This window comes from Rhinatrema bivittatum, chromosome 13 (assembly GCF_901001135.1).
Source record: "Rhinatrema bivittatum chromosome 13, aRhiBiv1.1, whole genome shotgun sequence".
Classification (NCBI taxonomy): Eukaryota; Metazoa; Chordata; class Amphibia; order Gymnophiona; family Rhinatrematidae; genus Rhinatrema; species Rhinatrema bivittatum.
Window position 1 is genome coordinate 12,145,107 of NC_042627.1, and position 72,089 is coordinate 12,217,195.

Consider the following 72,089-nt stretch of genomic DNA (forward strand, 5'->3'; position numbering starts at 1 on the left):
AGTGTGGACTTGACCGGGAGAGACTCTTTATTGCTTATTCTGACTTTGAAGCTCCTATTGTCAAGGAATAATTTGAACCAGTCAAGGGCTGTTCCTGAAATACCTATGTCTGAGAGCCGATTGATGAGGATGGAGTGCTTCACCATGTCAAATGTTGCAGATATATCGAGAAGTGCCAGCAGGTAGGTGGTCTTTTTCTCAAGGCCTGTGAGGATGCTGTCTGTCAGCGAGATTAGAAGGGATTCCGTATTGAGATATTTGCGGAATCCGAATTGGGCAGGTGTAAGAATCCTATGTTCTTCTAGGTATTCCGAGAGTTGTTTGTTAACTGTCTTCTCCATGAGTTTGGTGACAAATGGTAGATTAGCGATGGGGCGAAAATTGGGCAGGTCCACTGGGTTCAGGTTGTGTTTCTTGAATAGAGGTTTGAGGGAGGCTAGTTTTAGCGAGTCCGGTACTAATCCTTGCGTTAGTGAGCAATTGATGATCTCTGCTAATGGCTTAGCAATGGTGTTTGGGATGGTGAGCAGTAGTTTAGATGGAATGGAGTCCAATGGATGCGTGGAGGGTTTCATCTTTTTGAGAATAGATTCAATTTCGAACGAGGTGGTGGGTTCAAAGGATTCTAGGTTTCCTTTCTGGCTGAAGGGGGGAGTATAGTGTGATGAAGGTTCTATGTTTATTTATTTATTTATAACTTTTATGTTTGAGGCTGCCAGTGGAGCTATTAGTTTGTGGATTTTGTATTAAGAATACAAACTTGTAACATGCATTTGAGATCCCTGTTGGTTCTGGTAAGCATGTGTAGTATAATTATGCTGACTTTGCTTGCCATTTTCAGAAGATACCTTTTTTGATTGTGAAATATTAGCACACAATTTAAATCTTTTTTTTTTTTTGGAACACACAGATTTTCACTGTGATCTTGCTCCACTTGCAATGAATGTCACATGGTTATTGGTAGGGCTTGTAAATTGTGCTACTGGGCAAATGAAGTTGGTCCATGTTTGTCTAATGAAACAGTGGGAAAACAATACTTGTTGAGTCATAAATGCTATCAGAAAGTGTTCCTAGGGAGCAGAATGGAGCCCAGTGAAGGAGCATGCATTTGCTGGAATAAGTGCCTAGGTTTCCAGAGGGCAGACGTATCTTCGATACCCCCATATGAAATTTGCAGGGCAGCCACTTGGTCATCCTTGCATCCCTTTACAAGGTTTTACAGACTTGATATGGGAACCAAGGCCAATTCAGCCTTTGAGGCGGGGGTCCTTAAGGCACCACTGTCGTCTTCCTGTCCAACCTAGGTACAGTTTAGGCACTTCCCTCTAATTCAGACTGATCTAGCAGGAAGAAAAGGAATATAATATTCGCCTTACCTGTTAATTTCCTTTCCTTGAGTCCTGCTAGACTAGTCCATTTCCCACCCGGGAGCACAGGCACTGCTAAGAGGTGACTGGCCTTCAGAATAGGCTTCATTATTTTCTCTATTTCCTTGCTTTCCCAAACTCGGAGTAAGGGTTGGACTTCCTCTGTGGCTTCAAAACCTTTTTTTCCAGACATAAGTAGAGAGGTGAATTGGGGAACATAAGAACAGCCATACTGAGTTAAATCAGAATGCTATCAAGCCTAGTATACTGTTTCCAAAGATGACCAATCCAGGTCACAAGTACTTGGCAAGATCCCAGTCAGTCAATAGATTCCATGCTGCTAATCCCTAAATCTACGGGTTAATAACAGTTTATGGACTTCTCTTCCAGAAACCTGTCCAAATCTTTTTTAAACCCAGCTACATTAACTGCCTTAAGCCCATCCTCCAGCAATGAATTCCAGAGCTTAATTATGCACTGAGTAAAAATGAATTTTCTCCAGTTTGTTTTGAATGCACTACTTACAAACTTCATGGAGTGTCCCCTTTCTTTGTATTTGTGAAAGAGTAAATAATGATTTATTATGCTTTCTATTCCACTCATGATTTTTATAGACCTCTATCATATTCCCACTCAGCCATCTCTTCTCCAAGTTGAACAGCCCTGTACCTTTTCCAATCCAACTATATCGCTTATGATATCTGGCTACCAGAACTGTTACCCCCAAATACACTTACATAACATTTTTCCTAGCTGGAACACAACTTGCTTTGCATTCATATTTTACTAGAAACATATGTGCAGCCAGCTCCAGTGTGAATACCATTCACCCTGGCGCACACACTGCATAATGATCTGCAGAGATCAGGAACTAGAGATGGACAAATATTGCTGTTATTATCAGCAAAAAAAAGCATAGAATACGGGGGCAGATAAAAGACGACAAGGTCCATCTAACGACCCTTTTCCCTTCCTATTATGGACCCTGCTTCATCTCTACTTCCCCATAGCTAAGGATTCTTTGAGCTTATCCCAGGCTTTCTTGAATTCTGTTGGGTTTTTTTTCCTTCACCACCTCCAATGGGAGGGAATTCCTTTTTATGAAGAAATATTTTCTTGTGTTACTCCTGAACTAGTTCTCTTTCAGCCTCATACCATGCATTTTTTCCCAATTTGTCTTTCCAAATGATGTTCAAATCTGCTTAAAGCATTATTAGAATTCAGTTCCTGTCCCAAAGAGCTTACAATCTAAGTGGGTACTTGAGGCAACAGGCAATAAAGTGACTTGTTCAAGATCACAAAGAGTATTTATTTGGCTAATTGTCCCATCCTTATGAAAATGCTTGGGGCGGGTTACAATAAAAACAAAAGCATTACAGCAAATACACAACAAAGAAAACTTACAATAAAATAATAAAATATAGCAATACAATACATGATAAAATAAAAAACTAATGAATATTAACAAGGAGAGCATTTCCACAAAACGTCCCCTGCCTAATCTGGGTTCAAGGCAAGCAGAGGTCAGGATCCAGACAGCAGACAGAATGGTCAAGGAACAGGCCGAGGTCAGTACCAGAGAGACAGTCCGAGGGTACTACCTGGGAAGATGGGACAGATGGACGCTGGAAGAGAAGGATGCTGGAACAAGACTGGAACAAAACTGTGAAGGCGGAGGTAAACTAGTCCACTTACAGTGCACTTACAGTGCCAAGGCAAGGAAATGCAGGGAGGAACTTCCTTATATTGAGCATTCAGTCAGGGCGTACCGCGGAGGTAGGACCCGCCCCTGGCCCTACAAGAGACTGGGCGGCGCGGGCGTGGCCAACGCAACTGGAGACGCCAAACTCCGGCGCGAGGCCTGGTGCGCAGTGGAAGGGCCCGGCGACCGCTGCCGCGGGACGCCGAGGCCTGGAGGAGCTCGCGGCTGCCGCTGGGGAGGCCGACCCGTGGCCTGCAGAGGAGCCAACGAGGTGAGCAGGGCCATGCACGGGCCGGGTGTGGACGGGGCGCGTAACAATTATTTAATCCCCCCACCTTTGTGAGGGCTCTCCTTTGGCAGCTGCAGAGGTGAGAAAAGACCCTTCTGTAGCCAGGGAAATCAGGGCTCTTCTCCTGGGAAACGGCGCTGAAGCTATGTATGGGGCCCACGGGGAGTCACACACCTGAAGCAACACCGCACAGTCCACACTCTCAAGGCTGTTCCAAAATAAGGCCAGAGTTTATTTAAAAAGACCAAAAAAACCCATCAAAATCCAGTTAGAACTAGAAAGAAAAAAAAAAGGCAGAAAAGTCTTTGGCAGCACGAGTCCAAATTTAAAGGGCAAACAGTCTCTTACTTCAATTACAAATCACTTCTCAGTGTTACAGTTTTCATTCCAGCATAGATCATTTTCACCAGGGGGAGGGGGGTCCCTGTCAGTCCAGCCTTATCAAAACCCATTAGACCTCCCCCGGTCCTAACTGGGGACACTGGAAGTTCCTCTCTGTCACCCACTGTGGGCTTCCCAAGGCAGAGAAAGATAATCCCCCATGGCTGAGGGGTCCTCTACCTATATCCGCTCTCACCCAGAAACCCTCAGCATCCAGTCCAAGGCTGCAAGCCCTACAGTCCCACCTCTGCTCCAACCCACTCCCAGCCCTCTCCCTCAGCGCTTCTACCTTTTTTCTCCGCAGCCTGAACCCACCTCCCTGGATCTCCCCCTAACTGAAACGTTCCCCCATTCTAGCCTTAGCCCATTTCTAGTGGCCTGGAGGGGCCACAGCTATTCACCCAAGGTCACACAAGGATGGGAGAAGACTGGGATTCCTTTCCCGGGGGGGTCATAATAAGCCCATGTCTCCTCCAATACAACAAGATGCAGTATGTGCGGTTACTGGCCCTTCCTTTTTAAAACTCCCTTGTTCTGTACAATAAAGGAAGACGTTTCAACTGCCTAGAACCGTATTTTTCTAAATTTCCCATTCTGAGCAGCTAAATTTTTCTCACAGGACAAGCAGGATGGTTGTCCTCACAAATGGGTGACATCGAGGATGGAGCCCACCACGGAAAACTTCTGTCAAAGTTTAAACAGAACTTTGACTGGCCCCTACTGGGCATGCCCAGCAAGGCACTGACCCTGCAGCCAGCAGGGGTCTCCCTTCAGTCTTCTTTTTTCCGCGCAGCAGTTGCCACGTGGTGAAAGGAGCTCTCTAACCACGTTCCTGACAGGAATTTGGAAATTACTTTCCTAAGAAAATTTGCCCCTCAGGGGTCTCCCTTCGACAAATTTTTTAGTCATCTTACGGAACCCGGTAAGTTTTTTGCCTTCTTCCATCGACTGCCGTCGATTTTGGCCCTCGAGGCCTGTGGGCACTTACCAATCCCCAGCCTAAATTTTGGCTTCCAGCCATGGCAACGGGGTTCCGTCGTTGTCCGGATTGTACCCGGACTATGTCCATCACAGACCCCCACAGGGTTTGTGTAATGTGTTTGGGTAGTGGGCATGATGTCCTGACTTGCACCAAATGTGCCTTAATGACACCCAAGGGTCGCAAAGCCAGGATGGAGAAGATGGGGCTCCTCTTCCATGCACCCACCCCAACGCCATCGATAGCATCGACGTCATCGGAACCGGCACCGTCGAAGTTGTACCATCATCGTCAACCCTCCGGTGACCGTCCGCCATCGATCGCTTCTCGGCCGTCGACTCCCGTCCCTTCCCCGGATGGGCGAGGGGATCGGAAAGAAAAGCAACGCCATCGACGGCATAAGTCTCGGCCTGTCGAGGATCCACAGCCATCGACCTCTGTTCAAGCCGAGCCACCGACAAAGAAGCCGCGAACAGACCGGACGCCCTCCACGTCTCGTTCGCCGGCATCGAGGAAACCCTCACCCTCTCGGGGTGTGGGGGCCGTGATCCCACCGGTTACGGTGGTCCCTCCGGCCCTGCCTCAGCCTCCCTCTCCCGTCGAGCCGGGTATGGTTACCCCTGGTCTCCGGGCAGAACTGGACCGGCTGGTCCAGGAGGCCATCGAGAAAGCGATGAAGAAATTACAACCTCCATCGGCACCGTCTCCGGCACCGGTTCCAGTGCCGCCCCCGGCACCGACGCCGGCACCGGCTTCGCCACCGAGGAGGGAACCGACCACCGAGCCGTTGATACAAGCGCTAGCACCGCTACTGAGCCGCATGGAGGCACTCATGACGGCCCTTCCATCGGTGATTCCAGTGCCATCGACAACACCACCGTCTCCGACTGGTTTCTCATCGGCAGGAGAAACACCGTTTCGAATTCCCCCTTCCGGGGTAGTTCCATCGGTACCTTCTGGTATATCTCCACCGATTTATCCTTCGGCTCCATCGATTCCGTGCCAGGCACCGATTCCATCGGCAGCACCGAAGCCATCGATGCCATTTCTGGTTCCACCTACTGCACCGATTCCACCTCGGTTTCCATCGATGCCTTCAGAGCCTCAGCCAGGTCCATCGGGGCTACAAGCCACACATGATCCCTACGATACCTGGGGTGATGATGATGATACCTCTTCTGACACAGATCTGCCTTCGCCACCATCTCCTACAGAGAGTAGAAAAAGATCTCCTCCTGAGGATCTATCTTTCATTAATTTTGTGAAAGAGATGTCAGAAGTTGTACCTTTTCAACTACAATCTGAAGCTGATGACAGACACCAGATGATGGAACTTCTTCAATTTCTGGATGCTCCAAAAATCATCGCTTCCATCCCTATACACCAGGTGTTTTTGGATCTGCTCAAGAAAAACTGGGAATCTCCTTCATCGGTGTCACCAGTTAACAAGAAAGCTGACTCCACATACCTTGTCCAGTCAGCACCAGGTTTCCAAAAGCCTCAACTGGATCATCGCTCTGTTGTGGTTGAGTCCGCGCAGAAGAAGGCCAAGCGTCTTAAGCCGCACTCTTCTACCCCACCTACCAGGGACAACAAGTTCCTGGATAGTGTAGGACGGAAAGTGTATCATGGAGCTATGTTGATTTCACGCATAGCTTCATATCAACTTTACATGACTCAATACAACAGAGCCATCCTTAAGCAGATGCAAGACTATGCTGACACGTTGCCGGACCAATACCAACCACAGCTTCAAGCCCTTCTTCACAAGGGATTTGAGGCAGGGAAGCACGAGATTAGGACTGCCTATGACATATTCGATGCTTCCACGAAGGTTTCAGCCACAGCCATCTCAGCCAGACGTTGGGCTTGGTTAAAGTCATCCAACCTTCGCCCAGAAGTCCAAGATCGTCTTGCTGATTTGCCCTGCTTAGGCGACAATTTGTTTGGAGAGCAAATTCAACAGATTGTGGCGGAGTTAAAAGACCACCATGAGACGTTGAAACAACTCTCATCTGTCCCACCTGAGGTGACCCCCAAGCAACCGCAAAAGAAGGACTCTAAGAAGTCGTTCTTTCGCCCACGTCGCTACTACCCTCCGTCAACTAGGGCGCGTCCTGCACGGTCCTCTAACAGGCCTCAGCCTCGTCAGCCGAGAAAGCAAAGACCTACTGTAGCCCCACCTCCTGGGCCTACGGCGGGCCTTTGACTTCCCTGTATTGAGCACATGCCATCTCCCTCTTCCACACATCCCTGTGGGGGGTCGACTGTTCCACTTCTTACACCGTTGGAAACAGATCACCTCAGATCAGTGGGTGCTAGCAATTATCGCACAGGGTTACCACCTCAACTTCATAACACTTCCGCCAGACTCCCCGCCCCTTCAGGCATGGCGTCTAAACATCCATTTGACTCAATTACATCAAGAGGTATCCCTTCTTCTACAATCAAATGCTATAGAACCCGTCCCTCCTTGTCAACAAGGGAAAGGATTCTATTCCAGATACTTCCTAATACCAAAGAAATCAGGGGGGCTACGTCCAATCCTGGACCTTCGGGCCCTCAACAAGTATCTGCAAAAAGAAAAGTTCAAGATGGTAACCCTGGGCGCCTTGCTCCCTCTGTTGCAAAAGGGGGATTGGCTGTGCTCTCTCGACCTCAAGGACGCTTATACCCACATTGCGATCACACAATCCCATCGCAAATATCTGCGGTTTCTTGTAGGCCACGACCATTATCAATACCGTGTCCTACCTTTCGGTCTAGCTTCCGCCCCACGAGTCTTTACCAAATGTCTCGTAGTGATAGCAGCATTCCTAAGGAAGGAAGGTGTCCACGTCTACCCCTACCTGGACGATTGGCTAATCAGGGCCTCCTCCCAACACATAGCTCAATCCTCCCTAAAATTGACAATTCAAACACTCCTTTCCTTAGGGTTTCTTGTCAATTACGAGAAATCTTGCTTAGTCCCGTCTCAAACCTTATCCTTCATTGGAGCAGACTTGGACACCTTGCAGGCAAAGGCTTACCTTCCTCTTCAGAGGGTCCATACCCTAATATCCCTGGCTCGCCAGCTCCAGTCTCAAAACACTGCCATGGCTCGCCAGTTCCTCATTCTCCTAGGACACATGGCATCCTCGGTTCAAGTCACTCCCATGACCCGACTAGCCATGAGAGTAACACAATGGACTCTACGACACCAATGGATTCAAGCTTTTCAGCCTCTGTCCTCCATAGTCACAGTCACACAAGCCCTGCGCCTATCCTTAACCTGGTGGACGACTCAGGTCAACCTCCTTCAGGGCTTACCTTTTCTTCCACCGGATCCGCGAGTAATCCTAACCACCGACGCTTCTCACATCGGTTGGGGAGCCCATGTGGACGAATTACAAACCCAAGGGTTATGGTCACCAGAGGAAGCCGAACACCAGATAAATTTCCTGGAACTTCGCGCAATCCGCTATGCACTCCGAGCTTTCAAAGATCATCTATTCCATCAGATAGTCTTAATCCAGACGGACAACCAAGTGGCCATGTGGTACATAAACAAGCAGGGAGGCACAGGCTCCTTCCTTCTGTGTCAGGAAGCTGCGCAGATCTGGGCGGAAGCCCTCTCCCACTCTATGTACCTCAGGGCCACTTACCTACCGGGAGTAGACAATGTATTGGCAGACCAGCTGAGCCGTGTCTTCAAGCCACACGAGTGGTCACTCGATCCTCTGGTAGTGACCTCTCTGTTTCACAAGTGGGGTTTTCCCCGCATAGACCTCTTTGCGTCCCCTCAGAACCACAAAGTGGACGATTACTGCTCTCTCATTCGGAGCCAACACTTTCAGCCGAGGGATGCCTTCTCCCTCAAGTGGACGACAGGTCTGCTTTATGCATTCCCTCCACTTCCTCTTCTGTCAAGGACTCTCGTGAAGCTACGCCAGGACGGAGGAACCATGATCCTGATAGCACCCCACTGGCCACGCCAAGTGTGGTTTCCCATACTCCAGGATCTCTCCATCCGCAGGCACATCCCTCTGGGAACGGATCCGCATCTGCTCACTCAAAACGACGGATGCCTCCTCCATCCCAACCTCCAAGCCTTGTCCCTGACGGCTTGGATGTTGAAAGGTTAGTCCTTCAGCCTTTTAACCTTTCGGATTCGGTTTCTCGTGTCCTGATAGCTTCACGAAAGCCCTCTACCAGAAGATCCTATTCATATAAATGGAAAAGGTACACATCATGGTGCACTTCTCAGTCCCTTGATCCCCTTTCCTGTCCAATCTCTAAGTTCTTGGACTATTTATGGCATCTCTCTGAATCAGGTCTTAAAACCTCTTCTATAAGAATGCATGTCAGTGCGGTAGCCGCCTTCCATAAAGGTATTGGGGGAAGTCCTATTTCAGTACAACCCCTGGTAACACGCTTCCTTAAGGGCTTGCTCCATCTGAAGCCACCCTTACGTCCTCCGGCCCCATCTTGGGACCTTAATCTAGTTCTTGGTCATCTAATGAAACCACCTTTCGAACCTCTGCACTCCTGTGAATTAAAGTATCTCACATGGAAAGTGTTATTCCTTTTGGCTATCACTTCAGCTCGCAGGGTTAGTGAATTACAGGCCCTAGTCACCTATCCGCCTTACACTAAACTCCTGCAGGACCGGGCGGTACTCCGCACTCACCCTAAATTTTTACCTAAGGTAGTATCGGAGTTTCACATCAATCAATCCATCATACTACCTATCTTTTTTCCCAGGCCCCACTCCAACTCCGGAGAACAGACCCTGCATACCCTAGACTGCAAACGAGCTCTAGCTTTTTATCTAGACCGTACAGTTGCTCACAGGAAGAGCACTCAATTATTTGTCTCTTTCCATCCTAACAAGTTAGGACAACCTGTGGGTAAGCAGGCTCTTTCCTCCTGGTTGGCGGACTGCATTTCTTTTTGCTATCAGCAGGCTGGCATTCCTTTTCAAGACCGTGTGAAAGCACACTCTGTGAGGGCCATGGCGACTTCAGTAGCACACCTTCGATCGGTGCCGCTTCCCGACATCTGTAAAGCTGCAACCTGGAGTTCTCTCCATACCTTTGCAGCCCACTATTGTTTGGACAAGGCTGGAAGACAGGACTCCATCTTCGGCCAATCTGTCTTGCGTAACCTTTTTCCAACATGATGTACCAACACCCTTCCACCTACCCGGTAGGGTGCGGATGCCCTTTCCCAATTTCCACCCCAGTTGTTGTGCCTCTTGCACACCGTTGGGTGCATTTGGTGCAAGTCAGGACATCCTCAGCTCGGTACTCACCCATTTGTGAGGACAACCATCCTGCTTGTCCTGTGAGAAAGCAAATGTTGCTTACCTGATGTAACAGGTGTTCTCACAGGACAGCAGGATGTTAGACCTCACAAAACCCGCCCGCCACCCCGCGGTGTTGGGTTCGTTTTGCTTTTTACTTTTTTAGGCACTGCCTGTAGCTTTGAAAATCAGACTGAAGGGAGACCCCTGCTGGCTGCAGGGTCAGTGCCTTGCTGGGCATGCCCAGTAGGGGCCAGTCAAAGTTCTGTTTAAACTTTGACAGAAGTTTTCCGTGGTGGGCTCCATCCTCGATGTCACCCATTTGTGAGGACTAACATCCTGCTGTCCTGTGAGAACACCTGTTACATCAGGTAAGCAACATTTGCTATCCACCCTAAATGCACAAGGAACGTGAATTTAGCCAGTAAAAAAAAAAAAAAAAAAAAAGGGCCATGGTTACTTGATGGGGTGGAAGAAGTTAGGTGGCCAGTGTGGTCGAGCAGCACTAATCTGCCAAATTACATAACCTGAAAAGCAGGCCAATGAATTGCAAGCTTACGGCCAACTGATCCGGTTTGAAGTGAATTTATCAGCCATAAACCCAGCCAGCTGAAAGCACAGCCACAGACAACGAGTTATCTTTCAAAACTGCACAGTCTGCCCCGTTACTGAAAGCCTCCAGCTCGGATCACCAAAGCATTAAGCAGCAGGATTCAGGCTGCCCTGTATAGTGCGGAGGGCTTGTAGTGCTGCATGTTTGCACTTTTCTTCTGCACAGCACAGACTCCTGGCACTGGGAAGCAGCTGCCCCTGCCCTGTAGAGTGCGGAGGGCTTGTAGTGCTGCATGTTTGCACTTTTCTTCTGCACAGCACAGACTCCTGGCACTGGGAAGCAGCTGCCCCTGCCCTGTAGAGTGCGGAGGGCTTGTAGTGCTGCATGCTTGCACTTTTCTTCTGCACAGCACAGACTCCTGGCACTGGGAAGCAGCTGCCCCTGCCCTGTAGAGTGCGGAGGGCTTGTAGTGCTGCATGCTTGCACTTTTCTTCTGCACAGCACAGACTCCTGGCACTGGGAAGCAGCTGCCCCTGCTCTGTATAGTGCGGAGGGCTTGTAGTGCTGCATGCTTGCACTTTTCTTCTGCACAGCACAGACTCCCGGACACTGGGAAGCAGCTGCCCCTGCCCTGTATAGTGCGGAGGGCTTGTAGTGCTGCATGCTTGCACTTTTCTTCTGCACAGCACAGACTCCTGGCACTGGGAAGCAGCTGCCCCTGCCCTGTATAGTGCGGAGGGCTTGTAGTGCTGCATGCTTGCACTTTTCTTCTGCACAGCACAGACTCCTGGCACTGGGAAACAGCTGCCCCTGCCCTGTATAGTGCGGAGGGCTTGTAGTGCTGCATGCTTGCACTTTTCTTCTGCACAGCACAGACTCCTGGCACTGGGAAGCAGCTGCCCCTGCCCTGTATAGTGCGGAGGGCTTGTAGTGCTGCATGTTTGCACGTTTCTTCTGCACAGCACAGACTCCTGGCACTGGGAAGCAGCTGCCCCTGCCCTGTATAGTGCAGAGGGCTTGTAGTGCTGCATGTTTGCACGTTTCTTCTGCACAGCACAGACTCCTGGCACTGGGAAGCAGCTGCCCCTGCCCTGTATAGTGCGGAGGGCTTGTAGTGCTGCATGTTTGCACTTTTCTTCTGCACAGCACAGACTCCTGGCACTGGGAAGCAGCTGCCCCTGCCCTGTATAGTGCGGAGGGCTTGTAGTGCTGCATGCTTGCACTTTTCTTCTGCACAGCACAGACTCCTGGCACTGGGAAGCAGCTGCCCCTGCCCTGTATAGTGCGGAGGGCTTGTAGTGCTGCATGTTTGCACGTTTCTTCTGCACAGCACAGACTCCTGGCACTGGGAAGCAGCTGCCCCTGCCCTGTATAGTGCGGAGGGCTTGTAGTGCTGCATGTTTGCACGTTTCTTCTGCACAGCACAGACTCCTGGCACTGGGAAGCAGCTGTCCCTGCCCTGTATAGTGCGGAGGGCTTGTAGTGCTGCATGCTTGCACTTTTCTTCTGCACAGCACAGACTCCTGGCACTGGGAAGCAGCGGCCCCTGCCCTGTATAGTGCGGAGGGCTTGTAGTGCTGCATGTTTGCATGTTTCTTCTGCACAGCACAGACTCCTGGCACTGGGAAGCAGCTGCCCCTGCCCTGTATAGTGCAGAGGGCTTGTAGTGCTGCATGTTTGCACGTTTCTTCTGCACAGCACAGACTCCTGGCACTGGGAAGCAGCTGCCCCTGCCCTGTATAGTGCGGAGGGCTTGTAGTGCTGCATGTTTGCACTTTTCTTCTGCACAGCACAGACTCCTGGCACTGGGAAGCAGCTGCCCCTGCCCTGTATAGTGCGGAGGGCTTGTAGTGCTGCATGTTTGCACGTTTCTTCTGCACAGCACAGACTCCTGGCACTGGGAAGCAGCTGCCCCTGCCCTGTATAGTGCGGAGGGCTTGTAGTGCTGCATGTTTGCACTTTTCTTCTGCACAGCACAGACTCCTGGCACTGGGAAGCAGCTGCCCCTGCACGGGTTTCTATTACCTGCAGATGTGGCGCAGGGAGAGGAGATGAAAGGAGAGAGGCGATGCAGTTAAAACAAACAGGGAAACCTTTTTTTCGCTGAAACATTCCTTCCAGCGCTGGGAGTGGGGGCTGCGGTAGGAAAGGGTGGGGATGGGGAATCTGAGATTGCAGACGGGGCCCAAGTTTTCATTCCTGGCAAGAGTTGCCCTGGCTGTGACATCACCTCTGCTATTTCAAAATCCCAGTGGGCATGGGGGGGAGGAAAGAAAACATGACTAGGAAATAGCAGGCAGGCAAAAGAAGCTTTCCGGGTCCTAGAACCCCCCCTGTCAGATGAGCACGTAGGGGGCAGTGCTTCTCATCCAGGGTACCTTGGAAAAGTTCTTCCTGCCTGGCAGTGCTGCTAGCAGCCTCCTCCCTGGGCTCCTGCTGGACTCACTTGAACAGTGCCCCAAAATCTCTGGCTTAATGTTCCTGTCCTTTTGCTGATGGGGGAGAGGGAGTGAATTGTTCAACATTTGGTGGGGTGTGCCAGGAGGGCTGAGCAAGCTTGAAAGTGTGCCACAAAGTAAAAAAAAAAAAAAAAAAGCTTGCGAAAAACTGATCTAGGGTACAAACCCTTCAGAAGACACCAGTCCCCCACATGTTTCCAGCCTGGTTCATACTTCAGTCTGGGCAGGAGCTTTCTGCTCTTTCAGCAAGGAATGCTACAGTCTCAAAGCTTTTGTCTCTGGGATTTTTTTAGAGCTCTCATTTTGAGCTTCAGTGTATTTAATGTACTCGGCAGGTAGTATTGTCTTTAGGTATTAATGGGTGGAGTAATGAGTAAGCAGGTTGTGGTTGGTTAGCAGGTTGGTCCACCCTGCCTGCACAGTTGTTTTTAAGTGATAGCAGGCAGGGAGTTCCCCGCTGGCACAAGGGTCTTTGCTTGCAGAGGACAGGGTCTGACGAGCTAGGGCACACGGGGCACACAGGGCTGTGCTGGGTCTTCCCCATAAGAGAATCCACATTACTGGATTACCTTGTTTAGTTTTCTGCAGTTTGTAAGCCGGGAAACCCATGTTCTGTTCTGAAAGTTTGTTGCTTCCATTAAACCTTATTGAAAATGTGGATTCTTGCATGGTATTTGAGCCAGACCCTGACAGATTGGGAGACGCAGCAGGTGAAAGTTATTTTTTGTTGTTGTTTAGGAGTGGTAGATAGAAAGGGAAATTAAAGTCAGGCAGTTAAAGCACAGATGAACTAGGATTCTTTTTTTTTTTAATTTTTTCTCCTGGTAGCACAGCCAGTTGTAACGTTGATTAAAGAGAGGACCACGCCCTCAATTACAGGCCTGGAAATTGTCTTTTAATCTTTCGTCTTTATTAAAATTTGTCAATTGCTTAATATAAATCTAAGCAACGTACAAAAGGACAAGCGTAAAAGTAGAGACTCCTAAAACAATGACACATAAATCATAAATCCGTTACTCTGCCCTTAAACACTGAATTGACTGGCGAGATTAATAATGGGTCTGCTTGAACAAAAGTGTCTTTAACAAAGCCTTAAATGTATTAAAACTGTCTGACAGGCGAAGTGCCTCAGGCAAATAGGGGCTGCAAATGAAAAGGAAGAGTCCCCTGATGTATTGAGCCGAGCATGTTGTAGTGACGGAATAGCCAAGAGAGCTCTCTGGGAAGACCTCAGCTGGCCAGAAGGGCAATACACAAGTAGCAGTGCCTTGCACCAAGGAAAGGCTAAGGAAGAAATCAATCTGAAAACGTATACTGTAACCAGTCTTATACTGTAACCAGTGAAGGTCAATTAAAACTGGTGTAATATGGTCCTCGCGTCTGCTACCAGATATTAAGCGAGCTGCTGCATTCAAGAGTAACTGCAATTCTTTTCGCGTCTTCGCAGGGAGAACTTGAGTAGATGGAATTGCAGTAATCAACAAGGGGCAGAATACAAGCCTGCGCAATCGTCCAGAAGTCCAGCAGACGTTTTAGTACCTCTCTGCTGATCTGCAATATTCCCTGCTGTTCCATTATTGGGATCTTGCATTCAAATGTTCGATTTTCCTCTTCTCCACCTTCACTCTTGCCCTCAATCTTGACCTGTAGTACCTCTGGCTATTCTAATACCAACATCAACACACAGCTTTACTAGTGTTCTTCATTCTTGACCTACAACACCTCCTCATTCCTTGAAGTACTCTGCCAGTATATCTAAATCTTGACTCTTTGCTATTCTGTTACTGAGTTCTCCCACTTAACTTTGTCAGTTCAAATCGGCCCCTATAGAAACACAGAATATGGCTGCAGATGATCACCGCCCTTCTAGTCTACACATTTTTCTTTCCTGTTGTAATACTGCAGACCCTATTTGATAGCTGGATTTACCTTCACTGCCCTGCTGCTCAGGGTGTTCTGTGCTTATCGCTTGCTTTCCTGAATTCTGATACCGCCTGACCTGTAGTATCCTCTGCTTTTCCAGTACAGGTAAAATTACAAGTTTATGAAGCTCATCAAATATTCTTTTTACAGCCAAGAGGTTTGGAGTCACCTGCCTCTCCATGTTCCCTATGGAAGGAACTTTTAAGCTGCAGTCGAGGAGTAGCATATGTGGACCCCTAGTGAATGTACAAAGACATAAGGGATGAATGCTACTAGCATGTAGGAGACATCTAAAAACGGTTAAGCCAGAATTATAGGCGCTTTCAAACAAGAGGAGCCCCACCAGAACTGGGACGATGTTGGAGAGGGACCCAATGAACCAGAACATCAAAGAGGAGCTCCTGCACGGGAGAGCTGAGATACATGACCTGCTAATCGCAGAATACAGCATACAGATGTGCATTTTTTTATGTTGTTGGAATGAGATTCCTCCTTCTGACCGATTCCTCACTATCCTTCATCTCGCTAACTATTTTCCATTGAGTGTAAACAACTCTGGGCACACTCCCAACATTGATTTACAGTTTGGGAAGTGCTGTCTTACAAATGGGTTTTGAAACTGCAATTAGGGTTTTCTAACCGCTATTTTAATTTCTTTATTAAAAAAAAAAACCAAAGAAACGATCAAGAAGTTTACATCAGTAGCAGGGCTGATATGAAAGATTCTGGAAGAAGGAAATACTAATACTCTTTTGGTATCAGTGCCCAGAGTGAGGGAGGAGATGCAGGGGAATGAAAGCTTGCACATGCTACTTACACAGACAGAATCAGAGAGTCTGTCCTGTGACAGATACAGGTGAAGCAGATTTGGTGTGCTTCCAACTACAATAAACTTGATTGTTGCCTAGAAACTAGAGCTAACATTTACATGTTAAACTCAAAACATAACATCTTTCCAGTGACACAATTGCTTAGGCATCAGAATCAAACTGGAATATGCTGATCCCTGGCAAGACGTTTGGGGAAAATGCACAATAATCTGTGTTAGTTATAGTACTGCAGCTCAAGGCATATGCGACATCATGGGGTATGTGGGACGTCACAGGGGTACATTGGCAGGCATGTCATTGTGTTCCTTCCATGGTTCAGAGAAGTATGGGGAAAATAGCAGTGGATCTGCTGAGCTTGAGGAAGGAAACCACAGAGTATTCTCCGGCTCTGCTGGTGTCTCAGGCTCACCGCCACTTCATTGAGCAACATGATGGCATTGGCTCCGTCCCTCACAAAATGGTGCACAAAATGGGCCAGATCATCTTGATGAGAAGTTATTGGCATCCATTTCGGTCCAAAGCGGAACGTTTGCTCAGACTGGATCATCCTTTTCAAACTCAAGGACTGGGCCCCAGTAGCAGAATATAGGGTTCTTTAGAATATCTGAACCCCACTCTAGGGGCAAATAGTCCAAACCAGTTTTCAGAAAGCTATTCATGAGCATTTCTGGTGAGCCCTGTCCTATTGCCATACATAGTATAACAGATTTTGAAATTAAGAAGTGAGTGAGTTGGATCTGCCAGTCTCGTTTAATGAGCCTTTTCAGTGAATTCATGATCATTTTTACCTGTCAGGATTTCTGGACTCAGGGTACATCACCCCAGGAGCGGTACAGGATTGTATGGCTGGATGCAGGGCAGGACTAGGGCTGGTCTTCTGCCTAGCTAGCCTCCTCCCCTGCAGGTTGAGCCCTTGGGTTCCGGTGACCAGTAGGTCTTTGTTGTGGCAGTATAACATGATGGTGAGTCTGTGCAGGCAGGAACAATGCTGGTCAGACTGGAACAAGGCTGGACAGGTTGGATAGTCTGGAGTGAGGCTTGGACAGGCTGCATAGTCTGGTACTTGAGTAATGAGTACAAGGACAGGACACATAGCTGGGACTGGGACTGGGACATAGATACAGACAAGCTGGAACTGGCAAAGACTACAGCTAAGTATAGGCTGGAGCAAGACAATACATAGGCCAGACATGTACGGCTAGGCAGGACAGGACTAGACAAGGGACAGGACTGGACAAGAACTAGGCAAGACAACATAGAGCAAAGAGCAAAAAGGCCTGAAGGCAGCAAGATAGAAAGCCCATAGGTTGCTGGTCAGAAGATCTGAAGGCCAGAAAGCACAGAGAGATCTGGAGAGGCCACAGAGCCAGAAGCAAGGTAAGGTCAGGCCCTAAAGCCACAGGACATGGTACGAGGTAGCAGAAGGCCCGAGGCCACAAGGCAAGGAGCAGCAGCCAGGTCAAACATCCAAAGGGTGATTCTATGAGAAGGCAAGGGTAAAGTGGCAAAGCTGGGTTTCACAGGGCAGGAACTTGTGTGTGGTGCAAGCAGAGAGGAGGAGCTTGGCAAGGCTGGAGGCCAAGCTCACTGAGGACTTCTGGTGGAGCGGAGGCTGCAAGACAGACTGATTCTGGAAGCCATTGAGGAGATGGCTTGGATAGCTCTGGGCAGAACTCACTGGAGGCCTTTGCAGATGGGGAGGCATCATAGTAGTAATCGGGGTACGGTGAGGCTGCGCAACAGACAAAATCGTAACAGAACCATTCGCTTGGTTTGACTGTTTGACATGAGGTGAAATGGTGTAATGGTTGTGTTATTTACCAGATTTGGTTTCACAAATGCTTTCAATTCTTCAGGCATGAATGTGGGTCGGACATCTGAGATTGTATAAGGTGCAAATAGATGATGTAGAACAGTGATGATCTTCTAACTACTTGGAGATAAAACAATAAAAAGCACTTGTCCCTGAATCAGTCCTCTGAATCAGTAGCTTCAATGGGTTGACGAGAGGTAGAGGCACGAGCTATTGGTCAGAGTGGGCTGAGAACCAGGGAAGCCAGGGTTCAAAGTCTGTTTCTTCAACGAATGCTCTTTGTGACTTGGGGTAAGCCACTTAACGTGCCATTGGCTGCGAACAAATCTTCAAATCTCAGGTACCAGTTTAGGGCCTGATTTACAAAGGCATTTCTCCTATTCTGTGTCTATGGGAAAAATGTTTAGTAATTTGAGGACTTTAGATTATAAGACCCCCCTATGGGGAAGAAACCTACCTAATGTACCTGAATTGTATTTCATTTTGTGTATGGGTTTGGAAAACAGAGTAACAGAAATCCAAATCCTTTATGACTTCTCACAAGTATAACGCTGGTGCATTCTGTGAGATTTGACACGTTGCGTTTTTTCATGCTGTATTCAGTTTCAGCATCTGTAGCTGGCCATAAGACATGACTTGCAGCTATAGATTTCATATTACTGATGCCTCAACATGTAGCGTACGGAGCTTCCAAGATGCATAGTTTCCCTTATTTCAGGAGGCTGGCAGGATTTCTCCACAGAAGGCATTCTTTGAATGCTTAGAATTTGTCTGAACAAGCATGAAAGCCTTAAACTGCTCCCCCTGCTTCTTTTTGAGGCTTTTCCTCCCATCAAGATGATCAGAACATTTTTTTTTACACCACAAGAATGCCTGAGGGACTGATCTAATTCCATGGTGCTGATCAACTCAGCAACGGTCAGCCAGAGACACTATCAGAACATTGCGTAGTATGCGTCCCTGCAGAGATTCCGTCCTCAAGAACGCATCGCAAAAAACCTAGCCCTCTGACGTCAACCTTGCAATATTATATGTGTACAGGGCAACTCTGGCATTGCTTCCAGCATTAGAACTTCAGAAAGCGTCAGTATATCAAATTATTGACACTTCAGGCACAGTCCATCAGCATTTGCTATCGGCTTTCCTGGATGGTAGTTTGGTGGATGACTGTGTTCAACAAAAAAAATTTCAATGAAACATTCAAGGAAAAATCACTTGCAGCGTAGGCGTGGGCTTGTCTGCTTGAACCTCTAGCTCATGACATAATTGTGGAAGTTCCTGACTCTCGATATAACAACATTAGTGTTGCATGATCAGGCCATGTTTTTGAGTATTGGGAGGTAGTAGCATGCAGCTGATGACTCACTTCCTTCTACTATCTTCTGATTCAGTACTGCTGCATGTAGTGAAGCATCGCAGGTGAAAATCAGTGGCTTCTTCTCAGCTTAGTGTGCCACTGCTACTCTAGTTGTTCGGATATGCAGATAGGAACGTGGCAACAACAAGGAAGATGAGGCAACTGCCTCATGTGCCAGTATCAAGGTGGTTAGGAGTTCTTGCCATCATGCTGTTATTGTTTGTAATTTAATGATTCTGCTCTTTTGAAATATTTAATTTTTTGGGGCGGGGGGAATAGAACATTTTTTAATTATTGGATTTTCTGTTCATCAGATGTTTTGAAATATTTTATTGGTGTTTGGGAAATTTTCGATATTCTATTCATTAACTGGTTTGAAATATTCTTTTTGGGGTAGATTTTAAGACCTGGGCACGCAAGTTATAAAATCAGGGGTTGGCGCGCAAGGGGGTGCACCTTGCGTGCGCCGATGCCCACGGCTTCCCCTGTTCCCCCTAACCTAATCTTCCCACCCCTTCTCCTAAACTTTCACCCCTAGCCCTACTCTAACCCCAAAGTTTTATCAAACCTTTTGCGCCTGCTTGGAGGCAAGCGCAGGTTGCGCACGCCAGCAGCCTGCCGGCATGGATCCTCCAACACAGTGGCAAATGGCCACTGTGTCGGAGGTCTCTGGCCCCGCCCCCCCATTCCCCACCCCACCCCGCCCCTTTTTGCAAGCTCCGGAACCTAGTCGCGTTCCGGGGCTTTATGCGTGTCATCAGGCCTTTTACGAGCGTAGAGCTTTTAAAATCCAGGCCCTTTATGAATATGACTTTACTATTATGATTGTTTTATATTTTTTTGGTGTTATTATGTAATGTTTTATGAAGCATGGTAATGTTTCTATTTTTCCTTTGTTGCTCTGCATATAGAGGCTGCTTGTTGTGGGTTCCAGTTCAGTTCTTCTCGGCACATTTCTGTTTATACTTACTGATCTCTTTATTCTGTATTTGGTCAGGGTCTCTCTGTGTTCCGCATGTGTGACCGAGGTGAGGTATTTTGTTGGCATGTAATTTCTGTGTAGGGATCTATAACAGGCTGAATTCCTAAGAGTTTTATTGGTGTTCTAGGGCCTGGTGTAAAATGTGCAGTGTTTCCTTTTCATAGTTAAGCTTGTTAGGGATGTTCTAGTATAGGAGGTTTACTTTATTGTAATGATAATTCTGTTTGTTCTTGGCTTTCTGCGGGCCAAGCTTACATCCAATACGCATTACAAAAAGTCTAATTCCATAGGAGCTCCAAGTGTCTTTTTTGCAGAGTTTTCTGGTTGGCAGCACAGCGGTGCATGTAAATATAATATGCAGGTTGTAAGTGATATTATTGCCTCAGCAGACTGGACTTTTGAATGTTGATTTTCATGTAAAATTTATTATGGATGTATAATTTAATTGTGTGTGTCTGTAAAGGATGTGGGATAGCGTGTGTACAAGGCTGTAAGGTTTGCCTAGGCCCTAGGATACCTGTCTATGGGTTCTGAAGTGGGGGTGGGACATGTCAGTTTCAAAAAATATGATTGCAGGATGGAGCTGAGCTTTATTTGATGGGCCCAGGACAGACAGGGAGTGGGGAAGCAGCACAGTCATTTTTCGCACAGGACAGCCAAAAAGCTAGCACTGGCCCTGTCTAGAGCGTCTGCCAAGCTCCACATCTTTTTTGAATACTGGGGCCCACAACCTAAGGAGGGCTCCATCAAAGGATTTTTTTTTGGTTTAAATAAAAAATCTTTGCTTTTGATTTTACATCTCTTGCCATGCAAATTTCACTTATGCCTGGGGATCTGTGCTCAGCGTGAAAGGCAATTTACTAAAAACCATTCCATAGGTTTGAGATGGGTTAGCTCTGGGGTAATGCTCAGCACGAACAAAGTCAAGTAAACAGGATTTAAAAAAAAAAATAAATAAAATCTTATTTTTATTATTTTTGTTTTCATTCCATAATCAGCTGTAGCAATATAGAGGACACGGTTGCTTTTAAAGTACAACGCACACCGCTTACAGATGGCGGAAACGGCCCTTCTGCTACACAGACCTGAACGTAGCCGGCTCTAGGACCAAGTGGCAGACACCTCGGGCTGCTCTGAAATCCTGCAAACTTTTCACAGCCCGTTTCTTCATTCCAGGCTGGAGGAAAGCTCTCCAGTCCAGCAAGAGAGCAGACATCACATCCTGATGCAGAGCGTGAGCACAATGTGAACTGAAACCAGGCAAGAGGAAAAAGCCCTTCCAGCCCACAAGCCAGCTTCCCAAGAAAACCAACTTCTTTTGCTTTGTGGTTTCATTTTATTTTTTTGGTTAACTTATTTTTCTCTACAAGTTCATTCAACCTGATATTTTTTTTCCTTCATCCCTAACATGCCTTCAGGAGGTTCTTACTGTTGGAAGCAAGCTAGGAATAAACAGAATTAGTTTACAAGACGGAGCAACAAAGCACCAGGAATCTGCTTTGAAACTGCTTGGAAGGTGAAGACAAGTCATTTCTAGAAATATTTTCGAGGGCTGTGGAATTGGGTATTTATCTTCACTGTTTTTTGTTTGGTTTTTGTTGTTGTTGTACAATGTTGCCTCTAGGGTTTTGGGCTCTGCAGACTTGGTTGAGTTTGGAGATCTTCGTACTGGCCCACGCGCAAGAGAGCAGCGCTGATAGGAATCAATGGAGGCAGATGATCCAGTGGGAGAACAATGGCAGAGTCTACAGCCTTCTGAACACTGCAGCCGAATATGTCCCTGCCACCCAGCACAATGCAGAGACAAACTCCAGGGTCATAGTGGCGGACACTTCGAGGAGACCAGGCAGAAGAGTGTCTGGCAATACTAGGCGGCAAGCCCCCTCCCAGCCTGTGCGCTCGGGGTCCGACACCGTACGGGGACACACGCGTCACCCATTTGGGTTTGGCCAGGTTCCAGATAACTGGAGAGATGGAGCCACCAGAGAGGCTTCCAGTTCCCAGAGAAGACCTTCTTCTGGGAGGCTGCCCCAAGCTGGTTCCTCTTCATCATCATCATCATTTTCCTCTTCGTCTTTTTCTCAGACCCCCTTTGGCCAACCACAGTTCCCACCATTCCCCCAGCCTCCTTATGTAAATCAGTATGAGACTTATGACCCCCAGCCTCCTCGAGCATACGATGATAGCTTTATGTACTTCCAAGGGATGGGAAATACAGGAGGTGGATACCCATTTCAGCCCAGAGTAAGGTACAATGAATTTGGTATCCCATCCCAACCCCATTCTGATGGGCTAGACAGGAGGTTCACTCACAGTGTATTCCAAGATGGTGGGACTGCTCATGAGCAAATTGGACAAAACCCTTACCCCTCTGCTTCACAGAATCATCCACAAACTGGCCAGGGCTCCTCTTCGCTAGGTACGTTTCAGATTGGTCCTGGAGATTATGCAGGGAGAGGGACCCGATATGGTAGTGATCCCAGATCTGGCTATTTCTCACCCTATGGAAATGAGCCAGTGGAGCCTTATGTACCACCCCGAAATGCGGAACTCTATCCACCTTTCCGGAACTTAGACCCTTTCCCTGCTGTGCCAAGGGCTGACCCCTATGTTCCTGAGAGAAGTCCAGAGACATTCCAGATGGGTCAGGAAAACCAGCCTGTCCAACAGGCCAGAGTCAGCGTGGGCAGTGTCTACAGACCCAACCAGAACGGACGAGGTAAGCTCTCACTTTTCTCTTCTGATGGATGTTATCCAGGCTTATGAATTTTAACAAGAAAAAGGCAGGCAAACCTAAACAGCACCAAGCAGCTTTATGTAAATTACAGTACAAGGTACTATGGTGCTGTAAATCTTGGTCAAACTGCAAATAAAATGATCCTTTAGGATGCAGTTTAAGAAAACAAGAATGTTCACCCAGTGGTCAGTGAAATTTGGAACTGTCCATAGTTTGGAGACTGGGTAATTCTTTGGGCTGCCCAGTGGTTATTCTGACCCATTGAGTACCCGCAATCCCCTCTGGCTGTGCCTGGTGCTTAGGTCTCTATGTGCTGCTTTACCAGGGGTGGAATGAACAATGGTGAAACTGCAGAGATAGCTGGGGCTGTACTGAAACAGCCAAATTTTGATCCTCAATAGGACAAAAGGCAAAGCATCTGTCTGGTTAATACCTTAACTCCTGCTTTGCAAACGTCTGCCAGGATACTCTACCTCTTATAGTGAAGGGTGGGTCCTGCTGGAATTTTATAGGGTACAAGACATTGAAAATGAGAATCAGAAATAATTACCTCATGTTCTTTTCTTTTTGGGCTTCTAGCCCAGTTGGAATTGTGACTGAGATCCAGTGCCCTGGGACTTCATTCACAACTAACTCAGACTTTTCCCCCCTATCTCACACTGCTCATTTCACTGATGGTCCTCAGGCCCAGGCCATACAGCAAAGTCTGGTCCAAAATTTTGCAATCATTGGCCCTAAATCTGGCCACTAGATGTCACCATTGCGCGATCCCCTTTCCTCTCAGGGATGTGAGTGCTGCCTTGGCAGCATCCCTAGCTGACCTGGGCCAGGAATCAGCCCCGGGTCCCTCTGTATGGGAGCGCAGCACTGCAGCTGGGCCAGCAGGTTGGCCTACTTCATATTGTAATCTGACTGCTGGTGCCAGCACACCTTCAATTCCTAACGCTACCAAATATTTTGGGACCAAACGGAAGAGTTTGTGCGTAGCAGCAGAACGTGCTTTTTGTGTTGCGAGTTTGCAAAATACCCAGATAAGTAGTTGTGAATGAGAAAGCTGTCATGTCATGAAGGAGGGGAGGTGGCATCCTTTGCCCCTGAGATGGTATTGCAGAAATCTGGCTGCCCGGAGACTGTCATGTTAACGTGCTGAACAGATTCAGTGCTCCCGCCACGGTGTTTTCAGTGGTCAGTGCATGCGTGAGGACCGCAGACCGTGACAAGTGTTGCTGCTGTGCATTCTCTGCTGTAGTGTCACACCTGGACACAGTGAATTTCCATTATTCAGTGGCACACTCGTATGCAGATTTGTCCTAGCACCGTTCAATATGCCTAATGTGTTTATGAGCACCAGTAGAGCATTATATTAACTCTCTGGCGCAATAGTATGTACTGTGACAGTCGGTTAAGTTACTGAATTATACCAACAAGTGAGATTGGTAGGTGATGCCTTCATTAATCTAAGAGCTACATAATGATGCAAGTGTTTAGGACTACTGAGGTCCCTTTCCAAGCAATGTTCTCTCTTTCTGTGTTCATTATATGAGTGGTACAGGCCAGGAATGCATATTTTCCTTTTATGATGTCACCAATGAAAAAGCAAGCTTGTCCTGCTTTTCAAGAGGCATCTTTTCTTCCACTTGTATATCTGTTTTTGTTCATTTGTGGAGACTTCTTCAGAGTTCCACATTAGTGTAGGAAATGCACAGGAAACCACACTGCTTCCCATGGAGCTTCCCAGAGGCCCACCTATTCCCCTACTCATCTCTCTAACAGGCCAATACAGTACAGTGTGCTCCGCCGGAGTGCACTGTTAACCTGCGATTGGATGCGTGTTTTTGACGCGCTAGCTTTACCCCTTATTCAGTAAGGGGTAATAGCGCATCAAAAACGCACGTCCAACCTCCCCGAACCGAATAGCGCTTGCAACATGCAAATGCATGTTGATGGCCCTATTATTATTCCCGCGCGATTCAGAAAGCAAAATGTGCAGCCAAGCAGCACATTTTACTTTCAGAAATTAGCACTTACCCAAAGGTTGGCGTTAATTTCTCCGGGCACCGGGAAAGTGCACAGAAAAGCAGTAAGAACTGCTTTTCTGTGCACCCTCCGACTTAATATCATGGTGATATTAAGTCGGAGGTCCCGAAAGTTTTAAAAAAAAAATTTGAAATCGGCCCGCGGCTCGCGGGTTGAAAACCGGACGCTCAATTTTGCTGGCGTCCGGTTTCTGAACCCATGGCTGTCAGCGGGTTTGAGAACCGACGCCGGCAAAATTGAGTGTCGGCTGTCAAACCCGCTGACAGCCGCCGCTCCTGTCAAAAAAGAGGCGCTAGGGACGCGCTAGTGTCCCTAGTGCCTCTTTTTGCCGCGGGCCCTAATTTAAATAATTTAATTTAGTGAATCGCGCGCACAGGAGAGTGGCCTGTGCGCACGCCGGGAGAGCTCTCCCGTGACTTTTACTGTATCGGCCCGATAGGCTCACATGGACCTCCTAATGATATCCCAGGAGAATCTGAGGAACAAAAGAATAGCGTGGTGCTTCAAAACTAATCTTGCTATCGAAGGATCTGCCCATGTAACAATGCCTCAGTGCCATGCATTGTAGACTTCTTACAGTGAGCTCTGAGTTTAGCTTCCAGAAAAAGAAACAGGGAATGCAACTGTCTCCTTCTCTCAGGACCATGTAAACTTTTTGTCATTTATCTCCCATTTGTTCACTTTGGACTGCTCCTACTCTCTTTTTTCCTGAGAGTGTCTCATAGCTCTCCACCACCATTGAACAGGATCCCTAAGTGGAGCTTGGCAGTCATTGACTTCATGCATGCTGTGGTTTGATGGCCTGTGTGAATAGGGTGGGGTGGGGTCAGCCCTGGTTCATCGACCATTAAATAGGGAGTGGATGGCTCAAGGGAATTGTCATAGGGTTATAGGTCGCCAGTTGAAATCCATGTTGGTAGGAGTTGTAAAAGACGGCTTAGGTGGGGATGAGCTGGTGTTCTCAGTCTGTTTCCTGGGCCAGAGCAGAGGCATTCACATTGCAGCTCCTGTCCGTGTCCTATGAATGTATAAATTCTGTTTCATATCTTGTCCGGTGGAGAGAGAGAACTTGATCATCATAACATTCAGCAATTTCTACTTTTGCAAACTCACTTAGAAAAGGAGGACTGCGAATTCCCAAATGATAAAAACAAAGAATACAGCATTGAAGGAAAAGGGGTAGAAAAGTGCTGCTGGCACCGAGCAGTTTCCACCCAGTTCCTACCTAAGATGTCAAATCAAGAAGGAGTTGGTTACCTGCCTATGCATGCGACATTTGTGGGTCACTGTCTTGATCCCAAATGGGTCAGGCAGGAACCACCTCGTAGGTCTCCTATAGGCTGGAGTCTGCCTCCAGAAACTGGGCTCAGCCTGAGGAAAGGCAGGCGAAACAGTATAGTAAGCAGAAGAGCTCTGAATTGAGTTAATCTCTTCCATTGGACAAGCTTCTGCAGTTCCTCACTGCCCGCTGGTTCCAAGGAACGTCTTGGAAACATTCTTCTCTCCTCTCCATCCTTAAGGCGAACTTCAGCAGGGCACTCCTCTCAGACCTAGAGGCGAGCTTTGTTTCCCGTTAGCCGTCCTCAGACCCCCCCCCCCCGGCCAGGCACATACCACAAGTGCTCACATTACTGAGATATATATATAGAACAGGGTGGTACCATCTCTCATTTACAGCATGGATACAGGGTAATTTTAATAAGCAACCTTTCCATATTTCATAGGGTTTTATAAGACATTCCGGCTTTTCACCATTCCGAGGCAAGTTCTTCCATTAGGAAAATGGCAGTCGCCTAGGAGCCAAAAACGTTTTGAGGGTGGGCACAAGATCTTCACCCACCTTCAGATGTCACTTACCCACTTTGAAGGCACAGCACCACAAGAGAGAAGGAGAACGGATGCTGGCTAGATGTGGGGGGGGGGCGGGACGTTGCGGAGAGAGTGTGCTGGGTGGATGGAGAGAGGATTCGGACAGGAAGCAGGTGGAGAGAAGGAGGATGCTGGGCGGGCACTGCAAAGACAGGGCAAGGGGATTGGGCTGATGATGGTGTGTTGAGCAGGGAGGGGAGAGGAGGATGCTGTGGGAGAGGAGATGGTGGGCAGGGATAGAGAGAAGAGATGCTGGGCACTGTGGACAGGGGGAAAAGGGACGGGGGGGGGGGGAGATTCAGGACTTGGCAGAGGGTGAAAGGAGAGTGAGAGGTGGATGCTTAGTAGGGTTAGAGAAGGGGTTGCTGGGCCAGAGCTGCCACTAACAGGCAAATGTGTAAGAGGGAGAGCACAAGGCCGAAGGTTTGCCTAGTGCTCTTGTACCAGTCCTGCACCATACATTTCGGGTCGTACCTACTGTACCCAAAGGTAACGCGCCTTGAGCTAAATCCAAAAGTGAGGAGAACTCCAACCTGGCCCACAAAACCTCTTTCTTGATAGCGGGTGCTCTGTGTGCTCCCCATATCATAAGATGCAGATGAGCCAGCTCTGATTTCTCAGCTCTCATTTCAAAGCATATTGGCGCTTTCTTTTCAGTGTTTTGAAACCAGTTTTGAAAAAGCAGGATTGCTTTCTGGATTCCCTACACCCTGGAGGGTCTCTTGAGTTACATCCCTTCTGAAACAGTTGGTTTCCCCCCAAAGGCGATAGATCAAGGGAAATCATATTGGAATGCTGATTTTTCCACGCCTTTGGCGTGAACGCTGATGCTGTCAGTCCTAAGGTCGCAGTTAGTGGGCGCACATGGGAAAATCTTTTATTTTATTTAATGTTTCTTTTATGTTTCTTTTTTTTTTTTCATTTCCTTTTTTCATCTTAGTGTGCACTGAAATGCAGAACAAAAATTGATGGTTTATTTTTGAATGTTTTGAATTGGAAATAAAACAAAGCAACAAATGGCATGGATCTTTTCAATGTCATATTAAGCAACTGCTCATCCCTAATTACCTGATATATGCATAACCCCTGTGAGAAACAGATAATCAGTGACTGGTATGACAAGCTACTGAAAGCAGTGGCTCCGGGCTCCAGTTCCAGAATTAAGGATCTTTTCATTAATGGGGAGGACTGCTTTTTTAATCCTTTGCCCTGACACCTTCAATACGAATGCCAATCAGATGCTTGCATTAACTTTTAACTTTTGTAAGTTCAAAATGTCACAAATGCACTCCTTCTAGCAGCAAAATAACTATTAAGAGCAAGGCAATCATCCATTGTAAGCAGTTTTTATCTGCATCATTTATACTGTGGGATGTCTATTACTGGCCGATGTCAATATCCAGACATACGGGCCGATACAGTAAAGTGCGCTCCGAAGGAGCAACCCCCCCCCGAAACTAATAGCGCCTGCAACATGCAAATGCATGTTGATGGGCCTATTTGTTATTCCCGCGCGATTCAGAAAGTAAAATGTGCAGCCAAGCCACACATTTTACGCTCAAAAATTAACGCCTGCCAAAGGCAGGCGTTAATTTCGGCCGGCACTGGGGAAGTGTACAGAAAAGCAGAAAAAACAGCTTTTCTGTACACCCTCCGACTTAATATCATAGCGATATTAAGTCGGAGGCCCCAAAAATAAAACAAAATTATAAATAAAAATAAAAAAAATTTAAAAATCTGCCCGCGGCCTGCGGGTTGGAAGACGGACGCTGAATTGTGCCGGTGTCTGTTTTCCAAACCCGTGGCTGTCAGCGTGTTCGAGAACCGACGTGGTAAAATTGAGCATCGGCTTTCAAACCAGCTGACAGTCGCCGCTTCTGTAAAAAAGGAGGCGCTAGGGACGCGCTAGTGTCCCTAGCGCCTCCTTTTACTAAGGGCCCTCTTTACATAAATTTATTTACTCGATCACGCGCCCAGGAGAGTGGCCTGGGCGCGCGCCGGGAGAGTGGTGGCCTTGGTTTGGGGGGGGGGGGGGGCAGTTGGAATGAGGAAAGGTACACAAAGATGAGATTTCCACAATGTACTCTCGCCCTAGCTCGATGTACTTTTCCTCATTCCAAATCACATCAAATCTTCACTGATGTGTACGGTGCTCTTCGTACATCTGATTGTGCAGGTAAAACTTATTTGGCTAACTTAGGATATCCAGTGGTGCTACAAAGGCCCTCAGGCCATACCTAAATCCCCCCTCCCCCCAGAGCTTTGTTAAGCCTTAAGATGGGGCCGGCATTGATGCCAGCCCTGGTACTGATTTTCGATAAGAGGCTCAGGCTGCCTCCCTTCCTACCCCCTCCCACAAGGAATCATAGGGGTTCCCATCCCCTCATCCCTCTGACCCTCCCCAATATCCCCATTACCTTTTAGATCCAAGCTGGGAACAAGGGACCTTCTGCCCCGCTCTCGGCGCCTTCAGCACTGCTCCGACAGAGGCAGCGCTGGAAGTGTAATCTCACTTTGAAGATACTCTAGCTTTGTTAGCCATCTAAATGATTTTTGAATATTAACCGAATGACTGGAAAATTGGGCATCCAAATGGCAGATGAAATTTAATGTGCATAAGTGCAAGGTGATGCATATAGGGAAAAATAACCCATGCTATAATTACACGATGTTGGGTTCCATATTAGGTGCTACAACCCAAGAAAGAGATCTAGGTGTCATAGTGGATAACACATTGAAATCGTCGGTACAGTGTGCTGCGGCAGTCAAAAAAGCAAACAGAATGTTGGGAATTATTAGAAAGGGAATGGTGAATAAAACGGAAAATGTCATAATGCCTCTGTATCGCTCCATGGTGAGACTGCACCTTGAATACTGTGTACAATTCTGGTCGCCGCATCTCAAAAAAGATATAATTGCGATGGAGAAGGTATAGAGAAGGGCTACCAAAATGATAAGGGGAATGGAACAACTCCCCTATGAGGAAAGACTAAAGAGGTTAGGACTTTTCAGCTTGGAGAAGAGACGACTGAGGGGGGATATGATAGAGGTGTTTAAAATCATGAGAGGTCTAGAACGGGTAGATGTGAATCGGTTATTTACTCTTTCGGATAGTAGAAAGACTAGGGGGCACTCCATGAAGTTAGCATGGGGCACATTTAAAACTAATCGGAGAAAGTTCTTTTTTACTCAACGCACAATTAAACTCTGGAATTTGTTGCCAGAGGATGTGGTTAGTGCAGTTAATATAGCTTTGTTTAAAAAAGGATTGGATAAGTTCTTGGAGGAGAAGTCCATTACCTGCTATTAAGTTCACTTAGAGAATAGCCACTGCCATTAGCAATGGTTACATGGAATAGACTTAGTTTTTGGGTACTTGCCAGGTTCTTATGGCCTGGATTGGCCACTGTTGGAAACAGGATGCTGGGCTTGATGGACCCTTGGTCTGACCCAGTATGGCATGTTCTTATGTTCTTATGTTCTTCTTAACCTCACTTACAGGCCAATGCAATAAGATGTGTGTTAAAACAGGCGCTCGTATTGAGCGCCTGTTTTCCTAACATGCATGTAGCAACCTCTCCTGGGCCCCCGATACTATATTTTAATAAGCCACTGCATTAAAAAGGACGCACTGGGGAAGAATTATGCATCCCTAGACTCAAACGCATGGGACGCCCAGGAGACGAGGCTGTGCACGCACATTGCAACGGGTGCTCAATAGGAGTGTCCATTTTATCCCGCTTCAACTCAATTTCTGGACGCCAAATATACACGCACAATAGCGATATTGTGTGTTTATATTATGCATCCAGAATTTTTTTTTCAGCAAGCCGCTGCCATTATACCTTTATGCTTAAACACTGTAAGCAGTAGGTGTTTAAAACCATCTCCGGGGCTAGAGTTAAATTTGCCGTGTTGAAAACTGCGTGTTGAGCACCCAGCGATTTTCTGCAACGGGGGGTAATAACTAATAGCCTCATCTACATGGAATTTACATGTCAGGAGCACTATCAGCTAGCCGTTTGTTTAAGTGTACGTTTTGGACATGCTAATCTCCTTATTGCCTCGGAGGTTGGTCTAACGCATCCAAAACATACGTCCAACCGCGCGTAAACCTGTGCGCTAGGCTGAGTGCACGTTATTGCATTGGCTCAATTGTGTGACCCTTTTATGGTCTTATCTTGCTTTCCCCTTTTCTCTTTGTCCTTCTGTCTCTCTATTCATTTCTCTTATGCTCTCTTCTCCACATGCCGAATAACTCTTTCCGCAGTAGCTCCCACATCTCCTCCATTCTGAATTCACAATGCATTCAGGTGGTTCAGCATGTGACCTAAAAACGTTACCCACCTGCTCCGAGGTGAGTATTACATTTTAAATAGCAGGTGGAGAAGGGCATGCAACACTATTTGCTGTGTAGCTACTAAAGCCTAATTTTCAGCTCACGTACGTCACTTACATGCCTGCATGCAAGAGATTTAGTGTATGTGCACTAATGTCTTTATAGACTTGTTTAGCATGCTAGGACCTTAGTGCAAAGGATCATAGAGTTTTAATCTAGCCGGATAGAAAATGACCAAAAAGGACCTAACATCTGTGACCCTTCAGTGGCTCATGTAAAATGAGACGCTGGTTCCACTTTTATTCCTGCTGTACAAGTATTCGCATTCATTAAAAAAAAACCAAAAAAAAAAAACCACCATTACAATTGTAATCTTGATTGACAGCAAAGAAGCCAAGTCCTAAGTGGACACTGAATGTGAACGCTCTTCTTAGATCCGAAGGTGTTCCCGTGCCACGGGGCACGAAGAAAGTCCATTGGCAGGACAGTACGGTGAAACTAGCGCAACTAAGCATCTGTTTTGTAGAGGGTTTCAGCTTTCGAGAACACGGGTGATGTCATTCTGATACCTTTACTGGCACAAAATTTACTGGAAAACATTTTGAAAAGAAGTTGGAAGATAATAAAAGAAAGCAAACACCATTCCAGAAAGGAGCTTGGAAGTCAAACAGAGAGGTGGAGGGCACTGGGTCCGATTCGGCTGATGGTGTGCGCACATGGCCAGCTTGCTCATGTGCTCAGACCCTTCCAGCCCCCCCATGCATGTTGTCTGCTGTGCAGAACAAAGGATGAGATTCAAGCGTTTGACCTCATTTCCTCTTGGCCCAGTTCCAGAGACAAAGCAGGAAACAGAGTATATATATTTGCTTGTCAGCTAGCAATACTAAACAGATGTGAACTTTATGGAAAAAGGAAGGTCAGATATACATTTGCTTAGCCTTCTTTCTTCTGCACTGTTCTGCTTTACCCTGTATTTGTCTTTCTCCCTCCTTTTCCTTCCCTGTTTCTTTTTCTTCTTCCTTCCTTTTTCTTTCTTTCTTTCTTCCTATTTTCAGAAATCTTTGAGGGTCATTTTCAATATTGTGCATGATGCAGTTCATATACGCATAGGTAGCTGCGCCTAAAGTTACGCCTGTGTTTTATAAACTGGCAGTGAGCTGGAAAAGATGGCAAATAGATAGGGGGAGGCCCAGGTGCCTCGTTTACCGGAGGCTAAGAAGCCGGCCTCGCATACTTTTTGGGCAAGTGGCTGCACTCAGTACGACAGGCGTTTTCATCCTTCTGGGGGGCATCCACTTAGGCCCATTTCGAGTATTTCTCATTTGAGCATTTCTCATTCTGCTTCTCAACCAAATGAAAAATAGTGCCAGAGCAATAATATGCATGTTGTCCATGGCGCTGTCTGGTACGAAGCTGACTGAACACCACACTAACGCCAGGGTCAGGGTAGGCGGTAAATATGCAGGTTAAAGACGCGTCAAATAAGCTGGTTAAAAAGGCGATAATCTGGGCGCACATTACTGTATCGGAGGGAATAGCTAAATTGATCATTAACATATCATATACATGCTGCGGGCGGAGGTGGATACGCGTCCATTTCGATAAGCGGTAAGGACGCGTAAAACCGGATACTGAATCGCGGGTTCGCCTTACGCGTCCATATTGTGCATCCAAAGCGGGTTAGAAACAGGGTAACCGCAGCCGCGCTTTACTGTATCGGCCCGTTTGTGAATTACAGTAAATTAAGACCCATCAACCCCTCACCCCCCCCGCTACACGTCAAGTGAAAATACACAAAATCCAGGGACTTTCCCATGGGGTCTTTGAGATTTTTTTTCCCCCCACTGTTTTTATTAATGGGATGCCCTGTTCTTTGGGCTTCCAGCTTAAATGGGACGAGCCTCTGCTGGCGCTCTGGGACCATCAACCGTCATTTGCAATCGCCCCAGTCTGAAGGAGGCCGCAGACCATGACGCTCTTTGGAACTAATACACATGCACCTGGAATCCCACCCCTTGGGTATCATTGCTGTGTGATAATTGGGACTCCCTCCCTCATGAAGCTTGCAGATGCTTCCTCCACAGCTTCCCCAGCTTCTTCTGGCCCAACAGGCACAGGCGTAGCCTGGAATATCAAACTTCGGTCTCCTGGATAGCAGTACCATTATGTCATCAAAGCAGACTTTTCCCCCTGATTATAGCAGATTGGATTGTCGTGATCACGCCACTAAACATTGCCCACAGGGAAAACCCCTGGGAGTTTGGGGGGGTGGAGTTTTGAGTCATGAAGAACTAAATTTCACCGCTCTGTTGTACATTAATGCGATTAGAAACAGCCGAGTGCATGAAAGTGAGAGAGTATTTTTACGCTCTAGAAAAGTCTATGCTTGCGAAGCTGCAGGCAGGGTCCTAAGCTTGAGTCGCAGCTCTGGATTCTTTAACCAAATCAGTCTTTCAGATCTTGAAATGGTCTTTTGTAGGTCGATATTAAAAAAAAGTGCTTGTCCAGCTAACGTTTGGAATTAAAATGTGGCAATTCAAAATTCCTGCCCCGGGCCCCCAGTTCACCAGCCTGTCACTGAAGAAACCAATCCCTGAACAGCCCTTACTGACCGGGAAGCAGGCGATCACCATTCTGTCCTGAGTTCTGAATGGGGTAGTGAAGTGAAAAAATGAACATTAACTTGCCAGTACCTGTCAGCTAGTCTGGCGTGTAGTCTTAGGTGAATTGGGAGGAAGGAAGAGCCTCTTCTCCTCCCACGCTGCTTTGGGGACTTATGGGGAGGTGCGAGAGAGTCATTTTTGGCCCCAAGCTTTTAAAGGTAGGGGATCAGCACGGCTTGGCCTGACAATTTTTAAAGATATTTTGGGTGGGGAGGGGGGGGGGGTGTTGTGTGTGTGAGAGATGGGAGTTATTCAGCCCCCACTAATATTTTAAAAGATATTTATTGGACAGGAGTGGGGGGGGGCAGGGGGAGGGGGATATCAGCCTCTGCTTGGCAGCTAGTTTTGGGTTTTTTTGAGTTTTTTTAAATATTCAGCAAGCTGGTGAGCAGTAGAGTTACCCGGATAACTTCCTATAGGTAACTTTAGCTGAGTATATTCAGTGGAACAGTTATCCAGATAAGCTCTGCTAAATTTTCAGCTAAAGTTATCCAGGTACCTATATCTGGATATCTTCTCCAGTCTCTGCCACTCTTCTGACATCTCCCAAGGGGAGAGTTTGTTGAGACTTCTCTCAAGTGGAGAGCACTCAGTCCAGTTGAAGCCACATTCTGCATTTGTGAAGATTAAGGACATTTTCCAAGGAGTTAAAAATGGATATCCTCTCCTCAGAGGAGGGGTTGGACTGTGCCAAAGCTCATTTTCAGTCCTTAGTATAGCGCTTTGAGTTGCTCTGCTGGACAAGTGTGACACAAATTAATGATAATGATGATGATGTTGAGAAAGTACCCAGGTAGTTTCTCTTTGAAACTTAGCTGGAAGGTCCACAGATATGTCACACTACCTGGGGCTTTTGAAATCAGCTTTCTGTTGACTTGTAATGAGGGATGGGTGAATGTCATTCTGTGAACTGAAAATCTACAATTCTGGCAAATAGGCATCTGCCCACTTGAATCTCTCTTTGGTTGGAAAAACTTTATGTCGTCTTGTGCACAGAGTCTGAAAATATTCCTATTTATGGTCAAAACTGGCGCTATTTATATTTGCAAATCTGTAACTAGGGCAGGTGTTGCTGTGTGTCCTCACTGTGTTTCTCAGGGCGATCCTCTAGCCACAATGAATATGCATGAGAAAGATTTGCATAAGGTGGAGGATGTGCATGCAACTCTATCTCATGCATACTCACTGTGAATATCCTGAAAACCAGACTGGCTAGGGGGGGTACCCCAGGATCGGCTTGAGAAATACTACTGTAAAGGGGTCGTGAGGAGAATGAACCTTTCATCTCTCTTTCCTTCCAGGTACCTGAGACACAAGTAAGAACTTGCTTCTAAAGAGCATTCCCTCACAGTTGGTAGATGCATATGGCAAGTTGGTATCAATTTCTGCTAATCATTTCTATCCAATCACAAAAGTGTGAAATTTCGCTTTGCAAATTGATTTTTTATTAAAAAAAAAAAACAAAAAAAAAAAACAAACTATCAACCTATCCCAATCATGCCACAGATTGAATGTGCTGCGGATACCTTCTGTTTGATTTGAGGTTTGGGGTTTTGTGTAAACCAAAGCAAAGGAAGGCAGCACACCAGATCTAGGGCAGGGAAAAAAGAATGCACACCCAACTTTTCAGTCCTGCAAAGGGATTTTGCTTAGGACTTTATCCCAGTTCCAGACCTTCAGGAATGTGTATATATATATTTTTTTTTCTTCTTTTGCTGTATCCCTCTTCCTGAGTCCCACAGTACTCCACAAGCATGGCCTCTTCAATACCCTATTGTGAAAAGGCCAGGTCCTAGGAGGAGCAGCACTCCCTCTCTGGATGGCTGGCAGGGAACAGAAAATAACAGCATCTTGCTCTAGGACTTTTTTTTTTCTTCCCTTGCTGACAGCATCGCTCAGCTGATGTGCGGGACAAGAGCCAAGCTGCACTGAAAAAGTCAATCCCGTGTGGGCGGAAATTTCTCAGCATTGCCTATTAAAGAGTGATGGGAATGGGAAGACCTCACTCTGCTGCCCTTCAGGAGCAGCCAGAGCTGATGCTTTTCCAGCTGAGTTTTGCAAGATGTTTATGGAACAAAAGCCAGCCTCCTGGGGTCATTAATCTCTGGGCCTCCTGCCTCAATGGTGATGACTTCACTTTCCATTAATGGCTCATTCTTAAAGAGTGAGATTACTCCATGGACAAGAATAACAAAAATAAAGCAGAAGAAAACAAAGCTGGAGGTTTAACTAATGTTTGCCATTAAATCCTTGGCAAGAGGTTTGCAAGAATGTAAACCAGAGCATGAGTGGAAAGGTGGATGGGAGATTTATTGGTTTTCCTTTATTGACTTTTGTTTGTAAGAAACGTGAGTCTTCTCTGAGAATCTGGGAATGTTTTAAACCCAAAAGAAAAGACTCTTGACCATTGAGACTGCCTCAACTTGGAGTTTGCCCTTTGAGATCTAAGTAGTGAGTAGCAGCCTAAGATAATTTGGATTAGTCCATATGGTATTTGGAGACTTCAATCTTTGGGGGCTGCAAGCACATTTGACTTTAAGGATATCTGCAGAGAATATTCATAAAGCTTATTTGCATAGAAACATTCTAACTGAAAACAGCTGTGCCTCTTAGACCCAAATCCGAATGGGTACATTTTCAAAAGCTTAAGTCAAGTTTCATAGGTGCCAACTTTTTAAAATGATTGCCGGTGCCAAACTCAACACAAATTACCTCTCCCTGGACACAATGAAGGAATTTACTGAATTGAAACATAATGCAAGAAAGAGACCATGTGGCATATCTAGTGTGCCCATCTCTATAACGCCTACCATTCCCTCAGAGATCCCCTATGCTTGTCCCATGCTTTCTTGAATTCAGAGAGTCTCCCCCACCTCCACTGGGAAGCTGTTCCATTTATCCACCACCCTCTATATAAAAATGTAGTTCCTTAGATTACTTCTGAATATACCCTCTTTCACCATCATCCCATGACCCTCGTTCCAAAGTCTTCTTTCTGTTGAAAGAGGTCCACCTTCTGTGCATGGATACCTTGGAAAGTATTTAAATGTCTCTATCATGTTTTCACTATCCTGCCTTTCTTCTGGAGAATACATATTTAGATCTTTGTGTCTGTCTACAAACAGTTTCACAATGAAGACCACTGACCATTTTAGTATCTCCCTCTGGACTGATTCCACCCGGTTTATATCCTTTTGAAGGTGCGGTCTCCAAAACCGTAGACAGTATTCCAAATGAGATCTCACTGGGGACCAATTCAGGGGCAATCTCACCTCTTTCTTTCTGCTGACCATTCCTCTCCCTATGCAGTCAAGCATCTTTCTGGCTTTTGCCATCACCCAAATCTACCTCTTTGGCCACCTTATGATCACCCCCAGATCCCACACCTGTTTCATAGTTAGAATATCAGTTTGTTTTGTGCATGCCTAAAAATACACCTGTAGATTTGTAATTAGGCACACTAAGGAAAATGTATCCAACTATGTCTATTTACACTTAATATCCCACTCGTTCAGTCTAGCAGGACTACCCAAAATGGCTTACCATCAAACTATTTCTGAGCCACTAAAACCAGCCATTAATTAACTTGAACATTAGACTTTTAGCATGCAGGCTAAAAAATAGGCTAATCACTGATCAGAAGGACCGGCATCCTAACATTTAACATGGGGCAGGGGGGTCTTGTCCTTGGCGTATCCTCACAAAATAGCACCCTAGACGCCCCCCCCCCCCCCATTACCTATACAATATGTTCCCCAGCCTCTGATATCCAGTGTCATCCTCCCCCCCCCCCCCCCCCCCCGTCCACTAAAATGGCAAGGTTCTGGTCCCTGCTTTCTGATTCGCTACTTCCTCCTGTCCAAAGAGATAATGGAGCTCCAGCCACTATGCCATGATTTGTTGAGAAGAGCTGCTAGGCACCACCATTTTGTTAATTAGAGCAGAGCCAGCAGGAGACGTTGGCTGAAACCTTGTGCTAGAGAAGATTTTGGGAGATTTGATGGGTAGACGGGTGAGTAGTGTATTCCAGGTTGGGATGGAGCATCAGACACTGGGGACCAGAGCTCCATTATTTTTTTTAGGGGAGAGGGATATTTGACGTGGGGAACTGGAGCCCCCATTGTTGTTTTGTGTGGGGGCAGATCATGTATCAGTTATATTTACATGTATAACTCTTTTGAACTGTATATTTCTCTAATGCTAGCGGTGAGTAATAAAATAATATGACCAAGGAGTTTAAAAAGTACAAAGTCGGCTAGGAATGAAGGTGTCTGCATATACTTTTCTTCAGATGGAAGATGCTGCACACAGTACTGATGCTTCGGTATAACTCAACATTTACTTATTACTCAGAGCACAAGAGGGTATCACAACTCCTTTTATGCAGAACCCATGTACGTTGTACGTGAACCACTGCGTGCTTCACGGGTCATGTGGACACCGTTACGCGTGGGAAAATCTGCATGTTATTGAGCAGCAGCCTGCACTCGCCTACCTCCCTGCCTAGGTTGCCAGGTCATGCTAAAGACGATTCAGGGTAATTTTTTTTTGTTCCTTTCTGTTTTTCAGGTCTTCCTGATTTAGTACCGGACCCCAACTATGTTCAGGCTTCGACCTACGTGCAGAGGGCCCACCTGTACTCCCTCCGCTGCGCTGCCGAGGAGAAATGCCTCGCCAGGTAAAAGCATGTGCAGCAGCCCCTTCCCGATTCAGCCAAGAACCTTGGTCTCTTTCTCTCCCCGTCTTGTTCCAGCGCTGTTACTTCTCACTGAGGTGAGGTGAGATCGGGGCATGGTGGTGGGACCTTGCCCCAACAGTCTCCGTCTGGGTCGGGGGCAGTGTCCTCCTATCCAGGCCTCTGCCACCAGAAGAAGGGACCTGAGACTCGTCTTTTAAAAGACCCTTTCTATTGGTCAACAAAGGGTATCACAACTCCAAAGATTCCAATAGTGGGGGGAGATGTTGTGTTGCCTGCAGGAGCCTTTACAACTTACAAAATGTTTGGATTCTCTAGAAAGGCCTTTTCCTTTACAGAAGGTTGTGCTAGGATCATGCAATGTATTTACTGCTATCTACATGCCGCCAATGCCAGAGGCTCTAGGCGGCTTACAGGAAAACATTTCTTAAAAAATGAAAAACATACAACATAAATGGACCTCAGTGACAAGTCTCATTAAGATCTAAAAATAGCATACAATATTGTTATGGACAAATTTCATAAGGGCAGGATATTTTTCAGATGTGCGGGAACCGCACTGCTTTAGGTACTGAGAGTGGGTTCTTCATAAGAGAGAATCTCCTTGCCTCTGGGGTTTAGGTTTTAGAGCTAGAAACAGTTAATGAAAGCAGAGGTAGATGGGCAGTGTATTAGTATCTCCTGCTAGGAAGGCGATTTTCAAAAGCATTTACCCTCTTAGACAGGTGTTTACTGGGGAGAAAGGGCTGAAAAGGATGGGTAGCTTCCACAGCACGCACACGTTTAGCTGTATGAAAAAGAGATGCTCGCGTGGGCGTCTTTAGGTCTGGAGAGGAAACCAGCGTGCGCACATTGCATTTACATTGTGACACCCCCCCCCCCCCTCGCCAGTGCCCAAACAAATATCAGGATGAAAGTACATGCATGTATTTAACATTCACAAATAGCAGGGGGAAAAAAAGTACGTACACACTTGTAACATGCACATTGCATTTGCCGATTTTGAAAGAAAAACAAGGCAAGTGGTTTCTCTTTGAATGTTTTCCTAAAGTTGGCACGTTAGTAGCCCCTATGCAGTTTGCAAGTCTTCGGGCTTTCTGAACACTTCCCCCTTTTAATGAGCAGCTGTCTGCCTCTCAGTGCATCCATTCCTGATGCTGGGAATGGTTTGCTGGCGGGCAAGGACCTTCCAAGGTGTACGTGCATTCCTTTCTCAACGGGTTTCTGAACGGTAAACACATTTCCAATCTTCTGGGGCCTGGCAGGCATTTTTACCCCAGAGGATGCCTCACTTTCCCCATCTGAGGTGCAACAGGGCTCGGGCGACTTCCAGCCGAACCAGAATGCGAAGGACAGCGCCAGACAGTTCAAACCCGGTGGCAGAGTCTCAAAGGCGGGACGCCTGCCCTCTTGTTGCCAGTTAGCCAAGGGCAACATGAAAGAGTTCAGCATAGCAAAGCGAATCAAGTCATGGGTTTATCACCCATGGTGGGAAAGCCAGAAAATTGGAAAATCAGATCTATACCTGCAACAGGGAACAAACGTTCACTCAGTCACGTCAGACAGATAGGGATTCTGTCCTACAGTTCCTCGTCATTGCTACTCACCGCAGAACGACATGACTTCATCATGATGCTTCGGGGGCTTATTTTGCAGTCTCTTAGGGGTTCATTTTGCAACTGCACCCAAGTTACACCAATTTTTCAAAGCTAACTTTGGCATGTAAGTTCCAAGTTCCACTTTCCCTGTTATAATGTAACTTTTTGCTTTCATTGTTTAACTGGTTCCCCCTAGTTTATTGTAAACCGGTACGATAAGACTTGGTTCTTGAGCATCGGTATATTAAAAGAATTTAAATAAATAAATAAATAAATAAATAAATAAGTTCCCTTTGAAAATTATCCAGGCGCGCAAGTACACCTGCTATCTGGTGCACATAGCTTTTGAGGAGAGAATTTACACGAACGCTATTTAAAAATCAAAGAGTGTGTGGGGAAGTTCCCTGGAATGCCTCTCCCGTACGCACGATAAAAGTACCCTTATTCCGTGTGTATATATATGCTTGTAATTTTACGTGCATGGACCATTTCTGTGAGTAAAGCACACTCTCTTTAGAAGTGTTTAGCAGCCGTTCATGGGGAAGGAGGACCTGGATCAGTCTCTGCTTACGACGTCAATGTACAGCGTTGCACTGGGAACAGCACTCGACAGTAGCATCCATGACCCCAGTCAGAGCGGTGGTGGCATGAAGGTGCAATATAGCAGTTATTATTTCTCACCGGCTAATGAGGAGGATTTGTGGGCTGCTTCTTAGAGTTGTCTTTAAGCTGCAGAAAGTAAAATTGCTCCACTAGGTTCTCGTTTTTCCCTTGAACTCTTTCAGCACTGCCTACAGCGCCGAGGCCACAGACTACGACATCAGGGTGTTGCTGAGGTTCCCGCAGCGGGTGAAGAACCAGGGGGCCGCCGACTTCCTGCCCAACCGCCCACGCCACACCTGGGAATGGCACAGCTGTCACCAGTGAGTATGGGGAGGGGTTGGCAGTCAAAGCCGGACTGGGGCCAGAATGGGGGATGGGGGCATGGGTGGAAGGTGCTGATATCCCAGAGGCTGCTAGAGTACGTGCAGCGGATATGTCTAACTTTTTAATTCAATGGGCATTGCTTTATCACCAGGGCTCTGATATACTAATCCTTTTCTTCCATTCTGTGTCTATTGGGAAATTGCTTAAAAGGTCAAGATTCAGAGGGGTTTCCTGGCAAAGTCTGGGACATCGCTGGACAAACCACAGGTTTTAAACTTCCCATCTCTGACCATCTCCACCTTATCTGGCTAACTCTGGTCATGCCAGAGAGCAGTTCTGAAGTGAGCCAGATACATTTATTCAGCTAACTAACTAGGACTTTATCCAGCTATATTCAGCAGAGCACCTAAACAGCCGTGTTCTGCTAAATAATGTATGGCAATTAATCCAGCATGTAAGACAATCAATCAAAAATAGACTCTCAGAAAAATCTCAAGTGGAAAACAGTGAGCAATAATCACTATAAAAAGAACTGTATGTCCACATAGATTATCCAGTAACATCAACACCCATTGGTGGAAAAACAGAATTTTTGTACTCATATAACTGACCTCATATCAATAGGCGTATAATGTAATGCTAGATAGCATGTAGATAATGCGCCATTTAGTATAATCATGGGTCAATAGTGCATGAGTGTTTTTTGCTATGCTTCATGAGGTAGTCCAGGAAAATCCCAAAATAATAGCAATAGTCACAGAAAATCGTTATAGATAATATTAATTTCCAATTTAACTTAGCTTTCATTAGCTTTCTTTAGCGTGAAGAAACGCCATGTTGTTTGATGGAAGAGGCTCAGATGTAAACAGTCCGACACAGGATCCGTGTTTCGGCTTTGCCTTCATTGGGGGCTGAAATATAATGATTCCACATGTTTATTCGCCCCTTCAAAAAATGTAGGAGATTTGGGAGGCAAGACTTCCTTTGAGTAAATCCATGTTGGCTGTGTCCCATCAAACCATGTATATCTAAATGTTTTGTGATTTTATTCTTAGTAACAGTTTCCACGATTTTTACTGACACTGAAGTCAGGCTCACCGGTCTATAGTTTCCAGGATCACCCCTGGATCCCTTTTTAAATATAGGGGTTACATTGGCCATCTTCCAGTCTTCAGGTGCAGCAGATGATTTTAATGATAAGTTAAAAATTTTTACTAATAGTTCTAAAATTTCATTTTTTAGTTCTTTCAGAAGCCTGGGGTGTATACCATCCGGTCCAGGTGATTTACTACTCTTCAGTTTGTCAATCAGGCCTTCCACATGTTCCAGGCTCACTGTGATTTTGTTCAGTTGATCTGAATCATCACCGTTGAAAACCATCTCTGGAATGAGTATCTCCCCAACATCCTCTTCAGTAAACACAGAAGCAAAGAAATAATTTAATCTTTGCGCCGATGACCTTATCTTCCCTAAGTGCCCCTTTAACCCCTCGATCATCTAATGGTCCAACTGACTCCCTCACAAGCTTTCTGATTTGGAAATATTTTAAGAACATAAGAAATTGCCATACTGAGTCAGAACAAGGGTCCATCAAGCCCAGCATCCTGTTTCCAACAGTGGCCAATCCAGGCTACATGTACCTGGCAAGTACCCAAACACTAAGTAGATCCCATGCTACTGATGCCAGTAATAGCAGTGGCTATTTCCCTAAGTCAACTTGATTAATAACAGTTAATGGACTTCTCCTCCAAGAACTTATCCAAACCTTTTTCAAATACAGCCACTGCTATTACTGGCATCAGTAGCATGGGATAAACTTAGTGTTTGGGTACTTGCGAGGTACTTGTAGCCTGGATTGGCCACTGTTGGAAACAGGATGTTGGGCTTGATGGACCCTTGGTCAGACCCAGTATGGCATGTTCTTATGTCCTTATGTAGTCTCGCAAGGTTCCCCTGCAATTTATCACAATCCACTTGTGATTTAACTACTCTGAATAATTTTGTTTCATCTGAAAATTTGATTACCTCACTCACCATATTCCTTTCCAGATCATTTATAAATATATTGAAAAGCACTGGTCCAAGTACAGATCCCTGAGGTATTCCACTGTTTACCCTTTTCCACTGAGAAAATTGACCATTTAATCCTACTCTCTGTTTCCTGTCTTTTAACTAGTTTGTAATCCACGAAAGGACATCGCCTCTTATCCCATGACTTTTTAATATACTTAGAAGCCTCTCATGAGGGACTTTGTCAGTCGCCTTCTGAAAATACAAATACAAATATAAAATTCAAATACAAAAAGGTTTTATTTGAGTTTTTTCCTCTACAGCCAACTTCTTTTCAAATTCTCTCATAGCCTGTCTTATCAGTGTCTTACAATTATCTTGTCAATGCTTATGTTTTATCCTATTTTTTTCTAATGGATCCTTCTTCCAATTTTTGAATGAAGATCTTTTGGCTAAAATAGCCTCTTTCATCTCACTTTTTAGCCATGCTGGCAATCGTTTGACCTTCCTTTCACATTTCTTAATGTGTGAAATTCATATGTTGTAAACTGTCATTTTACAGAATTCATGTTATGATTCTGCACTTACCTCTGCAGCGCAGGAGCCGTGGACTTTAATCTTCAGCACGGCTTGGAGCCACACCTATCAGGACCCTCTTGTGGCAGGGAGTGCCACCGACGCTCTCTTCAGCTTCACGGCTGAGGCCGCAGTCCCCAGGCTTTCCTGGTGGCTGGAGCTGCCCTCGGTGCTCCCAGCAGCGGCAGGAGCTGCTGCTGACATCGGGGCCTGTGTAGAGGCCCGGCTTCTCCCTGCACTGCTCCTGCAGCATGGCTGCTGGCCATAGTTCTGCATAGTTCCTGCTTCCTGTCTCCTAGGTCGCGGGCCGTGCCTCCTTCAGAGATTTAAAGGGCCAGCCTCCTGGCCCCATCTGGACTCCTCCCAGGGCGTTTCCTGATCTTCAGCCCTATATAAGGGCCCAGCTTCCAGTCCTTGGTTGCCTTCGCAAGGAGTTAGTTCGTCTCAAGGACTTCTTGCCTTCACTCCTGCTGGTATTTCCTGTTCTTCGTGGGATCCCTCATCGTTCTTCATGTTTCTGGTCTCTTCCAGATGTTTCATGGTTTTCCTGATGTCTCGTGGTCTTCCTGTGATGTTCCAGCTCCTCGAGCCCTCCAGATGTCCATCCCGAGGGTAAATCCATTTAGTTCGGTTCCTGTTCTTGGACATTGGAGCCTCGGTCAGTTGGGTTCCTTCCTGATGCTTCGTCTCTGCTTCTGCTTCCTGGACCCTTGGTTCCTCATGGCTACCTTCTCTGGCTTGTCATGGCTTGTCTCATCACCTAGTGGCATGGGCCAGCCTTCTTGTCTCGCAGCACTAGTCTCCGGAGGGTCATCTTCACTTTGAAGCAAAGTCTCGTCTTGGTCCCATGTTTCATGCCTTAAGCCAAGTCTCGCCTTGGCCCCCTTCCCTTTGCTCGATGCCAAGTCTCATCTTGGTCCCTTACCCTGGAATTTGTCTCGGCCCTCGGATGTTCTGGTGGCTGCACCATCCATGAGACTCTGACTGAACCTGTGCCATTCCAGTGTGGTCCAAGACCAGCCACTGGCGACTGTGTAGGGCGTGCCTTGGTACAGGCTTCTACTGAATCTTCGCCTTGTTCCAGCTTCAACTACCACGTATTCGTCTGGAGTCTGCCTTGTACTCAAGCATGGTCTGCGACCAGTCCATGGGCTGTGGGTTGTGTAGGGCACGCTGCATTGCAGCCTCAAACCAGTACTTGTTCCTAAAACCTTGATCCTGAGTCTTCGTGCTCAAGCTTCTCGTCTGAGTCTTCACATCTCAAGCTTCTCATCTGAATCTTCACGCCCCAAGTCTCCTGTCTCAGTCTTCATGCTCCAGAACCTTCATCTGCCCTCGTCTCCTGTCCGGCCTGCTGCCATTGCCGTTCCCAGCGGCAGGTCCGAAAGGGCTTGGAGTAGTTGGACAACCACTCAGAGACCAACCAAGGGTGGTTGGTCTCACTGAAGTATGCAGGTCGGCAGGGGCCTGGGCTTGGTCTCGACCCAGACACGGATGTCTCACCAGCCTCTGTGTTTCCCCGGAGCTCCTCTCTGGGTTCACCGAGGTCCAAGGACACACATCTCCTATTCTCGAGCAGCAGCTGCTCATGGCATCTCTTGCTACATCTAGCCAAAGCCTGCGTGCGCATAACAGAGGGCTAAGGCCTCTCAAGACCACGCTCTCTGTAACAATCCATTTACTAAAAAGACTAAAACCTCTCCTATATCCTAATGACTTTCTCTCTGTATTAGAAGCCTTAATTTTAACAGGCTTATATTATTGTAACTCACTTTACCTAGGACTTCCAGATACCACCTTACGCCCGCTTCAACTGGTTCAAAATGCTGCTCCTCAATAGTTTGCTTATGCTCCTCACTACGGTTGAATCAGCCCCCATGTCACCTACGCTCTAGTGACAAAAACTACTTGCAAGTCCCGACTACTAAGACAGAGAGGCTAGATATAACTAGGAAACATGCCTTTTCTGTGGCAGGCCCCATATTATGGAAATCAATCCCAGATTTGCTCCAACTCTTATCAAACACAAAAGAGTTCAAAAAGGCATTAAAAACATATTTATACTCTGCTGCATTCAACAGACTTTAGGCATGATGACAATCGCTCCTTTGTCTTTTTACTTTATACTTTTATACATTCTTTGTACTGTTTACTTTTCTTTTATTTACTGTTTATTTTAATTTTACCTGATGTATCGCCTTGTTTTTTTATTTATATTTTTAGTTTGCTTTGTGATTATTTATGTTGCCTTATGTAATCCACTTAGACATACCTAATTGTATAGACAGAAAATAAAAGATTTTTAAATAAATAAATAAGGACTGTGCTTCTAGGATGGTATTATTTAACAATGCCCATGCCCGTTGCACACTTTTTACCTTTGTAGCTGCACCTTTCAGTTTTTTTCTAACTATTTTTCTCATTTTATCAAAGTTTTCCTTTTGAAAGTTTAGTGCTAGAGTTGTGGATTTACTTACTATCCCGCTTCCAGTCATTAATTCAGATTTGATCATATTATGTTCACTATTGCTAAGTGGCCCCATCACCATTACCTCTCTCACTAAATCCTGTACTCCATTGAGAATTAGATCTAAAATTGCCCCCTCTCTAGTCGGTTCCTCAACCAATTGCTCCATAAAACTGTCTTTTATTCCATCCAGGAACTTTATCTCTCTAGTAGGTCCTGATGTTTCACCTACCCAGGCAATATTGGGTAATTGAAATCTTCCTATGAAGGTCCAAAAAATAATAAGCGTGTCAATATGAATATCAGTAACGATACAAAAAATAAGATTTTGATACAACGTGTTTGTTCTTTGCTATTTTTAATCGTTGATCATTGGACAAATTAATACTTTAGATTGGTAATTGAAGTCTCCCATTATTACTGCACTACCAATTTGGTTAACTTCCCTAATTTCTCTTAGCATTTCACTGTCCGTCTCACCATCTTGGCCAGGTGGATGGTAGTATACTCTTATCACTATTCTCTTCTCCAACACACAAGGGATTTCTACCCATAAAGATTTGATTGTGCATTTTGTTTCATGCAGGATCTTTATCCTGTTGGACTCTATGCCATCCCGGACATAAAGCATCACCCCACCACCAAGATCCTCCTCTCTGTCATTGCAATATAATTTGTACCCTGATATAGCACTATCTCATTGGTTATACTCTTTCCACCATGCCTCTGAGATGCCAATAAGTTTCTCATCATTCACTGCTATACATTCTAATTCTCTCATCTTACTTCTTAGACTTCTGGCATTAGCATACAAACATTTCAAAGTGTGTTTTTTGTGTGTATTAACATTCTGCTTTTCAGTTGACAATGATAAATTGGAATCTTTTAGCTCAGGTGAGTTTTTAATTATAGGCATTTGGACTACTTTTCTTATTATTGGAACCTCACTGTTGGGTTGCCCGAACTCTAATGCTTCATTAGTATCCTTCGAAGATACCTCCCTCCGAACCATGCGCTGCTGAGCGACTGTTGGCTTTCCTCTTTGATTTAGTTTAAAAAGGAGATAGATCAGCTTTTAAAGGTTAGAACCATTAGCTTGATTCCACCCTGGTAAGGTGGAGCCCATCCCTTTGGAAGAGACTCCCCCACCCCCAAAAAGTTCCCCAGTTCATTACAAAACTTCCTTGCACCATTGTCTCATCCACGCATGGAGACTCCAGAGCTCTGCCTGCCTCTGGGGACCTGCGTGTGGAACAGGGAGCATTTCAGAGAATGCTACCCTGGAGGTTCTGGATCTAATCTTTCTACCTAAGAGCCTAAATTTGGCTTCCAGAACCTCCCTCCTACATTTTCCTATGTCGTTGGTGCCCTTGTGTACCACGACAGTCGGCTTCTCCTCAGTACTGTCTAAAATCTTAGCTAGGTGACACGTGAGGTCCACCACCTTCGCACCAGGTAGGCATGTTACCAGGTGATCCTCACGCCCACCAGCCACCCAGCTGTCTACATTCCTAATAATCGAATCACCAACTATGATGGCAGAGGTAACCCTTCCCTCCTGGGCAGTAGCCCTGGGAGGCTCGTCCTCGGTGCGAGAGGACGATGTACCACTTGGAGAGCAGGTCCTTACTACAGGATCATATCTTTTACTAGCTCAGTAAATCAAAGTTTATTTTCCCATAACTCAAACAGTCCTACAATCTAAAAATTATAATAAAACAGAGCATAGCATAAAACACATAGGCATAGTATGGAATCTGTTAAATATTATGAAACATTTCTTATGCCTTTTTAATATAAAAAGACAATTTAGGGAGAAATGCTGAATTTCCAAGAATCTAAAGCTCCTGCAATGCTGCAGAAGGCATAATGGGTCTTATTCAATAAAGATTTTTTTCCCATAGGCATAGAACGCACGTGAGGGGGGGAGGGGAAAATCCTTTTTGAATAAGACCTTGTGTTGGAAAATTAAGGTACGAATGTCAGGCACAGAAAGAACACTGGAGTAGTAATTGAGGTGGAAAGTTCGGACAGCTGACTGTAGGTGCCTGCTAAGAGAGGAAACGGGCTACGAGCCTGAAGTATATTGTGATATTGGAAATGATTTCTGGCCATCCTTCCGTCAGTGATAATGAATGGTAACCGCAAATCCAAAGAACAGAACCAGTAGGACCTCCGAAGGTCTGGTTCATGCCCTTCTTCCAGGAAAGGATCCTTTCTATATATAGCTTTTCAAATATTTGCCATTCCAGACAAGCCTATGAGCTGACCTTGAAACAATTGTTCCTTAACTCCGCTGCATCAAAAAAGGGATAAATGCCTTGAGGGGTAACAGCAAGACTTCTGTCTGAAAGGGAACTGAGCATAATTCAGGAGAAAATCAAAGCAGGAATGCAAGCAGTGCCAAGCAAAATCAGAGACCCCTTTTAAATGCTACCTAAAGTATGAACATTTCAGTGAAGCCTTTTTTATTTAAGAAATCCCAGACTAAAACAGTCTGTTGAGGCTCATCTGGCCTGGGTGGTATATCTAGTGGAATCTGGAGAATATTTGCCAACAAGCTTGAAAGTATTAAGTTCTGATGTGTAATTAATATTCACACAATGCACCCTGTATGTGCAGCATGTGCATAATTCCAGTTATTTACAGTGACAGTGAGTTGATGCTCTGAATCAGAGCAGGCGTCCCAACCTCCAGCTCTGTGCTCTAATCCTAGATTGCCCGTCTCTTTTTCCTATATGCTCAAGGTCTCCTCTTGTTGAATTTTTTTCTAGGCACTATCACAGCATGGATGAGTTCAGTCATTATGATCTGCTCGATGCTGCGACAGGGAGGAAGGTCGCAGAAGGTCACAAAGCCAGCTTCTGTCTGGAGGATACAACCTGCGACTTCGGGAACCTGAAGCGCTATGCCTGCACTTCACACACTCAGGTGAGGGAATTATGATGGGCAGTGCTGCATGCACAAAGTGGATAGCGTTCAAACAGATACGCACGGCAGCACGCACGTGTGTATGTGGCCGCGTACAGTTTTTAAAACATTCTTATTAAACGTGTTGAGGTGTCCCCCCGATACAGACACCGTGTTTCGCTGAGGTGGCTGCACCGGGAGGGACAGAGGAATTGTAGTTCAATCACTAAAACCGAAAGAAACTTCATTATTGAATAAGGACATAAACATAGATGGGTTTAAGCAGCAAGAAACAGCAATCGGGTACCTCTTGCAGACACATTCAGTTCATATCAGGTGTCCGTTCCGACAAAACTTAAAAGACACCGACAAGGGTGCCACATATCGCTAAGCCAATCATAGACTGTCACATGATGCATACGTTGACCAATCAGTTCACAATCAGTGATGTAATCGTTTAAAAGCCAAAATCAGACATGGAGGAGTAGTCTGGTGGTTAGAGCAGTGGGCAATGAACCAGGAGACGAGGGTTCAAGTCCCACTTTACCCTCCATTGACTTAGTTACAAACTTAGGGGTCATTTATCAAACTGCTATATGGTGTTTTCACATGAGAGAGACTAGCCATAATGCCATCATACTAGGTAGATATTTATACCTCTATATGAGGCCTACCTAGTTACTCAAGATGAGGTTTAGGTATTAGTGTAGGGGGTTAGGGGCCACTTTGACATTCAAAGTGAGACGTATGAACAGAACAGTGTAGTGCAGAGAGAGAGAGAGGAAACTCACCCAAAGATGAGATTTGAGCAATGTTCTCTCAACCTGGACTCTCTACCTGGGTAACATCAAGCTAGGTTGAGAGAACACTGCACAAATCTCATCTTTGGGTGAGTTTCCTCTCTCTCTCTCTCTCCCCCAGTGGTATAGAAGGGCCCTGATAGCTAATTGTAAACCTCTGGGATTTGGGAAATTACCTACATTACCTGAATGTAATCTGCTTTGAAGTGCAGAATGCAGAATATAAAAAGCTAAATAAAAAAAATATATTATACACAGAGTGTGGATTTACCTCCTATTGGATTATTTCAATAATAGTTTTACCATAGTATTTTATAACATGCATGTATGTTTCTCCCACAACATATGCACAGATACATGCAATAGAGATGTGAATCGTGTGATCGATCGTCTTAATGATCAATTTCAGCTGGGAGGGGGAGAGAATCGGATCGTCGCAGTTTGGGTTTTTTAAATATCGTGTAAATCGTGTAAATCGAAAACCGGCACACTAAAACATCCCTAAAACCCACCCCGACCCTTTAAAATAAATCCCCCACCCTCCCGAACCCCCCCAAAATGCCTTAAATTACCTGGGGTCCAGAGGAAGGGTCCCGGTGTGATCTTTTACTCTCGGACCTCCCTGCGTTGTAGAAATGGCGCCGGCGCTACCTTTGACCTGTCATATGACAGGTCAAAGGTAGCGCTGGCGCCATTTTGTCCCCCGACGTCAGGAGCGTAGGAGAACGCTCCCGGACCCCCGCTGGACCCCCAGGGACTTTTGGCCAGCTTGGGGGGGCCTCCTGACCCCCACAAGACTTGCCAAAAGTCCAGCGGAGGTCCAGAACGACCTCCTGCAGTCGAATCGTGTTGCCGTATGGCCGGCGCCATTTTGCAGAGTCTGTAAACAGCAGCAAGGCATGAAATAAATTTGCATACAGTGGAGGCAGTGCATGCATATTCATTATGGATATCCTGAAAACCAAGCCTGTTTATGGTTCTCAAGGACTGGAGTTGGCCACCCCCTGACATAGAGACGGCAACTGAAACGTGTTAGACCAAGATGACCTCACAGTGCTGCATTTTCGTAGGTTGGTTTGAGTGCTGGCAGTTAGTGCTGTTTTGATATGGGAGGTTTACTGTATTGTAATTGTAGTTCAGTTTACTCATGGCTTTCTTAGTGCCAAGCTCACACCCAACGTGCGTTACAGTAGGCCTCATTTCATATGAGTTCCAAGTGTCTTTTGGCAGGGTTTTCTGGTACACGGTAGTGCCTGTAAATATACATGTTGCGATGGATATTTTTACATTAGGAAACTGTGTTCTGAACGTCCTTTTTCATGTTAAATCTGTTATTATGAAAGCATCATTTTTAACTGTGCATGGGCTGGGCTGAGTTGTGAGGAGGTCAGGGTTGGGGGATGGGAGGGGGCGCCAGGCTGTAAGGTTCATCTAACGCACCTAAAGTCCTGCTCTGCACAGGAACAGCACGCGTCATGCCTTCTTTTTCTTACTTTTTTTTTTTTTTTATCAGGGCTTGAGTCCCGGTTGTTACGACACTTACAATGCAGATATTGACTGCCAGTGGATTGATATAACAGATGTACAGCCTGGAAATTACATTCTGAAGGTGTGTAATATCCTTTACAAAGTTATTACTATTTGCTGCTTTCTTGTGCAATACGGATCCCTCTAGGATCTCTATTATTGAGGAGGTATGGGGAATGGGATATGGAGGATAAAAGAACTGAAAATGTGCTTGTTGAAAATGAGAGCTGAATGCATGGTACCCTTTGAGATAGGCTTTTAACAATGTACAGTAGGTTACTATTATGAGACCACTCCTAGGTCTAACATAAACAGCCAGTAAGAGACGTCAGTATTCAAAGGATTTAGCTAAGTGAAGGATTTAGCTGGCTAGATCAAAACCTTTGAAAATTGATTAGCTGGTCAAATTCTGGGTGGATCTGGGGGTGGAGATAGTAGGTTCCTCGTTTCTTCTCTGAATGCGGAGCCTTTGTGCCAGGCCGCACCTTCGCAGGATCCCAGCGGGACCCTACTAGGGTTGTCAGACTGGCTCCAGATCTTCAGGACAGGTTGATCCAGTCCTGCTTTTTACTCCCCTGCATGCAGGGACCTACTGCATGCAGGGGACTTCCCTATTGCATTTTCTGAGGGAATGCAATAGGGAAGTCAGAATAAATCCCAGCATGCAATGGGATCCCACCTGTCCTGAAACTCTGGAGCCAGTTGGCAAACCCCTAGACCCTCCACCCACACAGAGACATCATCGCTTCCTTTTCCTGCTGGTTATGCCTCTCCCTGTGCATCCCTCCGGCTCTGACCGAGCCAGTGGCACAGGGGCACTGCTGCGAGCTGTTGTAGGTGAGACTGCAGCTTGATTCCTGGACTACACCGTCATGCCTGCTGCTTGGGCTGGCAGAGGTTGGGAGTGCTGTCTCTATCTGACTCCTAGCCCCCCCTGGAAGAAGTTCCAGCCAGCAGTAGCAGCAGCAGCACTAGCACTAGCACTAGCACTAACACTAGCACTAGCACTAGCACTTACTGGCCAGGATCAAGGCATATGCGTACAAAGCTCTGAAAGAAGCCATGGTCTGTGGCCCCTGCCTAAACGACTCTCTCTCTCTCTCTCTCTCTCTCTCTCTCTGGCAAGGGCAGGATTAGAGAGGGAAGGGCCATGAAAATGGAAAAAAACATTTAAAAAGTATATTTCTATAACAGGAATTATTTCCAGTGGAGGGACTGTATAATCTGAATTTTGGGGAAAAAAAACCCAAGCATTACTAGATGAACACTTATAACAGGAATTATTTTCTTAGGAAGGACCATGCCTGTTATTACTTCTTGGATTAGCATCTTTTAATGAGAACAATAATAATTTTCCATTTATACAGGGCCATTTAACCAAGCAGGAGTCCCAAAGCACTTCGTAGTTTAATGCTTCAGAAATATCCACACAGTCGGCCCCGGGGATGGATGACCTGACAGTACATATTTGATGCCAGCCTACATGAAATTTTCCGCCGGGAATAGAGAAGGAACAATGTTCCTCTTACCCGTAACGCTTGCTGTGCGAGGAGAGGCGCGGGGAGCTGAAGTGACTTGCCCCCAGGTCAGGGAGACAGTGACAGAGAAGAGAGGTTTGCTTGTCTGCCAGTTTATTGCTTTAATCAGTAAGTAGCCAGATGCAGGCAGTTTATTCCCCTGCTCTCACTGCCAATATTTCAAAACATGGAACACATTTGGACACCCACTTAGGATGATTTTTTTTTCACATCCATTAACAAAATAAATACCCTTCCCCAAGCCCTTTAGACTGACTTTTTTTTTTTTTAAACAGGTTTAATCCTTCAGTTTTGGCATCATGGTGTCCCTCGGGAGGGGGGGAGGGGGACTCCTGGCCACCCCCATCCGACCATCCCCTAAACGCCGCGCAGGTACTCAGTCGTAACGGCAGGGACGGAGGGAGGAGCAATCTGCTGTGAGACGTTTCGCAGGGTAATTGTCAGCTCCCCGCACGGGTGAGAGCGCCGCCTTCAGAAAGCACCCACATGACTTTAGCCCGCGTTTGCAAGGTGGACTCATTCATCGAAGTCCGTTTGGAAATTCCCCGGGTGAGCAGGGGGGTAAAGGGGGCACGATTTACGTGCTCGCTTTTCGAAAAAAATCCAAAGCGTTTATGGAAACGGAGCCCTCCTAACTCCGCCCCCTCCTAACTCCGCCCCCTCCTAACTCCGCCCCCCGGTAAAAGCTTACTGAGGTGCGCAGAAAAGTAGTTACAAATTTGCTTATGCCTGCACGTTTACGGGAAATTTTCAAAAGGCCATTTGTACGCCTTAGAACCAGGTTTTATGCAGGCAAAATGATCCCCTTTACCTCTGAAGCAGTGTGCCCTGATGTGGAATGAAGGGCTGCGTGGGTTTTCCTGCTTTTAACCTTTTTTTTCCTATTGTGCTCGCAGGTCGTGGTGAATCCCCGGTACATCGTGCAGGAGTCCGACTTCACAAACAACGTGGTGAGGTGCAATATTCACTATACTGGACGCTTTGTAGCCACCTCAAACTGCAGAATCGCCCAGTGAGTGCCAAGGCTTATAACTACTTCACGCCCTCTTCCGCTTTTTCCTACCCCCCTTGCTTCTTCTCTTCCCTGTATTATTTCTCTGAAGTGAGAGGTGAGAATCTCGGTAAAGATTCCACCAGAAATTTCCCGCCTTAGCTCTTGATTTTTCTAATTCTTCTCTTTGGGGCTGAGATATATTCAGAAACCCCCAGTTCTCCCTAGCCTCCCATAGTGGCCCCCAGCCTACAGTGAATTTACAGATTGCCCTCATCCTGCAGTGACATCACACTCTGGCCCCCCTCCCTCTCAGTGACATCACAGACTGCCACTCTGCGGCAGTGACATCAAACACTCTCTCCCCAGGAAGGAAAGGAAAATGTAAAAAAATGTTTGCTCACAAATATTTCCCCTATTCACTAAGGGGTAGATTTTAAAAAAGTGCGCCTTCGCGTACTTTTGTTGGCGCATCAGGCGCCAACAAAAGTACGCTGGATTTTAGTAGATACGCGCGTAGCCGCTAAAATCCTGGATCGGCGCGCGCAAGGCTGCCGATTTCGTGTAGCCGGCGCGCGCCGAGCCGCGCAGCCTACCTCCATTCCCTCCGAGGCCGCATTCTGGAGCGGGAACTCTTGTCCGTCTATCATAGAACCTGATTCACTAAGGGTTTTTTCCATAGACATAAATGGGAGTAAAGCTGGTTAAGTGCTGATGTTCAGCATTATAGGACCTCATAGCACTGACCATCCAACCTGTTGTTGAGGGCTAGGTTATTTTCATTTCTTCTAAGGGGGTTGTTTTGGATTCTAGCTTTTCTTTGGAGCCTTATATTGGATTAATAGCATAGCAAGGTTATTTACAGTTAAAGACAGTGACAGCTGCATCCTTTTCTGGATTTCCAAATTCTAAAGGTTAGTGGTATATGCCTTTGTAATTTCAGTATTGGACTATTGCAAAGTGCTGTAGGTGGGGTTGCTGGATAGGCTAACTTATATACTCTAGATATTACAAAATATGGCTGCACAATTGATTATGGTAAAATTTAAGTTTGAAAGAGCGTTTCCTCTGCTTGCAGAACTCTATTGGCTACCCATTGGTGAGACTGCTAAATTGAAGTTGCTGACCATAGTGTTTCAATCAATGAGGAGCAAAGGTCCTAAGTACCTATGGGATAGACTTATATGGTATAGGCAAGGTTGAGAATTAAGTTCATCATAGGGATATTTTTGGATGGCAGCATTGGCCTCAAAATTACGAATGAAGCAGTATGCACTGTGAGCCGTCTCATAGGCAGCTGCTCAGTATTGAAGTGTAATGCCAAGGTCTGTAAGAGCAGAATTGAGTCTTCTGAAATTTCAGAAGCATGTGAAGACTCTTTTATTTCCAAAGGTGAGGTGATTTATACTTGGGTTTAGTATGAGTAAGTAAAGATTCCTTTGAAGGTGAAGTGTTTTTGTTTGGGAGTTATGTAGTTATTTTTAGATTTTAGTTTTATTTTATGTTTGTTTCATTTATGTTATTTTTATTATGTTTTTGTATTTTAATCTGTATGTATTTTGTTGTTAATTTGAATTATGAATGTTATGCCGTGAACTGCTTTCACTGTATTTTTATTGCTTATGCGGTATATAAATTTAGTACCATAAATAGATAAATAAATGTCTAGGACCGCTATTTAGCTGTCCTAAAGTTATTCAGATAAACTTATCCGGCTAAATATAAGATAGTTGATTATTTTTAGTGGCATGGCTGCACCACTATCCCAGTCAGATTAGCCAGAAAAGTTTATCCTGCACTTGTGCAGCCAGATAGCAGTTGAATATCTGCCCTCAACTGACTTGCAACCAGATTATGTTGACCTGTTGATTCAAATTCTGTTAAATATACATTAGAAGTTTGAAAATACATAAAAAGAAGCTTGAAGTGTGAAAAGGGATATGAGATGAGATGTTCCTGTTTACCATGTAGATTTCATCCCCTTTGTGTGTTTCTGTTTTCAAATTCCTGTCTCCTTTATTTTATTCCTTAACACCTCCTCCTCTCTCTGCTCTTACACTTTCTGATTTCTTCCCTACCTGCTTATAGCTACAATTTGCTCTACACGACAAATTAACTACAATATTTAGCTTCAGAGGGTAGAAGGTCTATAGACTGATTAAATGAACTTGCTAAACAAAAACAAGGTATCACAGAATAACCAAACCTCAAAAGATTTACTGAAAAATCCCAGAAGACTGAAAATTATAGAATTTGACCTTATTTTTGTGGAAGCTGGCTCCCAGATCTCTGGTCCATATCATGAATCCTTGGATTTGGTAACACAGTGTCAATAGATTTGGTAATACCTTGTCCATCTGATGAATCCTTGGGTTTGGTAATACAGTGTTGGTGAGTCTGGCAATACCCCCAGTCCATCTCATGAGTCCTGGGATTTGGTGCTATCAGATACATAATTTTTTATGATGTATTCATCAATACCTGAGGTCATAAACTAGGTAATCTCTTGACTAATTCATAAGTTGAGTTTCTCATCTCCAGAATTTATGCGTTTCATGGCTTCCTATCCTTGTCAACAATGATGATGGTAAAAAAACACCACTTGCATTACTTATGAGTTTAAAAGTATTATGTTCGTGCAGCGTTGGTTCTATATCAGCATTATGACTCCTGTTTAGTCCTACTGTGTTCATGCTATGTGTCACAGACAAGTAAATAACTTATTGAATACTCCAGTTCTTTCATTATAATTCTTATTCTTTCTAGGTCTTGATCTTTGCTGGGATTTGAAGAAAACAGCTATTTTAAAAAAAAATCCCACAGTCCAACTCCATCAAGGTGTACTAACAAGAGCCTATTCTAAGATTCGGGAGTCAAGTGAACATTTCAGAAGTGCCTTCAGAAGACAGTTCTTTACTGTAATTAAAATGAGAACGATTCATTCATGATATTTTTATACCATTTTCCTTAAACTTTTCCACTTCCACTTTGAATATTTCTGGTAAATATGGTTTAATAAACAAAATGTTTTTACACTTCAAAAAATGACTGGCGGTCTTCAAAAACTTAGATGTAAGGCAAGGAATTTGGTTTTGTATACTGCATGCTTCATAAGAATTAAAGGATAAAGATGCCATAACTATTAATACTGTTGCCTGTTGTAACATGATCATGAAGAAGAGTTAGCAAACATTTATTTAGATAATTCCATTTGCAAGCTTTGAAATACTTGAGAGGGCCAAGAGGATTTAACCTTCATCATCTAACAATAGCTCTGGTATGGAGGAACCTGTTGAGGTGTGAACCTTTCCCTGCTGGGGATAAGTTACAGTAATGCTATGAAAAGTATTATTTTAATTGAAAAATAAATGTATATATTTCCAGGAAGTACGGGTAGTTTCTGAGTACTCAAAACAAATTAACATTCACTTAATAACCAGTTGGCTATTAATGATATAGCACTTTAGTGAATCAACCAGGAGTTACTATGACCTTATCTCAGGGCAACTCACGAGCTCCTAGGGTTTCTAACCTTTCCACAGGCCAAAACTGGACACTTGAGGACCGTGGGTGGGGAGAAGAGCAAAGGTGTCCCTCATTTGCATAAATGTTAGATCCCGCCAGTGAAGTGCCTAAACGCTGTATCTGTGTATGTATTAAAGGACAATAAGGAATTTGACAGGCTGTACACAGGCAACAATGAGAGCTCCCCACCTGACGTGGGGCCAAAAGAGCACAAAGTTAATAGTGATGTAACTGTCCCTCTGTGAACCTGCAATAATCAGGACACGAGAGAGGAAAGGCCCTGCTACCTTTCCCTACATTCTCACCTCTCTGCAAGATAATTTAAGTAATGCGCGTAATCCCATCTAGCCAAAGCCATCTTCTATAGATAGAGAGGATGACCTAGGATGCATAAACCAAACAAATGTAGGTAGGAGAATGATGTGTGTGTACGTGTGTATGTGCATCTCTCAAGAACCAGACACTAAAATAAATACCACCATATTGTATTTCACTTTGTCCACTGCTGGAAGAATGAAATGGATTAACGGAAAGATGAAAGAACTTAGAACAAATAACAGGTAAATGATTTGTTTCTTCTTACTTGGTAAAACTTTACAACAATGCTTCCACCACTATTCTTCTTTTCAGGGTAACAAATTCAGTCTCTGACATAAACAACAGGTAAATAATCAACTTTCAAAACACTTTGATCCCCAGATATATGTACCTTCAGCATTTATCAACTCTGTCCCTTCTGTCTTTCAGGAACCTAAGAACATGGTACACAGTTTCAGAATAGTACCACATACAAAATCTTTTTAAAACTTACCAGAATTTACTGTCCATAAGCTTTGATTCTTTTTCCATTAATTTGTCTTTTCTATATGCCTTTCAGATAAATCAAAGAGTCTTCAGAATAGGTAAGTACGTGTTAGTATCTTAATGTTCCTAATGTATATCAGAGCTCTGGATCTGAGTGTGAGTAGCTGAGTTATCAAATGTGTAATGCCACGTGTTGATTTGTGAGCTCATGGTTTTTCAGGTATTCCCTTGCAGATGGTGGTAGTCTCTGATATTTTAGACTGGTCATAGCTGAGCTGAACTTTCATGGTGTTGCGCTTGGCAGTCCGTGGGCCTCCTCCACGAGCAACCACACTTACCACTGTTCCCAATTCCCCACTGCTGAGCCCAAACACCACCAAAGACCCATCATGTGACCATGTGATAAGCCGCCGTGCTCCGATGGGCCAGATGCCGCCAGCTTTCTCCATGAGATCCCCTAGGTGCACTCATGCGCCCGCCGTCACCAGAGTTAAAGGGCTCATGGTGGGAAATCCCCTGTGGTGCCCATGGATGACCTCACAGGTGCTGGCTTATAAAAGGTCTCTTCTCCCTTCAGTCATCGCCTCGGCAACAGGTCTCCCTACTGTACAAGTAGTGTGAGTTGCTTCAGTTTCTTCTTCTTCTCTGGTTCCTGTGTCTTCATCTTCAGTTCCAGCATTCTTTGTCCTTGTTCTTCAGTTCCAGTGTTCCTCGTCCTTGTTCTTTAGTTTTCTTGGTCAGTTCTTCAGAGTTCCATGCTTCCTTGTCTGCTCGCCTGTTCTGTTCTTTACCTTCCTGCCCTGCCTATCCATCCTGGTATTGACCTCGGCTTCCTTCCTGGATCTCCCTGTCACTGACCACCATCTGCTTATTGGACATTGTTGAACACCACCTGTCACTTACCATTGCCTGCCTCCTGGATATCCTTGAACGCCACCTGTCATAGACCCCCAACCTGCATCCGGATTCGCCTGTTCTACCCAGTGTCCTCAACGGATCCTTCAACCATTAGCAGAGGCCCTCACCTGCTGGCCCCGGCACCCAAAGGCTCAACCCAAGGGGAATGTGGGCTGGTATAGGGGAAACTCCAGTTGGGCCACCTGCCGAGGGTGGGAACCTGCAGGTCTTCAACCTGCATGTTGCACCAACTCTACCTCCATCCAAGGATCCACACCCACAACACATGGTTAGCCATTCTTAAGCCTCTTGTCTCTCACCACTGAAGATCAATGAAATGACCTTTCTTTCTATTCTCAAGTAAAATCAATAAAAAAAAACAGTCTATGTTCAAAGACTGGTTTTGTCTCTATGTCTCTTCCCCCAAAACTGTCAGCATGCATCTTCTCAGCTAAGCCTTCTAATGCTTCTGGATTTTCCCATGCATAGGATGAGTCAGCCCCCAGCTATTTGTTTGCTTTGTCCCCCTGATGGCACTACATGTGCTCTGTTTAATGTTTTATTTATTTATTTATTTATTTATTTGAGGTTTCTTATATACCGATGCACGTTTTAAAACAAAACATCACCTCGGTTCACAATATAACATAACTTAGCAACCAGCTTTACAGTGTTCCCACTTGCAACAATCCAGGGAGGCAAAACCACTGTGCTTGCCTCTGTATTTCTCTCAGGGTTCATATTCTGTCATACTAGCTCCCTCTACAGCAGCCTGGACAGCAACAGCAGCTACAGAAAGCTTTCATTCAGAAGTCATGTATAAAGCTATATTTGTGTGGAGTCTACCAACAGAACTGAAAGAAAGCACAGAGAAAAAGAAAGCAAGAACAAGGAAGCCAAGTGACTTGTTTAAGGTCACACAGCAAGAATGGTAGGGATGCAATTTGGACCTGAAACGTTTCAGATTTCAGTATCTTTGCATCCCAATTACTAGACCATTATACTGCCCCATTATCTGATTCACAGAGGCTAACAGTGCCATGACCATACACACCAGCTGCTCCTATGTGCATCCAGAGTAATCCACTGAGCCAGGCCTATGATGGTCTTTCTCTGTGCAAAAAAAATACTCTCACATAAATCTTCTTCAAGAAATTAACAAAAGCAATATATAAGCATCAAGAGGATCAATGTTACTGGTTTTTAATCTACAAATTCACTTAACATGTATTTCAGGTAGGAAGATTTTGCCTTATTTTAATAGCATAGAGCTAGGGTACCATGTTCCTGCTAGTTCACCAATACAAATCCCTTTCTCTCACTCTCTTTGTCTCTCACTCTTCTGTTCTTTCATTGTGCCCAGACACAGGAACAATTCCAGGATTAGATGAGCAATCTTTAAAGACGTGAGATGCAAACCTCACAAACAAGAAAGGAACTACAGAAACAAGTCATTAAGGGGCCAGTCAGGAATGCAAGGAATGGGGGTGCTTGTTCAGAATATTCCTAGGGGTCTTAAACTACTCTGCTGTAATCTAAAGAGGATCTGGATCATGGGGACTAGAGTTGGCAGATGATTGCAACATCTAGCAGAGATTTAGCCAGCCCTGGTTTTTCTCCCATTGCATGCATGGGTTTGTAGTTGCACTTTTCTCTAATTAAAACAAGAATATAAATCCATAGATTATAGTAGAATGATGCACATTCATAACTCTGCTATTAAGCATTCTGGTATGATGGATGTTGCCATATTTTGATCACTGAAGGCACCGGTATGATTCATGGTACCACGTCTCTGCCACTGAATGTACTGCTAGGATGCAGTGTCAGATCTCTGCTACTAAAGGTACTGGGATGACATATGGTGCCATCTCTACAGCACTGTGAGGCCACATCTTTGCCAAAGACTGTACTGGCACGATACGCAATGTTATATCTCTTCTTTTAAACATATTGGTGTGATACATTGTGCCATCTCTGATACTGAATGGTGCCATATCTCTGGTACTGATGCACGGTGACACATCTCTCTGCTAGCGACTGGTACGTAAATGCAGAGATTAGAAAACTATTGCCATTGGGGTAGAAATGGGACCCATAAAAGGGTATAAACGTGGAGGCTCCTCATTGGCACTTGTTATTTCTGTGAAGGGGCTTCCTTTGGCCAGCTGGGGTGGATCCACATTCAGCCATGCCTAGCCACAGCTGTCTGATGGACAGCACTGTATATTGGTACTGTGTCGCCTGTTTTATTTAAAATAAAACTAGAGTAGTATAAGATACAACTAAAATGCGGATATAATAAATGTAACATGAACTCTGGTTGTAGTTTGGCAGATAACAGAATTGTTTGTGAAAGAGAGACAGAGTCACTTTCTTGGACTGAGTTTCATCTCAAGCGAAAAATACTGTATGCCCTTCCTTAAACAGGCCCCAGCATGGTAAGACTGCTCTGATTAGACACAAAAAGAAAAGCTTCGCCGGGTATGGAATCCAATGGAACAGAAACAAGGAATTGTAGTCAAGTGTGAACAAATCCCTCTTATGCTGCAAAACTTCTGCTTGAGGCACGGAGGAAGTCTCATGAAGTCAAGAGTGGGCCGTACTGCTCTGCACCAAAGCTTTACATGGGATAACATTGTAATGAGATCTGCAGAGATCAGAGATTCCAGTCCCTATGCGGAGAATAAAGCAACACTGATGAATCGATAGCCATTCCTAGAGCTGTGCCAAGATCTACCTTCTGAGCAAAGATAGAGCACGATGAAGCAACAAGGGAAGTAGGAAGTAAAAATCAGCGTGGCTATTGCTGGTAGCACTCACTTTGCTCTGAAGACTATAGGGGCGAATGTAGCTTTGTTTCCAGTGTGATTAGTACCCTATGCAATATAATATGTAGAACAGGGCTGCAGCTTCCGTTTACTCTTTATTAGCCACAGAAGTATCTATAACACATGCAATATTAGTCTACTAACATCTGACAGAGGGAAAGTCACATGAGGCGGTGGAGCTAGGTCCAGGGATCCAGCCTTCTGCTTGCACGCTCAGCTCTCCAGAAACCTTGCGCGATACCTGCAATCTCACGAGACTTGCAAATCCCAGAGCTTCCGCCGTCTGGAGAGATCTCGCTGCCATGCCACACGCAACATGTCTGCCCGCATTGGGCAGCCACATTTACACAAGCATTTCAATAATATAGGCAGCCGGGACCCTCCCAGAGCACCGCCACCACCACCACCTCCCATCCCCCACGTCTCGGGGGAAACGTTCGCATGTGGTTTCCCTTTGGAAATTGACTGCAGTGTACAGGGGGTTAAAGTATCCGCCTACACTGTAAATAATATGCGCTATTAAAAGTTATCCCTATGTGACAATTTATTCCATTCTGAAAGCCAAAGAGCCCACAACCCTCAATATATTCTTAAAATATGCATCCCATGATGGTAGAGTACCAGAGAGGAAGAGTCTTGGTCTGGGCAGTCTGAAAGGGTCACTTGGTCTTTCTCTGGAGCCATTTACTATATAAAAAAAAAAATGACATGAGGCGAGTGGCACCTTCTAGACTAACCAATTTATTGAGGCACGAGCCTTCGCCTGGTGTCATTTGTGCTACCCCAGACAACATGGCTATCCCTCTGAATATCTGAACTATGCTAGTGTGTTACTCTAACTGCCTCCTGCATTAATGTAACCCTCACCCCCTTCACTGGAGATCCAGAGCTATTAAGCCCTATCTAACTCGTTGCAGCCTCTAGAAAAACGCATGGGTTTGTGCTTTAGGGAGCAGGATTCACTTGTACAGAGCCCGCTCACCCGAAAAAAATGTAGTCCACACAAAGGGCTGGGTTCCAAAAGCAAGAACAAAACTTATTTACAGTCCACAAAATCAGTCCGGTAAAAAGGCAGAAAGATCAGCAAATAGTTCAAAATGCACAAAACCAAAACCAGAAGAAACAGCTTCTCAGACAGTTTACAAATCTCAAAGTGGCTGCTCACACTTCTCCCATGCAGCTCGAGTCACCAAACGGAAGAATTTTCCACAAAGGACTTGTTTCTTCCTTAGGCTCCAATGTCCAGACTGTAAAACCTCTTCTCCTTTCATCCACTGATCCACTTTTAAGTTCCAGTGATCTTCTCTCCCCAGAAGATCACTGGAACTTAAAACCAGGCAACTACCCTGAGCCTGCCCTCCCTGAGCTTCCAAGCAGAATGCATTACTCCAGAACTCCTCTTCACAACTCCTCCCGGTGCCTCCTCATGGAGGCGCTCTATATACCTCCCCACTTTGGGGCAAGAACCCTTCCACCCATGGCACCTGTTTGGCCACTCGAGTATGTTCTGTATTTACAATGGAGAATTTCCCAGTAAGGGGATCGGGGAGGTGCGTGTGTGTAGTGCTGAGTGAAGGGGAGTCTTTCCCTCAAAGGCGTTGGGTGGTGGAGAAGGGCGTTTAAGGTGCTTCCACAAGCACTGGCAGGGTCAGAGCTTCCCAAGAGACTATGCTGGGAGTCTGGAATGAGCTGAGGCTGAGGATTACAGCCTCAGGGAATTTGGATTTGAGGACTTCAGTTTGGGAATCTGGGTGAGGAAGCAAAGGGAAGTTTCCCAGGGGGGGAGCTTAAGCACCACCTTGGAGGTGAAGGATCCCTCAAGTCAATGGGAACCCGTTTTCCATTTCTTGGGAAGTCCAGAGCTGAAAGACTGAGTACTGGATGAAACTGTCTTCAGGCTTTTTCATCTGAACTCTGGCAGAAGTAACGGGTTTGAGGAAAAAGCCTAGAATGTTTCTTTTGGGACGGGTGACTCAAGCAACGTGAGAAAATGAATGAGTTACCAATGTTAGTTACTGTAATACTGCTAATAATTTTGAATACTGTTTTCTGCAGTCTGAACTCTCTTTTGGATTTTTTTTTCTGCTTTTACTGGACTTTGATTCTTTGAATTTACAACAAATTCTGTCTTTTGTTGTAGAACAACATTTGCGGTGTGGACTGCTGTTTTCTATCTGGCGTGTGAAGCATTGGACTACCGTAGTACACTGTACTCTGGTCTTCCTAAAAAGTACCTGAAGTTCCTTCAGATAGTCCAAAATGCCATTGCTCAAGGCAAGGGGTTAGATAGAAGGGAACATAATACTCCGGCTTTGATAGAATTTCACTGCCTACTGATAGCCTCCAGAGTGAAGTTTAAACTCTTTGATAAAGGTGTTCGAAGGACTGTGAGGTATGGGCCTAGAATATCACTGTGACCTAACAGCACCTTATACACCAACACGGGCCTTCTGGCCCATGAGTCAGGGGATATTAATGGTTCCCGAAATCAAGGAATGGTGTTTACCACTGGCTAGAACTAGGGCCATCGCAATGGCCGCTCCAGCAATGCAGAATAATTTGCCAGTTGCCCTTAGGTAAGAAACCATCTTAAAGTTGTGTAAGGCCCAGAAAGCTGTTGTGGTAAACGAAGCATTCCCAGGGAGATGGCCAGGGTATATCGGGCAATCTGGGACATTACGAGCGGAAGGAGTTTATGATCGTATTTGATTTTGTAGCTATAACAATGTATATCTAAATTGTCTGCTAAAATATTAACTGTTTTTAATTGTAATCTGCATTGTGCAACAGTGTTGAAAATAGCAGAATATAGTTGTTTTGGTTTTTAAAAAAAAATAAAAAATAAACAAACAAACAAATAGATAAAGCTTAGCCACAAGAAGAGAGGGGGAGAATCAGGGGAAACGTCTGTGCCAATGACTGGAGCACTATCTGCATGACACTATCTGCATGACAGGAGAGCTCATGTGTGTGGGAGAATGCGGGTACAGAAAGGGGGAGATGGGAAGGGCTGGCAGCCAGCGCAGGAAAGCTGTGTGTGATGCTGCTGCATGTCTGCTGGGTGGGGAGTGGAAGCACTTGTTGATCTGAATACATGAGCGACAGCACAACAGAAGAAGAGCTGTGTGTATGTGTGTGTGTGTGTGCTGGAGAGAGAGAGTGAATGAGTGTGTGTGAGAGAGAGAGAGACCTAGTGCTGGGTAGGAAAGGAAGAGGAGACCTGTACCTGCTGCTGGAAAGGGGGAGTGGGCCTCCGCCATTCTGTCTCCACCCCCCCCCCATTCCCCGCCAAATCCCCCTCCCCCAAGGCTTCCCTGGAGGCAGAGCTGTCTGTGAGTCTGAGCCATGCGGTGCCCAAACTCCTGCGCTGTTGGGGAGTATGAACATCATGTGGTTCAAACTCACCGACAACCATTCAAGTGCCAGAAGAAAACAGAAAAGCCGTTCCAGAGGTAGTGCCAGGAGGAATTCGTCACTGAAGATAGAGGGGGGGGACATGCAATAGAGGAGAGGAGAGTCAGGGAGAGTTGATGGGAGCTGCCACTGGCTCCCAGGATTTACAATGGCCTATGGACACAGTAGTACTGGTAAATCTGTACTCTGGCAGAGAGATCATCCCTGGCCACTTCTCTGGACGATACCTGCAAGATGGACGCAGAGTCCTCCTAAGTAGAAAACCAGATATGCTTCAGAAGAGTCTTTGCTGACTGATTATTCTAACTGCAACTCTGCGAGTAGATTTCCCAGTCTGGAGGTCCTCACTCCGAATTCAACCGGAAATTCACTCCCCATAACTCTTAGGTAATCTCCCAGGGAGTTTGAGGAGTACGGGACCTAACTCTTCTCTTCCTTTAGATTATCCCTTAATCTTTGCCACTCTCAAGATCTTCCTTGGATCCCCAGAAAATCTCCCAATCCCTAGGGCTCGGGCATTCCACCTTTAGGTCCCAGCCACACGGGTGCAAGAGGTGGCAAGTGCCCCCCCCCCCCCCTAAAATAAAGGGCTTCCACCCTACGTACGCCTCGCTTTCCCCCCCGCAACAATGCCAGAAATATGGGGGGAAGGGGGGGAGGGACAAACGATGCACCTGCAGTGACACAAAAACCCGTGGTGCAGCTGAAGAAGCGCGGGGGCCTAGCAGTAAACCCTTCCCCATCACCTGAGTTTCCAAGGTAGCAGGAAGCCCCTTACAGCAGGAAGGGGCGGGCCTGAGCTCACGCCGGCGATCACTGATAGGGCCGCCGTGAGATCTTTGTGCAACAGGAAGTGCACTGCTCCCCATCACCCTGGACCCCCGGGGTCCTCCTGTATAGAATGAGCTGAGTCAGGGTGAGAGGGAGGACCCAGGACAGGGCCGTGGGAAGGAGGTGCGGGAAGAGAGTGAGGGAGAAGTGCGGCTCTGGGGTGGGGGAGAGAAAGTGAAGGGTTGAGCTAGAGAGAATAAGGGAAAATACCGGGCTGAGGTGGGCGAGAGAGTGAGGGGAGATGCTGTGCTGAGCCGGGTGGGGGAGTGAGGGAAGATGTTGGACTGAGGTGGGCTAGAACAGTGAGGAGACATGCGGCACTGGGGCAAAAAAGTGAGGAGAAATGTTGGGCTGGGCTGGGATAGAGAGTAAGGGAGAGATGCTGGACTGAAGAGACAGAGAATGTGGGAGAGAGTTATGGGAGATACAGCTCCTAACAGGAGGGGAGGGGAGAAAGTGATGCTAGGGAAAGAGAAAAAAAATAATTTCACAGACAGAAGTAGGGGAGAAAGTGAAGACAGGAGGAACGAGAAGAAGAGAAAATAGAACCTGGGAAATTAATTAGAAGACAACAAACAAGAGGAAAGCTGAGAACTTTGATTGAAAAAAAAAGAAATGTCCATACAAAAAAAGATAGAAAAAAAGCTTTTTATTTTTCTCTGTAGTGATTGGAACATGTCAGCTTTGGCGAGGAACATCTCTTAAGTCTATGTACTTTGCTCAATACAGGAGAAAATTAATGTTTGTGTTTCTCCAGTATTGTACTACATGTACAGTCTGGCTTCTCGGGCTCTCGTTTATTTATTTAGACATTTTATATAACCGTCGTTCCATGGAAAAGATCACAACGGTTCATTTTGTTTGCATATTGTGGTCCCTTAGTCTGCATTTGGAGAGCTTCTGTTTGTGTTGTGTGTGTGTGTGTGTGTGTGACTGAGATGAAGGAGTCTGCTAGCATGTAGTTGCTATGTAGGGCTTTGTAACAGTCCAGCTTGTTCTGTTTTCCCCAGAGGAAGTGCAGTGGTATTCTAGGCCCAGTGCTGTTTTTGCATAGGTAGGGTTGCTGCTGTTTATGTCTTGGGAGCCTTGTCGAAACAGCACTATGTTTGTGCCGAGTGATTTTTTTTTTCCCCAGGATTTTATCTTTCATAATGTAGCACTGGCTGGCAGTGGAGGGAGCTTGTGTTGCTGTTACTGAGGTAACACAAATTGTATTAATACTTTTGTTGTACTGTAAGGGGAAACGTCCTGGTTCTGCTCGGCACTCACAGTTGGATGAGAGAGGAGCAGGGGAGTTTGGGGTCTTTGTTTATAAAACTGAAGGTACAGGATTTATACTGGGTTATGTTCCATTCTGGGTTTATACTGGAGCTCTGCTCTTCCTCAGACTTTACTACCATTTAGAATTGGTTGAATGCTACTCTCAAATACTCATCATGGTAGATTTACTGAGTAGTTGAAATTGGCCAGCTGGGTCTTTATTGCATAGAAGTCCTTTATAATTTTTTTTTTTGTAGTGTTTTTATAGCTAATTCAAGGATGAAAAACTGCTTCTGCCTGAAGGCTGTCTACAGGTTTTTCATCCTTATCTCATACTTTACAGTTATGCTGAGGGACAGGGATGGCAGCTATCAAACCGACAGCATGTCCTGTGCTTCGGAATTCCTAGTTGTGACCCTAGCAACGTGTGAGCCAGACGCACAGAAAAGTGCACGCCAGTGTCCTGTGCAGAAAAATGTGAAGGCCAAGCCATGGGGAAATATCGCTTTTGGCTTATCCTCCTCCGTACCCCAATTGCCTCCCTCTCAAATACTTCTGACTAGAGATGCCACTGCAGCTACCCTCTCTGGACAGGAGACTGAAGGAACAGAACAAGATCCAAAGTGGGCTAATGCGTTTTGTCAAACACACATTCCCTGCAAAACAGCTCCCACCGAGGAGTCCGGGAACCATGTGCACGCCTACACTCTCTGACCAAAGAGAGACTCTTTAATTTGGTGATTTTCCAGGCCTTCCTTGGAGAGTTGGTTTGCTCCCAGATAGATGGATGGGTGGGCAGACGGACAGATAGATAACGGATCCTTTTGGGTAATTGCTTTACAACGTTCTATTGATTGGAACGCATAAAAAGCAGATGTAGCAGTCTGCTCTCCCTAGTTTATTGTTACAATCCAGCTGTTAATGTTGTGTGTCCTTTTACGATGCCTTTACAGTGATTGTTCCTGCCTACCTAACAGCTGGAGGAGACACACAGCACCAATTAATAGTAAAAGTTTTTGGCAGCTGGGTCACAGAGCAGGACTGTTTAATTAAATGGGGAAAGTAGAGACCATGCAAGATTCCTGCATAGAGAGAAAGTATGGCTGAGGTAACTATCAACCTGTGCCTGTGTTTGCTGCTGCCTGCACCCTGGGCACCATTAAGGCTAAAACATCTCACAGAAGATTTTTCCCAGCTTTTTGTGATACATTTTTGAACACTGACACAGATTATACTCAGAGCAGTGAAGGAGCTGCCATGACACGCCAGGAAAATGTCTCTGTGATAGGGACGTCAAGCAGCACAAGAGAACTGTTGCAACTCATGTCAGGCCATGGCTTGACCTTCAGGGAGACTCTTGGTAGCAGCTCTGGTCTGAAGTTGGGTAAGAAAAGATGAGTCGATCAATCATTTATCACCTGCTTTTCCTAAAACGCTGAAGAGAAGGTACAAGAATAAACAATATAGTAATCCTCAAGCAAGCAAGCCACAAGATATCTAAAATAGAAAAATAATTGGGGCAATTTTGAAATCCTGCAGGTCGCAAGCAGATTTTCAAAGGGAAACTCCAAATGGAATTTTCTTTGGAAAAAAAACTCAGGCCAATGAGCGCAGGTGCAAATTTTGCACAGGGAATGACACTCGGGGATTTCAAAAGGGAACCCCCTTATACATCAGCTGGCTCTGCTCCTTTTTGGATTCAGGTGCGTTTACCACCAAAGGAAGAGGGCAATTTTCAGCCCTTGATTTTAACCTGGGCAGCTGCTTATCGTTTAAAAATTGTCCTCAACAGCAATAAAAGCCAAAACATACAGGGCAACGTTTATACCCTCCGCAGTGGTTGCAGGCCTGAAAGTTAATTTTCAAAGACAACCCCCCCTTGCAGGGTTTCCCTTTGGAAATCAGGCCGGTGGTGCACAGTAGATCCTTAGTACCTGCTTACACTGGCATTTGCTCTGAAGCAGATGCAAACACATGTGGAACGTATGCATGTATTGTCCCTCCCTCACCAGATTATACTCACCTGAGTATAATCTGTGTCAGTGTTCAAAAATGTATCATAAAAAGCTGGGAAAAAATCCTTACTTTTGCTGTGGGTAAGAGCACCTGGGAGAGAGGGGAAGGGCATTTTTCAGTGGCCCCCTTTTTTATTTTTTTTTTATGTGGGCAAGCAGTTGTTTATCTGTATAAAAAGTTCTGAAAATTACCCTGCCCGTGAATAAGAATAATATATAAACAGGAAAACAGCCGACAGCCCATTTAAAGAAAAAAAACATTAAAAGATAAAGCGAAAGGCCTGATGAAAAAAGCCAGATTGTAATCATTTTTTTTTTTGAAAGACCAACAAGTTCTCAGACAAACAGGCTTCTTTTGTGAATCAATTTCCACAGACTGCGAGCAATAGAAGAGAAAGTTCTCCCCTGTGTACGGGTTCATTTCGCAACAGATAATGAAGTTTAACTAAAAAGGGACAAATTGGCAGAATAGAAAGAATGAACTGGATTATACCTCATTCAACGCTTCTTTAAATAACGAGGGGCCCATCCCATCGAAGGCCTTAAAAGCAAGGATTTTTTTAAATTGGACCCAGAAAGCTACAGGTAGCCAGTGCAATTCTTTCAAAATGGGAATAATATTTTTACGGAACTAGATTGACAATCTGCAGTCTTGCTGCTGGATTTGGGAATCAACTGGAGTCTTCGGATGCTTTTCTATGGTAGAGCAATACAGTATACAATACATAGAATTGCAATCATCTAACGGAGAAGACATCACAATGGCATGAATCACAATGGCTTGAGCACAGTTATCTAGAAAAGGATGGAACTAGTGAAAAAAAAAAGTGTTCTTCCTGTCGGATGAAATCTGTGCCTTCATCATTAAAACTGAATCTAGGAGGACTCCAAACCATGCCCTTGCATGGTAGGTAAAAGGACAACTTCAACGTATATAGGATAAACATGGGCCGTTTGTCAACAAGCTACCCATTTACAAAGATTCTGTTGTTTTAGGGTTCACCTTATTGATATTCAACCAGATTTCTACCTCTTCCGGACATAAAACCACTGGCACAGCTGATTTGAACCTTTGATATAAAGACCTAAGTTTATGCGAATGATATTCAGCTTGTACGACTAATAATTCGCCCCCCCGCACAGGCACGCGGATTTTAAAATCCGGTGCGCATGTTATAAAATCGGCGTGTCCATGTGCACGCGCCAGAACCATGGGCACATGGATGTGCGTGCGCTCCTTTTAAAATCTACCTCTGTACTTGTAAACGTGTGGTAACTTTGCACTCTTCGTGATTCTTTTTTTTTTTTTTTGATCCAACACAGCTGAGAAACCTTTTGGATGCCAGCTTTCCTCTCCCTCTGTTAATGTGGAATTTTCTTGATTGGGTAGTGTTCTGCTTTGAAGCTCTCATCCTTATTATGTTTGTAATTTGCCTTGTGTTTTAGCCATTCCCCATGGCTATTTACTGTTTCCCCCCTTATACTGAGATCTAAATTTGACATTATGTCTTGGGATATCTATTTCTTTTAATAATTTCTTCATTATGTTGTTATGTATAACCCATGTACACTGCCAATTTTTCTTTGTCAAATATATATTATATTTGATTTAAAATTAATAAAGAGTTAAGAAAAAAAAGCCACTGTTTACACATCTGTAATGTGAAGCTACAAAGGACCTGTTTGTAAGCTACATTTTTAATATGCTATAACCTGCTTTGAGTGGATTTCATATTCAAAAAGGCGAGAAATAAACCCACGTAATCAAATAAAGTACGAGGTCTCCCTGCAGCGTAGAGCTGCATATCATCCTCCTCGAGATGAAAATTCACAGCAAACTGATGAGTCAACATCCCCAAATGTGGGACGTAAATTGCTGAATAACAAAATGGCCTCTATGAATTTAGCATAGCTTGGAAGGGCAGACGGGGGAGCTTCCACTCTCTCTCCCTGTTTGGGGCCTATCTATGGACAAACGAAGGGTTCTGTCTCACTCTGACACCGTTCACAAGTGTTAAAATTCACTAGAAAAACCCATTTATAAAATGCCTAGCCAAAGCCATTTAAAATAGGAAGCAATAAAAATAGTGCCAAGAATGAAATCATTCCAGGCTGTGTCTTTTACAATACACGTCTGATGCATTGTGGGTCACTATTCTGGGAGTGGCGGTAGTGTCATATCCTAGGCATATAGGAGCCCCTGATTTAAGGAAGGCAAATCCTAAATTTGTAGTTCATTTCTGCTTGAACAAGGCTTGCCTAGTTGCATTAGGCAATGGTGACATCCAGTGGGCAATGCAGTTGTGTCTGGATGTGGCTGCAAGCCTACACTAAGGAAGTATCTTTACCTACAGAAACCCTTTGAAAACTCACTCCTCAGATTGTAAGTATTCTGGGGCAGGGAACTACCTTCTGCACCTGAATGTCACTCACCTCGAGTCTAGCTTTGCAAAGGCAAGTCATTTTTAGTAAGTTTTATTTTTCTTGCTGTGATACATAGTAATGTTTTATATGATGCTTGGTTTTCTATTGACAATGTTTACACTTGTGATCCACCCGGTAACAAAGATACTTCCAATTTTGTCAACGCTCTAGAGGACAAATTAAAAACCAATGGGGTCTCTAATATTGAGTCCGAGTCTAAAGGGAATTGACTACGTGTGTTTTGTGAAGTCCCTGTTTTCTTTCTTGTATTGTATGGTTGTTGTATTGGTAATGTTAAAAAATCATTTGGTAATTGTGGATTCTCATTCTGTAACAAGGAGGAGAGTTGAAAGTATGAGCGATTGTCTTTTGAGGTTAAGCAGGATGAGAAATAATGATAGTGGGGAGAGTACTTGACTGTGGAGTCCAGTGGGGATGAGGGACCAATAGGGTTTCCTCAAAATGAAGTTTAATACAGAAAGTA

General features: G+C 45.5%; 1 protein-coding gene across 1 annotated transcript; it reads left to right on the forward strand.

Moving 5' to 3' along the window:
- Positions 1-21,081: 21,081 nt before the first annotated feature.
- Positions 21,082-56,476, forward strand: LOXL1 (lysyl oxidase like 1). Its single transcript, XM_029575239.1, has 7 exons — positions 21,082-22,638; positions 38,134-38,242; positions 40,644-40,781; positions 48,613-48,769; positions 51,062-51,157; positions 53,510-53,625; positions 56,371-56,476. Exons 1-7 carry the CDS (start codon positions 21,531-21,533, stop codon positions 56,375-56,377), a joined length of 1,731 nt encoding a protein of 576 aa, XP_029431099.1. The 5' UTR covers positions 21,082-21,530; the 3' UTR covers positions 56,378-56,476.
- Positions 56,477-72,089: the final 15,613 nt, after the last annotated feature.

Coding starts and splice junctions, on each gene's coding strand:
- LOXL1 (XM_029575239.1), top strand. CDS start 21,531: ATGTTGCCTCTAGGGTTTTGGGCTCTGCAGACTTGGTTGAGTTTGGAG. Junction 40,782..48,612: donor GAATGGCACAGCTGTCACCA/GTGAGTATGGGG, acceptor ATTTTTTTCTAG/GCACTATCACAGCATGGATG. Junction 48,770..51,061: donor CCTGCACTTCACACACTCAG/GTGAGGGAATTA, acceptor TTTTTTTATCAG/GGCTTGAGTCCCGGTTGTTA.